The sequence below is a fragment of the Battus philenor genome, unplaced genomic scaffold (assembly GCF_028537555.1).
Source record: "Battus philenor isolate CCGP_79_NKW_IND1 unplaced genomic scaffold, ilBatPhil1.0.hap1 SCAF_22, whole genome shotgun sequence".
NCBI classification, from domain to species: Eukaryota; Metazoa; Arthropoda; class Insecta; order Lepidoptera; family Papilionidae; genus Battus; species Battus philenor.
The window spans coordinates 1,636,311-1,708,399 of NW_027181685.1; the positions used below are offsets into that span (position 1 = coordinate 1,636,311).

The 72,089-nt window shown below is 34.8% G+C and overlaps 2 protein-coding genes across 2 annotated transcripts; both read left to right on the top strand.

Moving 5' to 3' along the window:
* The first annotated feature begins 19,826 nt into the window (after positions 1-19,826).
* LOC137923784 (prostatic acid phosphatase-like) lies at positions 19,827-40,239 on the top strand. The gene is made up of 7 exons (XM_068767057.1): positions 19,827-20,050; positions 20,575-20,685; positions 27,974-28,210; positions 29,678-29,854; positions 34,699-34,819; positions 36,843-37,054; positions 39,853-40,239. Exons 1-7 carry the CDS (start codon positions 19,943-19,945, stop codon positions 40,036-40,038), a joined length of 1,152 nt encoding a protein of 383 aa, XP_068623158.1. The 5' UTR covers positions 19,827-19,942; the 3' UTR covers positions 40,039-40,239.
* A 22,659-nt stretch (positions 40,240-62,898) lies between these two features.
* On the top strand, positions 62,899-65,188 carry LOC137923581 (uncharacterized). Its single transcript, XM_068766798.1, has 3 exons — positions 62,899-63,163; positions 63,353-63,588; positions 65,153-65,188. The coding sequence occupies exons 1-3, from the start codon at positions 62,899-62,901 to the stop codon at positions 65,186-65,188; spliced, it is 537 nt and encodes a 178-aa protein (XP_068622899.1).
* Positions 65,189-72,089: the final 6,901 nt, after the last annotated feature.

A 72,089-nucleotide genomic window follows, 5' to 3' on the forward strand; every position in this document is an offset into this window, starting at 1 on the left:
TTTAACACGTATTTTCTTTGTAATTATCATCTTATATTATACTATTTATTACACTATTTTTGGTACTACTATATTCCTTTTATTTCTATATTTTAGTGTTCGTTTTATTTTTACCTATTGCATTTATTACCACCTTCCTGCAGTAGCTGAGGAAGCATTCTCTCTCCCCTTCGTCTTGCATGATGGCCGAGATATACCTTTCCTCTATCTTTTTGCCCATCCGGCATTCGGAATCTGCGCGCAGTCTTCCGAACGCCGGACAGTGGGCCACAAAGAGGACCACGGTCTGGCCCACGCCCGGTTCACAGAAGCACGAGGGGTCCCCCTTGAGCTTGAACCTGTGAAGGTACTCAGAGAACCCCCCGTGACCCGTGAAGAGCTGGGCCAAGACCGTATCCATCTCAGACCTGTGATTTACTAGCTACACCATTATACCGAAAGAATATTTAACTTGTTTATAGAATGTATCACTGAGAGCTTTTAGATATATTATTGGATACTTCAGCAAAGTGTTTGTATGTGAGTTAATATTGTATAATATATTGGTTAATGGTTAAACATATTTAGTATATTAGAGGTAATTTAACTAGAGTATATTAGTTAACCACTAAAGTCCGGTGCGCCTCTCTGAAAGCTAACTCAAGCGCATGTTTGTTTAGTGGAAAATGTGTTACGCTTTGTGCTTTCATATATAACCTATGTAAACAGTTATATTAGATGTTAAAGTTAAACTTAATATTGGTTATAATTTTATTTTGAATTTAGAAAAAGAGCTTCGAAATGTAAAGCATCTCTTGGTTTGATCTGTGGTTGGATTTTTTTTTATATTTATTTAATGTTTAACTACAGATGTACATATCTGCAAGAAATTTGTTCTTTTTAATCACTCGTTCGCTCTTGATCACCAACTCGCTTGATGAAAAGCTACGAGGTGGTAGAAGATAATCCTCTGACCCTAAAGAAACCTAGTTTATAATTCTTGAGAGATAGAGTAGGTCTGTGCGGATCTGAAAAGTTGAATCAAAACGCTACAATTCCAAGGAAATACCACAGTGTAAGATAGTGGGCCGATATTGACCTCATCATCATCATTTCACACGATGTCCACTACTGGGCATAAAAATCCTTTACAGATTTCCAATATGATCGAATCGAAACGCCATGTATCCAACGTTTGTCTGTCCTTATAATATCCGTAGGTTGGTGAGTAGTGAACTGATTTCCTTATCGTCTTATAGATGAACGTATCTGTGTATAGTATTGTATAAATTTATATATATATATATACCCTATATATGTGCACTCTCCTTCATGTCTCTCATCTCCATTCAAAGGTTGTCTGGTAGAGATTGCCTCGAGTGATAAGACCGCCTCTTATACCTCTAAACGAATTGTTTCTTTTTTATAGTTATTATCTATAGTGTACAATGAAGTAGACATCAATAAATGAATAAGCGGGTAATTGTTTTTATCTTTGGAATCTGTACAAATCTTACACCGAAAACAACGTTCAGAGTCTAAATTAGTTCGTTATATTTTATATTATTTTTAGTTTATTTATCATACAAATACATTATTTATTTTATTGGTTATGTTATGGAAGGCTGATAATGCGCTGAGTGGACACACGAGAAGCCTTACCCCCGCGTCCCCAACCTAAAGAATCTAAATATTTAATGGAATCAGGCGTTACCTCGCGGAAGTCCATCCTAAGTAAGAAAAGGACCAATATTTAGCCACTTCCGCACATGCAGTGGTAGTCGTGCAAAGAAATGCAGCGCCCGCCAGCCCGCTGATATGCGTATGCGGCAAACAATGCGAATCACACAACCGCCACTGCCATATTACTCAACACGTGTTTCACCACTCCACGGGGCATCTTCAGGAGTTATGTTACACCGATTAGTGCCAAACACAGAGTCAATAAAGAGCCTGCTTTACACCTATTTTCAATCATCCCTATATAGGGTGATGACAATAAAATATGTTATATTAAATTTTTTTTTGTTACTGGAATACAACAGATTAATAAATAAATAGATGTTTGCACGAGAAAGATATAAGTGTGAAGTGGAGCTGAAGGAACAGGTGGAAGGTAATAATATCCTCTCATAAATGTCTGATGAAGAAAGTCGACGCAAATTCCTAGGTTATTTCATGACAGTTGTCGAAGTGTTTGTAAACAAAAATAAAGATTAGAATAAAAAGTATAAAGTCGGGTATATTAAGAGAAAATATGGGAAGATGGAATTGTAGAATAATAGAAGGAGGAAAAAAGATATTGTGTACTATGGAAGACGAGAACTAAAATAAAAAAATCTAGTGAAAAAAAAAAACAGAAAAAATATTAATAAATACAAAACCCTGTTCCCAATAAAATAAGGGGTAGAACGAGAGGTCCCCAATAGCGGGGCCAAAAAAAAAGAGAAAATATGTATAATAAAAAATATAAATCATGAATAAGGAATTTGAAATTGTAAAATAAAGGATATCAAATAATGTGGTGAAGAAAGAGAGACGATGTGTGTTAGGATTGTCAATGAAAGGAAGAGAACAAAAGAAAATGTGTTGAATATAAGAGGATGTAGCAATAGTATATGTAAAGGATCAGAAAGGATTACCAGAGCCTATAATAATGGATCAAAAAACATCTCCAGGGATAGAGAGGATAAGAAATAATAATTAATTTTAATTTTGTAGTAATCTGACTTTTGAAATAGCTTATACTTTCAATATTATCATTACATTATTGTTTCTGAAAGAGTTTTTTTTTTGGTACAGGATGTACTAAACATTAATTTACATTTAGTTAATCCTGTATAAGTATTTCAAAGGGAAATATTAACTTAATAATAAAAACTTATTAAGTTTAATTTTACTTAGTAAGGCTTTAATGGCTTCTTTGTTTAGAATATAATATTATTAAGCCCTATTACCTGCTCCGGTGTTATTACAAGAAAGAAATTTTATAAGCGCCTTCGTGGAAAATAGCGTATACAATTACCAGCTTCACAATATTCTTGTTCGATAATCATGGAATATTTTATATTTTAACATGGAATATTTATTTTTTATATTATTAAATGATTGAATAAATATGCCTTAGATACAAGCAATCAATATAAAAGTTAAGAACTAAAAAGTAATTTTAAAAAATGTGTTCATTTTAAAACTTTTCTAAATATAGTAATATATAAAACTAGCTGATACCGCAAATGTTGTTTTGCCATGTGTGTTATTTCTAGGAAACATTAAAAACAAATAATAAATGAGGGTTGATAGAAGAGAGAGAAAAATTTAGGGATGTGTATATTTTTGTATGCTGTATCATAAAAAAATAAAAACAAAAAATTTTGTCTAAAAATATAAATCTTGGGGTGGACCAATGACAGAGATCTTTAATATTGGTAACATTTATTTTCATTTCTACCGTTTACAATTAGTTGTTATTAAAAGAATCTATATTCCACAGACATTAGCGTCCGTGCTTTTGTTTTTACATTTAAATATAGTCTCTTGATCTATTTTAAAGACGTTTTAACAAAGTCTAGTACGACCACTTTCTCATCCCTACTCCATATTGTTGTCCTCAGGTTGTGCGCCAGTATCTGTGCGGTTGCCGTATTCGCCACATCGATGAATCTTGCGATCGCATCTTGAGTCTCGTCCGTGTATACACGCACGTGTGTGACGTGATATCGCTACCACCACACGGACACTGTTATACATCCCGAGGGTATCTTTTGTTCGACGGAAGATGATGACCGTCTCGCTCTTTAGCCCCTTAGCCTTATCTAACTTAACTTGTTTATCAGAGTCAAAATTCGAATTAGTACATATTAAAATTAATTATTGTTTATTATCTGTCCTTGTAGACTTCGTATTGCTAAAAATTGTTAAACTGTCACATTCCAAGAGAATAAATAAGTTAACATAACATGTTTAAAAGTGATCACCGATTAGTGCCAAACACAGAATTTTGAATTTTATTTATACTGTAATGGTCTTCAATGTAAAAAGATTAAACACAGGGACTCTGTGTTTGGCACTAATCGGTGTAACATAACTCCTGAAGATGCCCTGTGATGGTGGAGGGGTGAAACACGTGTTGAGTGATTTGGCGGTGGCAGTTGTGTAATTCGCATTGTTTGCCGCATGCGTATTTATCAGCGGACTGGCGAGCGGTGCACTTTGTTGCACGACTACCACTGCATGTGCGGAAGTGGCTAAATATTGGTCCTTTTCTTACTTAGGATGGACTTTCGCAAGGTAACGCCTGATTCCATTAAATATAAAAGTGATCACTTTATACAGGATGATTGTAAATAAGTGTAAAAACTTTAAAGATTTTTGCTATATTCACTCTTTTAAAGCTAATTTTCGTTTATTTATAATTCCACCTATATACAATCACCCTGTATTATCGCAACTTAAGTCATAGTTAAAACACACTACTTGTTCTAAGCAATAACTGTTGTAGCTACTAATATATAATTGAGTATTCCATATTGTATTGTTAATATGTATAAATTTTAGCTGTATTTACCCATAAGAGAAAATTGTGTAAGAAAAATTGTAAAAAATTATAAAACGCTCTCGTGCCTCGCAGCTGGGAGAAGATCTGCGATTAGTTTAAGCGAAAAATTTATATTGTAAAAAAAAAAACACTAGCGATACAAATTAGAATTAATAAAAAAAAGCAATAACCAATCAACATGTATAGACTCAGAAAAACAATATATGATTTATTAATTTTTAGAAAATATTCCAGCAGAATACATGTTCCTCTCTGAAGCAAGATTAATTTTCAATTTCCTGCACCCGTATTAGCAAAATTTAATTGAGCCAGTCGGATGATAATACCATAACAAAACCAATTTAGATAAAACCATTCTATAAGCAACTTGATTTCGTAGATATGTATCAACTAAAACGTTTGTAAGCATACTTTATTTGTACTTAGTCTTAACTTATGTTTCGTTAAGTTTTGTCTCTCAATATTTACTTAAATAAGCTATGATAATTTTTAGTTGATTTTCCTTGAAATACACTTAATGGTGTTTCAAATGCGTAGTTCAGAATATGAAGCTGTTTTTAAAAGCGAGCTGGTGTATTATTTTGTGATAAGTAGAAGAGAGGATTGTCGTGGTCGTTTCAGCCCAAAGGTGCCCACAGCTGGGCATAAGTCTCCACTAAAGATATCTATAGGTGTATATACCATCATCGCCATATTCCGCAGGAATGTTGTCGAACGCAGTGTTGTATGGAATGCAGAGAACTGCTGCTCATCTGTAAACTTGTTAGCAATTGCGATCCTGTACAATTAATGCAAAAAGTTTGAATTACATGAGATTACATATCAGGAATTGAACCTAACATCGCAAGTATTAGTCCTAACAGCTGGATTACAACTGCTCGAAGATTGAACACGTAAAGGTTTCGTTTCGGCAATGTTCTATTGGCTGCAATTTTCCTTGTATTGCGGCGTCTGGACCGTTCTAGAACCTTGTAGATAAGTCGCATAGAATTCCGTTAAACTATTTATTTATTTATACTTTATTGTACAAAATATATACATTACGACATATAGTAAAATACTATAAATGAAAGACATATGATTGATACAACGATAGAACAAAAGGCGGTCATAAAACTTGAAGCAATATACACTAAACAACCTTTAAAAGGAGATGATCGAACTAGATAAAAAGTTAGTTTAGTAAGTACAAAATAAAAATATATACGTAAGAAAAGGACCAATATTTAGCTACTTCTGCACGTGTAGTGGTAGTCGTGCAACAAAGTGCACCGCCCGCCAGCCCACTGATAAATGCGTATGCGGCAAACAATGCGAATTACACAACTACCACCGTTAAATCACTCAACACGTGTTTCAGAGTTCAGAGGTCTCGCTGGTATATAACGGTGACGACTACCACTGCATGTGCGGAAGTGGCTAAATATTGGCTCTTTTCTTACTTAGGATGGACTTCCGCAAAATAACGCCTGATTTTATTAAATAAAAATATATACTTCGTTAACAGAACTTTAAGCACAATAATACTATTAAACCAAATAATTTATAGACAATATGTTTATAAATATACCTTCTTAAATGCAGAATCATCAGTATATGTTATTAGCGGGCAGAGATAAGTTTACCGCCCGTGTATTCAATGACAGCGGGTTGATGGCGTCTCAATCAAAATCGGCGTTCGAATTCGAATGTTCTAGAACAATTTGAAATATATAACAGCCAAATACACATGTAGATTCTATCACGCGGTGCCCATTTTATACATTTATACAGAACAACTAACGCCATCTGTCAACAGCGGTCGAAACTAGAGTTACTACTATAGACTACTATATATATGTATCATCTCAGTTTAATTTACAATTGAATTTGTAATATTTTGGAACACTTTGGGAAAAAAACACAAGTGGAATTAAACCGGTTTCGTAGTCAAATGCCAAATTTATCTAATAAGTCAAATGTCTATACGAAGGTCATATTAAAATGATGCAAATGTTTTTTTTAACAATTATTATTTTCGTTTTTTATTCTGTATCTAAACATTGATACAATATATTTTAATACTGTATGCATTAAATTAATTGTATTTAGATTGTATATTTCTTGCATACATGTTGCTAGTATAAAATGTGAAAATATCATTATAGTAATTTAAATAATAAAACTATTCATTTAAGATAAACTTGAATTGTTTTATATCGGCAGAACAGTCGTCGTTTTGAGGTGACCCTCTAAGAAATATATTACATTCTTTTGTCGATTCACTTCTTGGAGTTTTAGGAGTGAGTCTCGCAAAGATTTAGGAGTGAATTTGAGAAGGCTTACTCATGTTCCATTCGTTACAAACTTGAACTAGAAGACTCTTCACAGCGTCATTTTTCTGTAGCATAACTAAGCCAAAGTATAACAAACTTTGAAAGCGGATACAGTAATACCCCGTTTTACGCGAGGGATACATTCCAAAAAAATCGCGTTAACTGAAATTCGCGTATAACGAGGTTTATGATTAAACATAGTCAAAAATTATTACAAAAAAATACAAATAATTTTAATCAATCACTTTAATTCTAGGAACACTTTAAGCAACACATACTCCTATTTTTTACGGAAAAATACATCTATTGTCTGTTGGGTAACGTTTTGTTTACGTTCTTGTAAAATACGTTCATAACACCCAACACTGTTTTTAATTATTTGACAGATGGTCAAGACACCATAGAGAAGTTGATGACTACATTATATTTATATGCACTCTTTCGCGTAATTCGAGGCATTTGAGCGCGAAATTTGCAATTCGCGTTATAGTGAAACCGCGTATAACGGGGTCGCGTAAAACGGGGTATTACTGTACATTCTGAATTTAAAATAACATTTCTTGGATTATTCATGTCACAAATAAGGAGATTTAAAGAAGAATAATGTCATCGATGTAGCTCGATGAATTGCTCGTTTAAAATGGCAGTGTGCGGGGTATATTGATTGAATCGACAGCCAAAAGGTTCACGCGGCGTGGATGGTCGCCTCACCACACACGCTACAAACACTCACAACACTGCAAGAGCTGTTCCTTCTACAACAACTGCGGCGTCTGCGACATATCACACACCGCACCGTGTTTGATACAACAGAACCGAACACTACACAGCACATCGCACGATCAGTTTCCGGGGGCGGCCTCTTGCCCCCTAATCGAAACAGCATGGGCGATACGCGGGACTATCCATGTCCTATCCACCTACCCACGCCGCGTTAACCAGCTCGTGATGATAGAAATTGGAATACCTTCTTGATGATGTAAATAAGGTCACACCGACAACACAAGCCCTCATACTAAGACGAGACCGAATGCCGGATATGAAAAAAGATTGCGGTAGTGCGGTGCGGTGGTCTTGGTGCAGCTCTTCACGGGGCACGGGGGGTTCTCTGAGTATCATAGGTTTAAGCTCAGGGAGAACCCCTCGTGCTTCTGTGAACCGGGCCTGGACAAGACCGTGATCCACCTGATACCAGAATGTCCCGCATTTGGAGGGCTCCGGTACGAGACCGAATGCCGGATATGAAAAAAGATTGAGGAGACCACACTCGCCTTCATTATAATGGAAAAGGATGCTAGAGAGTCCGTACTCAAATTCTTTAGGAAAGTTGCACAATACGTAATTAATAGGAATAAAACATAGTTAAACATAAAATATTGTAAGTCTTATTAAATATTTAATCTTATTAAGATAGATTTATTGAAATTAAAACAAAAAATGTAAAAATCTGTGAAACAAATTGATGTAGATGAGAAAAATAAATAACCAAATAAAGCTGTGATACTGCAATAGATAATACAACTGAAGTGTTTGAGGATGGATGAACGGAATGGAATGATTGAGTAAGGAAGATGGAATTATGGAATTATAGAAGGCAGAAAAAAAGATATTGGGAACTATGGAAGATGAGGACGAAAATAAAAAAATCATGTGAAAAAATTGTTAAGAAATAAAAAAACCCTGTTCCCAACAAAGGGTTGGAAGGAGAGGTCTCAATAGCGGAGGCTATAAAAAAAAACCTTCATACTTACCTATATCCTCTATTGACAGTAATAAAGACATTTGTGAAAAACATCACAAAGAAAAAAAAACAAATAAGTTTGACTAGGAGAACTCGTTTGAAACTACCTGTGGTTTTAAGTTGAAATATGTCGTCAAAAATCAAAGTAATTATTATAACTACCAAATGTTCGGACATCGTGGCGATCTTTGTGGAAAAGCCTAGAAAAGCCATCGGCTGAAAAGAAAAAAAAAACCTTGTTAGGGCGTGTTAAGAAAAAACAGTTTAGTTTAATTTAGTTATAAACACTGTGATATACAGAAACGTAAGCAAAAAATTTTTTTTTTCGGAAATTTTAAACGTTATTGTAAAAACAATGGCACGGGCGCTAATGTCTGTAGATATTTCGATCCTAAATAAAAAATACTTAGTGTTATCTTCATGCACAAAGGCGTTCACTATAAATTACAAAAACTAGTTTCAAATAAATAAATTAATTTCAATTTTCAGTTAATATAATTGTACACAAAGCACTATTTTATCTATCCTAGATCTTGTTCCAAAAGATGAACTATTAAAATCAACTTGATTGTCGTAACTCTAAAGGGTATATTAAAACGTTTTAATTTCAAATATAGAACGTTGACAAGTCTAGACGAACACAAAGTTAACAGCGACGTTCCAATTTCAAAATATGTTTTAAGCTTTTGCTTGCTGAGAGATAAAAACTTTCAAAGGACTCTCTCGCTCTGTTTAACTTTATTTAGGTCTCAAAATAAAGCTAGGTATTAAATAACTAGGAATTTTAAACATTAATCGAACAAGTTCGAAAGTAGCTGATACAAGCTATCTTATTGGCTGGTTAAAGTGGCAATAGGCAGGCAATATTGCTAGCAGAACAGATAACCGCTGGAGCCTTAAGTAACTGGAGTGAAGACCATGGACTGGCAAGTGCAGCGTGAGAGTACCACCCATCAGGTAGACAAATGACCTGGTGAAAGTCATCGAAAGACGCTCGATACGGAATCGATACTCTTCCCTATGTATCAAGTACTAGGCGGAACATAGTCCAGCTAATTATGCAAGTTGAAGTGGCAGGTATCAGGCCACTTAGTATGCAGAACATAAAGCAAAGAAGTACCACCCACATGGTGAACAGATGACCACGTGAAGGTCATCGAAAGACGCTCGATGCCAAATCGATACTCTTCCCTATGTGTCAAGTTTTAGGCGGATCATAGTCCAGCTAATTTGCAGGTTGAAATGACAGGCGGCAAGCCACATAAGATGCAGAACATATAGCAAAGGAGTATCACCTACAAGGTTAACAGATGACCTCGTGAAGGTCTTCGAAAGACACTCGATGCGGAATCGATACTCTTCTGTATGTATCAGGTATTAGGAGGAACATAGTCCAGCTAATTTGCAGGTTAAAGTGGCAGATGGAAAGCTGCTTAGGATGCAGAACATAAAGCAAAGGAGTACCACCCACATGGTTGACAGATGACCTCGTGGAGATCATCGGAAGACGCTGGATGCGGAATCGATACTCTTCCCTATGTATCAAGTTTTAGGAGGAACATAGTCTGACTAATTAGCAAGTTGAAGTTGTAGGTGGGGCAGGTCACATAGGATGCAGAACATATAGCAAAGGAATACCAACCACAAGGTGGACAGATGACCTCATGAAGGTCATAGAAAGACGCTCGGTGCGGAATCGATACTCTTCCCTATGTATCAGGTATTAGGAGGAACATAGTCCAGCTAATTAGCAGGTTGTCGTGGCCGGCGCCAGGCCACATAGGATACAGAACATACAGCAAAGAAGTACCACTCACATGGTGAACAGATGACCTCGTGAAGGTCATCGAAAGACGCTCGATGCGGAATCGATACTCTTCCCTATGTATCAAGTATTAAAGGAACATAGTCCAGCTAATTAGCAGGTTGCAGTGGCAGGTGGCAGGCCACTTAGTATGCAGAACATAAAGCAAAGGAGTACCAACCACGAGATGGACAGATGACCTGGTGAAAGTCATCGAAAGACGCTCGATACGGAATCGATACTCTTCCCCATGTATCTAGTTTTAGAAGGAACATAGTTCAGCTAATTAGCAGGTTGAGATGGCAGGTGGCAGGTCGTATAGGATGCAGAACATATAGCAAAGGAGTATCACCTATAAGCTGAACAGATGACCTCGTGAAGATCGTCGAAAGGAGGAGGCCTATATCCAGTGTATAAAAACCTGAAAAAGAAACTAGTCGAATAAAACATATTATTCAATAAGCGAATATTTAAATGACAAGAATCCTTGGCAACGATGTCGCTTGATTGTTTTGATTTTATTTTTCCTATATCTGATAAAGTGTATATGTACAAATCTGTATTAGTCATTATTAAAAGATGTGTTTTTGTGGAGTTTTTTCCTGCTTCTTTTCCACAACTAACATCATGCAAATTAGAGTTGATCCAAAAATAGTTATAAAGAAGTTGACGATCAATAAGAGTCCTGTTAATAGTTCAAATGTTCAATCATTTTTTTTTATTTATCTTTATCAAAGCTCTTTCCATATTTTGATAAGGTACTTTGAAATTGAACTAACTGCGGCTGCTTGATACACTTATTTGACAGTAAAAAGTCAGTCGGAACAGCCAGTGTGCAAATAAAAGATATATTCAGGTATGTATATTCAGGTACATATATATTCAGAATATATATATATATATATATATATATATATATATATATATTCTGAATATGTATATATATTCAGGTATGTATATTTAAAGATATGACATTTGTGACTAGTCAAACCGGCTATTTATGTTATAAAAGGTACTCGGTTTTTTTCTACCGTGAACTTTGTTAGATCAGATAAGGAAATTACCGTCAAGCGGTTTTAAGAGTATATATTCACATGTCATACATACAGTCGGCGAAATATTAAAAATATTTTTTTTTCATTACATGAATGCACAAATTTTAGCTGTTACCTAGTCTAGATCACAGGATCTAACTTAGGTGCCGATCTCGCACCGGTGTGAAAAGCGCTGTGTATAGCGAGGAGCCGGTCTCGCGCCGGGGCGAGATGCTTAACGACCAATGTTTGTTAGCCAGTACGGCATCGGCATCGCGCGATATAACATGCTAACGTGTCTGCTTGAACGTTCTTACTTAGTTAGTTATCTTTTATAATTTTGATTTACTGGGTCTGCAATGTTAGTACGAGAAATGGTCCACCACGAGACAAAAACGCGAAACCCGGCATTGGTAGACAGAATTCCTTTCGCAGTGCCGGCCTCGCGCCGGTGCGTGACATTTTTGATTTCTTATTTTTTTATTTCTGTTAACGTTAATTGATATTTAGAGGGATTTTGCTAAAGATATAATTTAAAATCTGAGTAAAACCGAACTTACTTTAATATTTGCACATATTATTTAACAAATTTAAATTTATATATATATATATATAACATATGTCCAAAACATAAAGATGCATAAATCTCGTGTTTTAATGAGTCAACTAAAACTTTACCTGTTACAAACATTGAATTTAAAGCTAATAATATTGCAATATACGGTCTTCTAGATACACTACATACAACCTTCAGAAAGGGTATTTTGTTTTTGTTTTTTAACGATATGACGAATACGGCAATCATCGATACTGGCATACAGCCTGAGGATGGCAATATGTATAGAGCTAGGATAAGGATACGTTCACACGTAACATAATTTTAAAACCTGGACATTATTAGGGCGACGTTAACATAGATCAAGCCTTACTTTTTCACTAAACGCGAGCAAAAAAAAAAAAAACGGAAAATAAAACGTAAATTTAAAAACAAAGGCAAGGACGATATATGTCTAAAACATAGATCCTTATAATTAAATATATTATGTATTATATATAAATAAATAAATTATATGTAAATAAAATTATTATTAAAAAATATTAAATAAAATTATTATGATAATAAAGTATTATGTATTATTATGCGTATTAATTTTTAATAAAATATACGAGTATTGAACAAATAGAGAATAATATTCAAAGGAAACGCGTTCTCTCATCTTTAGGAGTGCCAACGAATGATGAAGTATGTGATGAAGTTAGCTGCAAGCCGAAAAAGGCTTTGTGTAGCATCATCTAAATTGAGTTCGCGGAAACAGAGGTCCGCGAACTAAAAAAAAAATCCGTGGGTAATTGTATTCTAGTTACAACCACGACGTTTACACGAAGAGGGCCTATACCCGTATGTTTATTGCGAAGCGAGGACTACTAGGTGCGTGGTAGCGACAACAGCCAAAGAAGCTGTGAAAGCCTTCAACCCTCAAAATGTGGCAAGGGAGATTACGCCGGAGGTAGGATATAAACTCTGATATCACTCCTAGTGAACGAGCTAAAAGGTAAGTGCGACGAAATGAATGTCGACGAAGCGCTGATGAACCACTCCGGTGCTGTGGTGATGGTAGCCAAACAGGGCGAAAGAGATCACCATAGTAGGTGACGTGAATCAGCTGCCCTTCATCAACCGCAACAATTTGTTTCCTCTGAGGCGGCTCAGATTATTTCTTTCAGCGAAAGAAGGAGATGTTGAACACCCACAGGAACCCAATGGATGTGGCGTATGCCTTAAAGGCATATATTTGTCCTAGGAGATGGTTTACTAAGTAGACGTCCGTACTCTGGGTAGAATGTCCTGAAACTAAGGTACCAAAGCTACAGTGACAGATTCAAGGACGCTCGGCATCTATGAGGGTCAGGAGTTGTGATAAAGCATGAATGATGAGGAGATTCGTAGTGACCAAAATAGCTAAAAAAAAAAACGAACAGCTAAAAAGTAACCTACATAGCTCAACAGATTGGCAAATTTTAGTGGCACTCGGGAAGCCACCTGCCACGCAGAACATATGGCCAAGCCTTAAGGTTCTAGGCAGACTACTGACTGGTAGGCGCAGTGTTGGACATATAGGCTTCAACTTGCCATAAGAATGTCAGATGAGCCAAGTTTGATAGAAACCAGTGACAAATATGTTGAAACATGTTCTCTTATAACAATCCTTCAATTTTAAACTTTAAGGCTTTCAAAAGTACCCTGATCTATGTACTCACTATATATCTTTAACGTGTTAATTAGAGTAATTCATTTTCAGCTTCACTGCCAGTGTCTTGAACATGAGAGTCAATAACAAGCTAACTATCTATTGTTTATAAAGTATTCAAATGATATTAACTAAGTACCATTTGCATATATAAGGTAATTAAAATAAAAAAAATAATAAATCGAAAATATCAGGTACACGCGCCAGACCGGCACTGTGAAAGGGATTCTTTTTACCAGTGCTGGGTCTCGCGTCTTTTGTCACATGGCAGACCCTTTCTCGTACTCTTATTGCAAGCGTAATAACAAGATTATAAAAGATAACTAAAATCCAATAGCTCGCCAACGAAGTTAGAAAGTTCATGCGCAGTGCAGACACGTTACAATGTTAGTTCGCGCGATGCCGGCACATTACAGCATCATAAACAGGAGTAAGTGGGCATCTCGCGCCGGCGCGAGACCGGCCTTTCACTGTATGCCCCGCGTCTCGCGCCGGCGCGAGATCGGCGACTAAGACTCCTAATTTTGTTATCACTTATTGAAAATTTAAAGCATGTCCAGCAGAGGACCTCGTACAGTTGAAATAATAATCATAATAATTATGATGATAATTAATAAACATTTTGAATGATTTAAAAATTACCGATATATACATACAAAACCTGTTAAGTTTTCAAGGACGTATACCATTTGTCTATTTATGCAAAACGCGATACGGCGATATTTCAATATTTATCATTCAAAATACCAGTTAATTGTGGTATCAAAAACCTGTTTTAAATATTAACCACCTTTGATGATTTGTACATTAATCAACATTCCAGTGTTGATAAATTGATCTAAATTACGTGACCTGATTCGCTTCCTACTTGAAAGCCTTGCGTGAGGGTGCGGGGCCACCACACCAGTTTTTTTTTATGACCCCCGCTATTGGGGGCCTCTCGTACCCCTATTTGTGGTGGGATAGGGACTTCATTAGCATTTAATTTTTTTCACATTATCTTTTATTTTCCCTCTCTTCTTTCATTCTTCACATTCTCTTTCGGTCCGTTTTCTATCTTTCATGCTACATTTCTACTTTCTTACCCTTTTGCTTCATTCATATCCCTTTGTAAAGAGATCGCCAAAAGGGCGATAGAAAGAAATAAAGCAAACAGAGTATAAAAAGATAAATAGATTAAAAATGTAAATAGAAACAAAACTGTGATAGAATATAATTATAGAATAAGTAACAATGTAAAATAAAAATACAAATCGAAAAATGTAAAAAGAAAAACAGAAGAATGATAGACGAACACCTGTTGTTGGCTTCGTCCAAGTATATTCAGTGCAGATACTTGGAGTCACTGATGGCCAGGAAGTGGACCTCAGGCCCCTGACCGTAGGTCGCGAGTTTGATTCCCAGAAGATAGTCTTATGTATAATTTACACTTAGTGCATTAAATATATAAAATTACCATTGCTTACAAATAAGTTTCCAGAGGATGGGCAGCATCGTCTTCTGCGTAAACGGATTTCTATTTTCAAATATCCTTTTTTTTTTTACTAGCCCGGCGCACGTTATGGTTGCCCGTTATTAAATTGAAACTATTTCTTTATTTTATAATTTCTATGTACTTGTATATGTTATGTAGTAATTTTTTGGCAACAATTAATATAAAAAAAAACATTACAACATTTCAAAAAATGCTAAAAGACCACTTCTTACGCCTTTAAAATTGGATATTGTGTAGCATCTCATAATTATTCGTATTTATATAGTACCTTTCCGACGTCAATATTTACACACACACACACACACACACACACACATATATATATATATAACTATGTAAATGTATATGTAAGTATTCTTGTATGTATGTATTTGTAAATACGTACACCCAAAACTGCCGTCTCCTTCATGTCTCTCATCTCCATCAAAGGTTTTCTGGTAGATATCTTTGAGCAGATAAGACAGCCTCTTGTACCATATGAATTGTTTCTAGTTTTTTCTCTGCGTACCAAAATATTACACTGCGATCGGCAACCCACCTAGCATGGCGATTATGGTATATCCCACCATAGATATCTTTGAGCCAGGCATCTATGTCTATGGGTAAAAAAACAAATAAAAAGTTGTTTATTATAGTTAGATACCACCAACTATATGTCTAAAAATGTATATCTAGAATAGATTAAAAATGTGATATAGAATAAAAAAATTGTAATAGTTAAGGTATGAGGAGAAGAAAGAATGAACATGGAAGAGAGAGAAAGAAGAATTGTAGAAAGATATAAAATAAAGGAATGAAAGATCATAGGAGGAACGATAGAAGAGCGCTAAAATAAAAATGTCATATAAAAATTATTAAATAAAAATAAAGTCCTTGTCCTACAATAGATAGAGGAAAGGGGTTCTCATAGAAGAGGGAAATAATAAAAAAATTGAGCCTAATATTAAAAGCCTGTGACATACAATCTTAGGATCCGGGGCCAATTTTCAGAAGGAAGAAAAAATGTCATGAAAAAATTATTAAATAAAAATAAAGTCCTTGTCCCACAATAGATAGGAGTAAGAGAGGTCCCCATAGCGGTGGCCATAAAGAAACTACTTTTTGGGGGAGTGTTATGTCCACTAGTGGACGTCTTATGGGTAAAATTATGACGATGTTGAAATACTAAAATACAAGATTTGGTCCATTCGTCCAACTAAAACGAAGTAAATTGTTTCAACATATATAAGTGAAGAGTTAAAATGTACGGCACTAAACCTTGGTAGAGCATGAGTGGAAAATGTTCCAATTCAGACAATTACAGAAAAGCGCTCCACCGAGCTCGATCCGAAACAATACCGACGGAGGTGGGTCATACTTTTAAAAGCTCTTTGTTTCTATGTAACAAAAGTAAAACGTTTGAAATATAACATCGAAGTCGATTTCATAGGTCTCGAAATATAAAAAATATTTTCAAACTTAGATAAGTTATAGAAATCAAGAGAACATAAATGGTTATTGATATATATTAGAGTGATCGGAAAGTAATGTCGCTTTATAAATTCACACGAATACATTTTTAACATGTTTTTATTTCTAATCAACAATATATTCAACTTCGTTATCGTGGACTGTGTTTGGCACTAATCGGTGTAACATTACTCCTGAAGATGCCCCGTGGAGGGGTGAAACACGTGTTGAGTGATTTGACGGTGGCAGTTGTGTAGTTTGCATTGTTTGCCGCATGCGCATTTGTCAGCGGGCTGGCGGGCGGTGCACTTTGTTGCACGACTACCACTGCATGTGCGGAAGTGGCTAAATATTGGTCCTTTCCTTACTTCGTTATCAACTTTTTGCCGTTTCGTATACAAAATCAATGCCGGAGCGGTAAAAATCAATCAATTCTTTTGTAAAATATATCCAAAGAAACGACATTACTTTCCGGTCCCCCTGATGTATTGCACATTCCACATTTTTCATATATTGAACACTTCAGATGTATCCAAGATACATTAAAGGAAAAATAGTTAAAGTAACTTAGGTAGATTCCTCACTAGGTTGATCATAGCCACAGTAAAGATTGCAGGAAGTTACTAGATGCGGACAGCTCACGACATCGTGTCGATTTTTGAGCTTAGCTTAGCTTCGGTTGAAGTTGATGCTGTTAGCCCGAAGGCTTTTACAGCTTCATCTGAACTGAGTTCACGGAGCGTAAGGATCCGTGAACTTAAAAATAAAACAAAAGCTAAACAGATTCATTTCAGTAGCACAGTCGTTCGCACGTAGTAAACTGCTCTACCCGAGTAGAACTGTGTAGTGTTGATGTTGTGTATGCGACTTGGGACAGCAGCGTGGACCACAGGCGAGCCAAGGAGCGGGCGGCCGCCCCCTTAAAAAGGATTATAAGGTGTGATGAGTAGTGTTATGTTTATATATTAATTACGCCATGTCCTGTGCAGAGTGTCGCAGGTGCTCTGGTTGCTGGGATCTTTTGGGAAGATCAGCGCCTTGCAATGAAAAAGAGGAATACTTCGTTTAATCTTCAGTTAACATTAGTCTATAAACTTCTTGCACGTATTCGGACAATTAATTAAACGATTACTTCATAGTAATTTATCGTAATTATTACAAATGACCAGCTTTAATGATAATAGCAAGAATGTCGTTCGTACGCGTTCGCTTCTAACATAACAATGTGTAGCGATAGAAATGAACTGTTTAAATTTTTAATTTTGTATCATTTAAATTTGTATAAGACTTTAGACATTAAATTGTAATTATTATGAATTTTATTTCAATTGTACACTTTGGTTTTTTGATTTATCTCTCAATGTTTTTAAGAGAACGAATCAGAAATCAGAGAAAAAAAATGAAGAAAGTAAGTACCGATATTGCAATGTGGACTAACTAGTTGCCGCAGTAAGATGTATGGGCGTGGTTTTGAAACACTAAGATTGCACCACGCCCTCTCCTTCCCCCTCTTCCCCAAAAAAAAAACTAAGGGGGCCCCCAAAAAAGGTCACACACAAAGTGACAAGATACGCCCAGGCAAGAGGGCCCACCGAAAAGAAACTACCAGGAGGTAGAAGAAAAAAAGAAGAAGAAAGAAGACGACATCAACAACGAAGAACAGCAACGGAGACAACAGCAACACACTGAGTCTCACACAGAGCACCGACGCGCCGGGAGGCGAATATAGTATAGCAGTAGAAAATTTTGAATATTTAATGGAATCAGGCGTTACCTTGCCGAAGTCCATCCTAAGTAAGAAAAGGAGCAATATTTAGCCACTTCCGCACATGTAGTGGTAGTCGTGCAACAAAATGCATCGCCCGCCATCCCGCTGATAAATGCGCATGCGGCAAACAATGCGAATTACACAACTGCCACCGTTAAATCACTTAACACGTATTTCACCCTTCCAGGTGGCATCTTCAGGAGCACTACGGTGCACTTTGTTGTACGACTACCACTGCATGTGCGGAAGTGGCTAAATATTGGTCCTTTTCTTACTTAAGTGGACCTCCTGCTATTGAAATGATGATTAACTATGTAACTAAGCAAATGTATATAGGATGTTTATTTATACGTATAATAAAGGGTATATATCACATTTGTCAATAAAAATCTTTAAGGCTTTTACATCAATTTTCTAATTTCCCCGTAAAAACTGATTAATTTTGAATAGGTTAAATTTATTTATTTTTACTAGATGAATTCGACAAGCCAATTACTTCTGGCAGTATAAAGTCTGCTGGGATAATAAAAATATTTTAATTTTAACACGTAGTTATTCGTATTTCAAAAAAAAATATTATACTATGTTATCATTTCGTTGTTGATTATTTTTGAAACCATTAAACTATATATTGACCCCTACAAGGTTTTTATTTATACCACCCCAATCAAGCAGTTTATATTACAATCAAAATATATCCACATTCAGTTATTTTAGTCATTTATTTCGTGTATATTAACTCTTGAAATAAAGTCATTATTTTTATAACGTCACCACCTCTGGTGCTTTAAAGAATAAAACGAAGTGTTTTTGATTATTGTACAGAACACATCTTTTAAAATAATAGGTAAGTAACAGTACAAAGTTGTTTAATGGAATCAGGCGTTACCTCGCGGAAGTCCATCCTAAGTAAGAAAAGGACCAATATTTAGCCACTTCCGCACATGCAGTGGTAGTTGTGCAATGAAATGCACCGCCCGCCAGCCCGCTGTTAAATGCGTATGCGGCAAACAATGCGAATCACACAACCGCCACCGCTAAATCACTCAACACGTGTTTCACCTCTCCATGGGGCATCTTCAGGAGTTATGTTACACCGATTAGTGCCAAACACAGAGTCATCAATTCAAGTACAAAGTTACTTTCGTTGTCAATATACTTAAGAATTGGATCGGTTGTCTTAATTTTAAAACAGTTTTTAAATTTTATCCAAAATCAAACTATTCTCAGCTTTTGAAAATATCGTATAAAAATCGTTTATAACTTCAGAGATGAACTTAAACTAACGGTTAGTTTTAAGGTTGTATAAAATAGTTAAAATAATAAATCCTGCGACACACTTAAGCCATTATAGGCGAAAATAAACCGGTTGATTACGTAACTTGAAAGTTAATTGGTGGTTATTTTTCCGAACAAATTCAACGGACTGCCGATACGCCCGGTCGCGTTCGCGACGTTCCGATATTTTTTAAATTTGGAACATCGAAATCCGTAAGCATAGTGTATAATTTCGAATTATAAATTACAGTGTATATAATACATTTTTCAAAATGATCGGTGTATTCCTTTTGATAGTGTATTTAATTTGTTCAACGGATTCATATAACTATCAAGAACCGGAAGGATTATCTGATACGGATTTGGTGTTATCATTTTTGGTAAGTGATATAAGATTTTTTTTTTAAATTATCATCATCTTTTCAGGAGTAGGGCGATGGATGTGGATACCCAATAGGCCTAGTTGAAAGATCGTCTGTCTACCTTGTAGGCGGTAGTCCTACGCTTGCCAGTCCATGGTATCTACTTCAGAAACTTAAGGCTCCAGCGGTAGTATGTTCTGCGCTATGTGAACTGCTTACTTCGATTTCAACTAGCCAATTCAATTTTCTTCGTCTTTGAAAATCAGTCACGTCTATTTCTTAGTCTAAAAGTTTCTTTATGTCTGATAAAATCTACCTGTATGTTATATACTACTGTGATAAAAAAGTTTTGAAAATTATTTTTCAAAATTACAAATGAAAAATATAATTACGATTATAACTCATTAAATAAAATCAATTTTAAACGACTTTACTAGTGTTTTATCTTTTCTGTTCTACATTCCAATTTAAATGTAAGCAGTTACGAATGGATATATAAATGTACACGTGTTTTAAATAATGGCAAAAGGTTTTATTCACAGGTACACCGTCATGGCGATAGAACACCGGTACCTCAATATATGTACTTGAGCGACAACCCTGAAGTTTTAGATGAACTGGTAAAGCCTCTCGGATATGGTCAGCTCACAGAGGTAAGACCCATTATATATATATATATATATATATATATAAATAAATAAATATATATATATATATATTTACACATATATATATATATATATATATATATATATATATATGTGTGTGTGTGTGTGTGTGTGTGTCATCTGAATTGGTTACTCATATCGCTTCGCTGAATATAAGACGTGCTAACTCACTACCTATTTTTAAGAAAATATTTGAGAACTATTTACTAGACTATTCATTATAACATATATATTTATATCCTTTCATTCATTTTTTTTATTTATGTGTTTCTTTATTGTTTCTGAGGTAAGTGCGATTCAAGTCAGTTTGATGTTTTTATTTATCATTTTATTTATAATTTTTTATTAGAAATATATACGCTATAAATATATGTATGTATGTATATATATATATGTGTTTTGTACAAGTTAACTACCCGTTATGTATCCCTATACTGTTTCCATGTTATGGTTGTATGGAAGAAATTGCCTAGTGTGATAAGACCGCCCATTGTACTTTTTTATTTATTATTATGCAACTATGTATATATTTTGTAGCGTGTACAATAAAGAATATTAAAGAAATGTTTTTCAATGATTAGGTTCATACTATTTTAAATGTCAGGTTATGCCAGGGTTTCCAACCTTTTTTATGCCTTTGTCTCTCTAAAATTCTTATGCCCTCCTATGTATTATACACATTGATTTAAAAATTAAAAATTTAATTGTCCATATACGAAACTCAATTGATAGGTTATACGAAGAAATCATTACGAAATTGTTAACAAAATACAGTAAGTAAATTTTTAAATCGATATTTAAAAAACGAATCTCAATATACAAATATATGTAATACAGATTTTTCTATTAATATATTATTTTAATTTAGTGCGATCTATCCGCTTGATGCTTGCTGCGCAGAGATTTTATATTAGGTTCCTTTTTATCATTGAACTATTTATTGCACTAAATCAATTTTACCTCAAAATGAAGATGGACACGGTAGCAATAGTTTTCTTGCTCATATGATTGAATTTAGATATTTGATTTGTTTTCTCTTGCAAAGCCATGCCTTCAATCGAAATTATTCGTTATAGGTGTTATGTTTACCTACAGATTCTAAGACACAGTAAAACTAGTAAATGCTTTTGTAAACAACATGTATATAAGGTGTCTAGTTATATGTATAAAAATCTTTATAGGAGAAAATCTACAGCTATTTGCTCTCAATTAATGTATGGAATATCCTGTCCACTATCAATGATTTCATTAACAATAAATAAGGGGTTATACTTGCACACTATACATTTCTAATCATCCTGTATATTCTTCTATTCACGTGTACCAGATCCGCTATCAAGACGTGATATATTCACCTCATTAGCACATCAAACGTTCATAATGCACCTGAATCGCGTCGTGAGAGTTGTACACTCATTTGTTATGTACATGAATACGAACACGCTTATGCAGCTTGCATCAACTACCTTTGACTCGATGATCGGTTTAACTGACCTCGTACTAAACTATGATAAATCAAATTGATTTTCAATCCAACTGTAAGAATATCAGTGTGTGTATTCATTTAGGATCATTTAGGGTCTATATCTATCTCTAGGGATCTATGACAACCTGCACGGAGACTACGGAAGCGAAAAAAAATTTGGGGGTCCATGAAATGAAAATGGGGGTCCACGATAGTGGATCTCAACACATACACTGATAGTACCTATTTACTTACATCATACTATCTAATAATATTAAAACATTTACATTATTTATAAAAGTACCTATGAAGTTAAAAAATTATTATATATGTTTATAAAATTGTGTAAGTTGTAGGATGTTGGTATTCGTTTTGTGGTCGCAATACATTTTGAACTTGTAATAACCTGAGAGTCGCAGTCTCAGAGCTTCGCTACCTTGCACTGACTTGTTCAATTCGTCACTCTATAAATATGAACTAAAAATATTGACTTATTGCTTATGTTATTTTATTTATAGTTTATTTTATGTTTATTTAATGTTACGTATATTTTACATAACAGATACAAAATTTTATTTTGAGTAGTTTTCATTTAAATTCGATTAATAAATGTATAAATTAACATATGTTTTTACTTTAAGTTTTTAACACTAAACTTCACTACAGTTAAGAATTTACAGGAAATCAATATCAGGTAAGTAGGGGGTCTACACAATACAGAAAAACATGGCAAGGGGTCTACGACACGAAAAAGTTTGGGGAACTCTGATTTAAAGCGACTTGTTTACCCAATTTCAGAAAAAATGCAATTTAAAAACAAACAATGTTTTACGCCTTTCGTATCTTGTCTTGTCTCAGCGAGTTGGTTTCTGCAAGAAAGCGACAACGCGCTCATTTTGAGTCCTTGTTGGTGTTAGTCAAGCATTAGTAAGAAAAGGACCAATATTTAGCCACTTCCTTGCACTAGCAGTGGTAGTCGTGCAACGAAATGCACCGCCCGCCAGCCCGCCGATAAATGCGTATGCGGCAAACAATGCGAATCACACAACCGCCACCACCAAATCACTGATCACTCAACACGTGTTTCACCCCTCCACGGGGCATCTTCAGGAGTTATGTTACACCGATTAGTGCCAAACACAGAGTGTTGACAGACTGCATGTGCGGAAGTGGCTAAATTTTGGTCCTTTTCTTACTTAGGATGGACTTCCGCGAAGTAACGCCTGATTCCATTAAATATTTAGTCAAGCATTGTAACTATTCGAGAAATCCCGACAGACCCTTGATGTGGTCGGCGATATTGGAGAGTGCCTTCGGCGATCCGAGATGGTTTGACCTGTAGGGTGCTACATTTGTACACCGAAGTAGTACGTGAGCAACAGTCTCGTCCTCTGTTCTTTTTTTTATGGCCCCCATTATTAGGGGCCTGTCGTACCCCTAACTTTTTGGGTTTAGGGACTTTATTGTTCAATAATTTTATTTAGTCTTTTCTTTATTTATCACTCTCTTTAACGCGTCACAATATGTTTCATTCTTTTCTTTTGTCCTCCACAATATTTTTCGTTTTGCTCTTATATACCTTCTTTCTTTCCTCGCCTTTCTTCCATCATCTTCTTACTCTAAGGTGGCTAGGTACATTTAATTTATCTTTATTTTCACATTTATTTTACTTTCTCAATTCTTGATTACTCATTTCTTTTTCTATTTCTTATTATTAGTTAACAATTTATTTTGTGCAAAGTTTATTAAGTACCTTATTCTATACAATTTTATTTCTTTCAACCGTATCACTCGCCATCCTACGAGCGAAAGATAGGAATGATCAGCTACTAATCTGGCCTTACCCGTTGGTAGTGGGATGAGGAGCTGCGGTACGTAAACGACCATGTTGAAGCCCCTGTTGACTACCACCATATTACCCCTATTTTAGATATTGATATCAAATATACCATAACTGTCAAACAGGATTATTTATCGATTATAGGCAAGGCATTTGATCTCTGTTATGCCTGTTGTTTGTTGGTCTCTCGTTCCTCCTGATTTGCATGAGGTAGTAAAGTTACAGTTTCGGGTTAAAATATTTTTTAAGCTTTCTCCTTACTTTCTTTACAATTTCTCTTTCTGTTTCTTTGCATACTTCACATTTCATTTCATTCATTTCTTTCTAATCTTCTTTCATATCGACCTGTTTTCCTTCATCTACATTCTTGGTAACTTTTTGTTTTCAACAGCTTTCTTTATTTTTGTTTCTTTAGTGATAATTTTTTTTAATGTACCATTTATGTTGTAGTCGAACTTTACCCTACAGTTTCTTTTTACTGTTTAGTTTTATTTCTACTGATGATCCGCTGTAATAACAGTTTACAAAATCTGGGAAATGTAGGGCGACATTTATTTTCGCTCATGAGGGAGAAAACACGTTCTTCATCTACTCCTATTTTTACCCATTTCCACATCGATGATCAAGGTGGACTCCTTCACTTGCCTGATGTTCAGCGTTGACGAGATATACTGATTGATAATGGTACATGCTTCTTTTGTTTGTATAGTAGATGTAAAGTGTGGTTTTCATCCTTTTTTCTATCCATATGAATCTTGGTAGGTTGTTAATGAAAATATTAGACTAAAATTAATTGAACATATCAAATTATTCTCGAGTTTAAATCTGTAACATATTCAGTGAATCATTCTTAGTTATAAACAAGGTATATTTCATAGTCCTGCGTCTTGATATAAGGATTTATATGAAGTAATAAGATGAATGGAGTAATTTAAAAGTAGAGCATCTTCAGCCAATGAATGACGGACTCGTAGACGCTGTAAGTTATGCAATTTGTGACTGCCCGCTTTCTCCCCTTCTAGGGTTGTGCAACGTTGCAATAAAATATATCGGTATAGAAAGACTGGGGACTCCAGGGTAGAGTCCAAGAACCAAGTCGACTTTATGGACAGGTTATGTGAGGTTTTTCTCTTAAAATTGCTTCCAAATTTAACACGTTCACTGCGGGCCAAATTTTGAAGAACTTTCAGCTGGTGCGGCTGAGGTCGAATCAGCCTCAAGCTGAACTTCCTAGTAGTGCGGTTGAGGCCTTTTCTGCCTCATGTTTCAATCATTTTTTTTACAATATTGAGTCAATGCTTCGCAGACATAAAGAAAGCTATATGTGTCTTTGTTATATCTCATACGGTTGAGTGTAAACAGCCGCCGCACTAGAGAGAAAACACGAGTTTTACGCGCCGCACCAGTGCAAAGTCTACCATGAGGCTGAATCGGCTTCAAGCCGCAGTGAACGTGTAAACCCGCGATCGCCTTCCTTATGAGGGACGCGAGATTCCGCCACACTTTTTTCGCAATGTGTAAAACTTATAATAAAGCAAGAATTTTACAAGGTTACCTGTGCAACTTGTGGGTGAACATCTTACGCTCCGTTTTGGTGGTCTCTATTCCAGAACCTTCAGGCTTTAGCGGTCGTCGCAATGTGTCTTGTTACTACTACTTTACTAAGCTGTCCTATCGCACACAATTTTATTTTGATAAAGCTCCTAAATTTGAAAATCAATATTCTTTTTATTATTCAAATTTGGAAAACTTTTGCAAAAGAAACCTTTTTAATATTCGAACATCCGTTCGTTTTAGTCGGATATTTGACAGTTTGCGGTGTTTGTTATGTAGTAGCAACCCTGGGTAAGCGGAGAACTTGGTCGCTCCATATTGAACGAGACGTGACAGTTTTGTAGAGCGAAGTTTCTGAATCGGGTTGAATTTTAATGTACGCGCGGAGTAAAAAAAACATCTCTCGATTTGTAACGTTTGCGGCTGATAGTAGGTTTGTTGTCGTTTCCAGTTTAAACGCATTTGAAATTCATCTACAGATTTGTTTTATTACTGTCTGTTCCGTTTTTTTATACACTCATTCCTTCTGCTTTGTTTGGGGTATGAACGTTTCCCACGTTACGTGCCGCGTATATGATTATTCATTTTTTCTATTTTTATTGCTCTTTCTCTTTTCTTTACTCCCCGATTCTTTATCTCTTTTCTACACATCCTTCACAAAATCTTTCACTCTTCACGTTATTATCTTCTTTCAGCCAGCTTTCTTTTCTCGTCTACATTCGTAATTAAATTCGTCATGATAATTCCTATGTCCCTAAGATGGCGCAGAGGGCGTCCACAGTACGTCGCCATCCCGAGCGGTCTTGAGTCTCGCGCTATACTTCGCTCCACATCATTCCAATTGCCTTCACTTCTGCAGTGATCGTCCGCCGCCAGGTTTGCTTTGGGCGGCCACGTCTTCGCTTTCCTTGAGGATTCCATTATACAGTTTGCCTCGGTATGTGATCAGGGTCCTTTCGGAGCGTGTGGCTTATCCAGTTCCACTTGCGGCGTATGATCTGCTGGTCGATCGGCATCTCACCGTAGCGTTTCCAGTTACGTTGGAGACTTTCTCAGGCCAGTATACAGCGAGAATACGTCGAAGACAGTTGTTAACGAAGACTTGGAGCCGACGCGAGATATGTTTGGTAACCTTCCACCTCTCGCATCCATATTCTTATTTCGTAGCATATACTTACTCGTATTTATCTTCTTTATTTACAACATTCGTTTACAATTTAGTTATAAACACAGCAGAGGACTTATTGGAATAATGTGCAAGCTAAGCATGTGATAATATTTATTTCTTAGACTTCTCTTTGACATGTAAGTTGTCTGCAAGACTTGAAAATATCCGATGTCCTATCTAAGTGAACAATGTGAAGGACATCGGATGGTAATAGAGGCAGTTCTAAGTAAGGCTCCGGGAGAATCGAGGCTCACCGGTGTACTAGCTTAGAAATACAGACTTCCCAAATCGACTCTTATTAAGTTAAACAATAGATAGAGATTAAAAAAAATTAGGTCAAAATTTCTTGTTTGACGACTAAAGTCGACACGGCTGTGCGCGTTCATATTACAGCTGTCGAGTATAGTCGGCGCTCGGCTATGTGTATGGTATTGTATTCGACGACAACGATATGGCCATACCGAAGTTGATAAGGATTTACGTATCAATTAAATCATCAATCAATGAACTTTTGTTGTAACAATTTTGGATGAAGGTGTGTTATTTTTAATGTCACCTTTTCTGGGGCCTCTCGTTCAGATCCTCATGAGTGGAGAGGGTCTTTTTAGCATAATAATTTTTTACATTCTTTCCTCTGATCGCCTTCACAATATCTTTCATTGCTTTCCATACCTTCCTTTCTCCATACATCGTCTCACTTCCTTTACCTTTCTTCCAGGTTTCTACAAAACATTTAATATTTTTATTTCTTCATTCTTTATTCAGTTTTTATAAATTTGGTTAACCATTTAATTATTTATCGCATTTAATTTATATTTTTATCAAAATTAATTAGCATTTTTAACACTCTTGTTTACTATTTTAATTTTTTTATTATCTATTTTTCTTCACTGTCTTTCTTATTACCTATTTTTGTATATATTTTTTATTTTGTATAAAATAAAAATATTTTTTAATAAGCTGCCTTTTTGCCGATTGAGTCATGAAGATGCTATGGCAGTGGATATAATAAAAATGAAATTCGAATAATAACTTAATTCATGTTATAATGTGAGAAAATAAATGTTCATTTATTTAATCATTCAAATTTAAGCTTAACTTCATTTACTGCGTTGACTATTTTTTTCTTTTCTGGTATTATTGTATTGTAATTAATTATTTAAATGCAATTAAAAAAAATTAATGACGCCAAAGAAGTATAACTTCTCACGTACATATGTAAATGCAGATATTTTTTTTTTCGTAGAACGGAATGCGTACAGCTTACGAATTGGGTAAATTTATACGTAGAAGATATGGCGAACACCTTTCCATGCGGTACAACCGGTCTGAGATCTATATACGGTCAACAGACTCCACTCGCGCTAAGATGACAGCTCTGGTGGCTATGTCAGCCACTTACCCACCCATTGGTCGCAGCTGGCGAGAAGGCATCAGATGGGTTCCAGTACCTTACACCACTTTACCTCTGAAAATTGATTTCGTAAGTATATATTTCTTCCATTCAGATGCGTCTGAAACAATACCAGGATTTTTAATTATCATCATTATCTTTGAAGCCGCAAGACGTCCATTGTTCGACATTAATCTTGCCTATAGTAGTGGAGGGAGGGGGGGCATGCAACCATCAGATATAGCTTTCCTATGGTACAATATGTACTATGTAACATTTAACTGTGATGACATACGGATCCAAGACATGGTCGCTTACGACAGGCTTCATATAAAGTCTCAAGGTCATCTAGAGGACAGTGAAGAGGGCTATGCTCGGAGTTCCGCGAGATTAAATCTAAAATCAGGAGATCCGCTGGACAACCAATTGCTTGTCTGAAATGGCAGATGACGGGGTGCACAGCTCGTGCAAGTGGTAGCCGTTGGAATCGAAAGGTTGTCGAGTGACGACCATGATCCAGTAGACGTGGTATGTTCAAACATAATCAAGGTCGCGGAAGACCGATCATCGCGGCGATCTTAGGAAGAGAAAAAGAAAGAGTAAGACAGAAGAAGAAGATGGCCATCTAACTTAACATTTTGTTAAAGCCTTCGTAAGACGGTGGATGTAGACAAATGATGTACATCTACACAAACGTGATGCTTTTGTACTGTGAACTCAAATACTCGGATGCTCTTGGACAAAAAACATGTCCTTGAAAAACAAAACCCTATGTATAATTTGGGTTGTGCAAGAATTTCTCTGACTCTTATATTAATAATATATATAAAAGTTATCACAAAAAAATTCGACTGATTTCGTTATGGCATCCTTTTACATGGAAAACTCGTAGGTTTAAGTTGAAAGGTTTTATAACAGGAAATGCTGCTGGAGTTCTGGAGCCTTACCCATAGATTTCCAATTAGGTGTCATAATTGAATTTTGTTTAGTGAAATTCTTTTGTCCACCTCTTGGTTTGATGTCCCGCGCTGCGTTTGGATCTCTATGGGTTCCACTACGAAACCTTTAAGCCTTTTCCTCTGTTCATCAATTTAGAAATCCAATAAATATATTTAATTTAATATAACTAATATGAAGTATGTAACAGAAAATAAAAAATTAAATTGTAACTCAAGGAAATTTCTCAAAGACATTTTATGGATAAGAAAAGGACCAATATTTAGCCACTTCCGCACATGCAGTCGTGTGACACAGAGTGTGTTTGGCACTAATCGGTGTTACATAACTCCTGAAGATGCCCCGTGGAGGGGTGAAACACGTGTTAAGTTATTTAACGGTGGTAGTTGTGTAATTCGCATTGTTTGCCGCATGCGCATTTATCAGCGGGCTGGCGGGCGGTGCACTTTGTTGCACGACTGCGACTGCATGTGCGAAAGTGTCTCAATATCGGTCCTTTTCTTACTTAGGATGAACTTCCGCAAAATAACGCCTGATTCCATTAAACATTTTATGGAAATAGAAGGAGCATGAGTCACTGATAAAATTTGTTATTTTTAGATTATGGGAATGAACTGCCCGACGTTCTCCAGCCATTTTGAAGAAGTTTCAAACTCATTAAATCCGGAAATGGACATATATAGCGGCGTTGTAGAGCGACTGTCCTCAATTCTTAAACGAGATCTGACAAGAACACCCGTAAAGATATACTTCGCTTATGATGTATTTGTTAGTCAGGTAAGTTTTTAACTGGTTTACAAATTGTCCCATAAATCAACGTTAAACTAAAATCAGGTGACAGACCCAAGGCAAACACCAAAAAAAATCTTATAATACTATATAAAAATATTAAATTTGACTTACGAACATAAGTCACAAGTTTGATTACCGGAATACAATATTACTTTGCTTAAAATGATTGGTAGTGTATGCCTATAGGCGTTAATAATATTAAGAACAATAATTTACACTGAACCGATACCTTGCTACTCTACCAAATATGAATGATAAGTTCAATAATGACACTTTTCAGGAGACACGAAAAACTTAAAATTGGTTGAAAATATTTATAAGAACACAAATATCTTTTCTTAGCATGCCGAATAGAAGTTAAGTTATTACATATATCGTACAGCCTTTTTATTCTTAATTGTACTTTACCTTGTTTATTTATAAAAAAAAAGGTTAGCTTTACCTATCTCCGCCATTTTAAGGTAGAAAATTATGGAAAAAATTTACAGGGTGTATTGAAACTCGTAGGTTGCAAATATTTAGAAAGCCGAAATGAATTTTGTATCATAACAGAATATAATGTATATGTTTTGCTTCTGATGCAGAATATGTTAATTCTACCGAAGAGTCCTATTGCTTTGAATTCTCCTAACATAGCAGTTAAGAGCGTAATTCAAGTCGCCGATTTCTTTTTATAACTTACTTATAAAACAAAACTATTTATCTCTCAGTATTAGATGTTATCTCTAATTTTAGGAACTACATACAGCGCCATCTATGAAGTACATTTGGTACTATTTGCTCATATTGAAATTAAGGAAATATTATTACTATGACGCTACCTACTTATTAGCATATTATCGAATCGTTTTATATTATTTTATAAATAGGAGAAAATTTTTAATAGTGTCACAAAACACGAGTTACAGAACCCATAAACAATAAACACGGATCCCTAGGATCAGGTAGTACCGTAAACACGCGTGACCTTGAAGTTATGTATAGATTTTTGTGTACGGTTCTCGGAAAATCTAACCGAGTACTATCTCGAAGTTACTAGAGCCTTCTCCGTAGTATAAATAGGTGTACTTCCCATGTCGACAGTTCAATGCTGTTTTTTGAGTTATAAGATTAAGATCTACCATCAGTGATACAAAGTGACTATTTGGTAAGTTATTTGAACAGGGATTTCTTGAGCGATATAGAAGCGTAGTTTGGACTAAGCGAAAGTATATTTTGTGCTATAGTACGGTGACCATATGATTTGTGAGTAAAGGACTCCTTGTGAACCAGTGGTGTTTCAGTCCGAGTCAGAACCCACAATACGTAACAATAGAATTAATTTATACTTGAACTCTTTTTGTATTTCTCTGTGAACAAAATGTAAGGTGAAATTGTCATGTCAGCTCCCGGGCATTAGGAAGGTAAGTAATTTTTTTTTCCTTGGTCAGTATGACTGTCTATAATATCATAGATATTCATAATTATCCTTAGAAATATCTGATTTATAATGGTCTTATTCTAAGTCCTCGTGTAGGTGTCCTTGTAACTTGACAAAGTATTAAGTACTTCGTGTAAAGTGGACTGGTTAGGTAAAAATATCATTTTTACTTTTCATCTCTGTCGTCTGGCTGTTTATAGGATTATCCCTCTTCACGTTTGTAGTACTGCTGAAAAGGTGAAATAATTATTCGATTGTTTATTTCTTTGACATTTACATATTACATGCAAAATTCAAACTTATTTTTCTATGTTAAGGCGACGTCAATTCATATACTTATTAATAAACTATATACTACTGTGATCAAAAAGTAAATTTAAATTGTCATCTAAATCAGGGGTGAGCAACCTTTTTTGGTCGGAGGGCCGCAGTTTCAAAATCAGTGGGCCATGAAAAAAAAAAGTATATATTCAAGGTTTAAACCATGATCTAAACATAATTTATGTTCGTAATCAACCGATTTACAACTAATTAGACACTTATATTATCTTTAAAGCCTTGATTCTAGATTTTTTTTTAAAAATACAAAAATAAATCCAATTTACTTGTCTCGAGGGCCACATGCGGCGTGCAGGCCGCGGGTTGATCATACCTCATGTAAATCTTTTTTTCCTAGGTTGGAAAGATTTTCTATAACATTTGCCAAGCGTCTGTTCATCAAAAGTTAATTTATCTCCAACTTACACGTGTTTTCATCAAAAATTTCTATTTTTTAAACTCTTTATATCTCAATTGGTGCCAAAAGTCCAATGAAGTGCCAAAAAAAAAGTTTCATAAACTCTACTCATATCGTTCCACAACCACTGTATTCACCTGATTTGGATCCGTAACATTTCTGGCAACTCAGCAAACTAATAAAAACCAATAAGGGTATGCCGTTTTAACACCATTGAGATAAAAACCGATTCCAAGAAGATCTTAAAGGCTATTCCGGAAAAAGATTATTCCGAATGTCTCCATAAACGTTCGCAAAAGTATGTTTTATCTGTCTGGAATTACTTTGTAAAAGATGAAATTGATTTGGAAGATAAACAAATTCATTTTAATATTTGATCATAGTATTGTATAAATGAATTTCTTGTAGAAGTATTTTTAAAAAATCTATTGCAGTTTGCATTTGCAAACGCAAGCCAGTTGTAGTGCTTATAAATAATCCTTAAGGTTTTCCACGAAAATGTGAAAAGCAGAAAAGAGATGAATAATGTAAAAATAGAGATAGGTTTACATATATACTTAATAATAGAAAATTCTAGACTAGAATATACTTAGACGATAATGTAAAGGAAATAGAGTAAAGCCAAGAATATATCAGATCAGTATTGTAAACAAAAATATCAAAAAAAATATTGATCCTATGTTATAAAAAATCTCTGCTATGTAACGGTAGAGGTGTGAACGCGAAAAAAAATTGTCAGTAAATAACTTAACACGTTCACTGCGGCTTGAGGTCGATTCAGCCTCATGGTAGACTTTGCACTGGTGCGGCGCGTAAAACTCGTGTTTTCTCTCTAGTGCGGCGGCTGTTTACACTCAACCGTATGAGATATGACAAAGACAAATATTTTTCTTTCTTTATGTCTGCGATTGTCAGACATTGACTCAATATTGTAAAAAAAATGATTGAAACATGAGGCAGAAAAGGTCTCAACCGCACTACTAGGAAGTTCAGCTTGAGGCTGATTCGACCTCAGCCGCACCTGCTGAAAGTTCTTCAAAATTGGGCCCGCAGTGAACGTGTTAAAAAAGCAATCATTAAGTGTTTATGGCGTCAATATTGAGAACTCGTGTATTTCATGCCAATTACACGTCGCATTTTCTCCTTGCAAACTATCAACATTATTTATTTACGCTTCAGATATAAAAAAAATTTATGAGGCCTCCGCTATTGGGACCTCTCCTTCCACCCCTATTATGTTGGGAACAGGGTTTTTTATTTCTCAACAATTTTTTCACATGAATTTTTTATTTTGGTCCTCGTCTTCCATAGTTCACAATATCTTTTTTTCTTCCTTCTATCATTCCATAATTTCATCTTCCTTTCTCAATCATTCCATTCCTTTCATCCACCCTCAAACACTTCAGTTGTATTTTCTATTGCATTATCACAGCTTTATTTAGTTTATTTGTTTTTCTCATGTACATCAATTTTACATTTTTTATTTTAATTTCAATAAATCTATCTTAATAAGATTAAATATATAATAAGACTTACAATATTTTATGTGTAACTATGTTTTATTCCAATTAATTACATATTGTGCAACTTTCCTGAAGAATTTGAGGACGGACTCTCTTGCATCCTTTTCCATTATAATGGAGGCGAGTGTGGCCTCCTCAATCTTTTTTCTTATCAGACATTCGGTCTCGTACCGGAGCCCTCCAAATGCGAGACATTCTGCTACCAGGTGGATCACGGTCTGGTCCACGCCCGGTTCACAGAAGCACGAGGGGTCCTCCCTGAGCTTTTTTTTTATGACCTCCGCTATTGGGAGCCTCTCGTACCCCTATCTTGTGGTGGGACAGGGTCTTCAGATATAATTATGTTGTTTATGAAAAATTATATTCAAATAAACTTTAAAAAAAAGACACTTTTTTATTAAGGTTCGTATTTATTATTCATAGTTGAGACCGTGTCGTTTTGTATCGGGTCAGCTTATAGACAATAAAATTTCAGACAGCCAATAGATGCTCACTACAAGTCATAAAACTTCCCCCCAAGATTGCAATTATGGCCGATCTAGCGCTACCAACATCTGGCGACTTTCCTAGGCATTGACCGACTCGTCGTCGCCATCCTAGAATCTTTCAGTTCCAACAATCGTCGATGTATTGTCCTACTGAAACTACACTAGAAATTCTTTAAGCTACGTCGGTGACTTTGATTTTTCTTCGGATCTCTCCACATTTATAAATTATAACAAATAAATACATTTAAAAAACTTTTAAGTTACACGGTTTTTTGATACCCATATTGTGGTGGTTGTGGAAAAATATGTACCTAGTCCGCCATATTGGAACGGCGTCCATCTTGAATTTTAAATTTTGACATAATCATAGTGTTTTACTAGTGTAGCCCTTTCATTTGATACTTATATTGAGGGGGTTAAGGAAAATATGTAATCCGCCATTTTGTATCGGCGGCCATCTTAGATTTATAATGTTATTGATTTTATTATATTGTATTGTCATCTAAATTAAATGTGTGTACCAAATTTCAGATCAATCTGAACACGGGAAGGTGCTTAAAATTCAATTTCTAATTTTGACCAAAATAAATAGACATATAAATTCCGTACGGGTCGAACTAAATAAAACCGTTAAATAAATAAAAGTTTACATTAATTTTCAGACCAGTATGGGTCTTCCGGTGCAGGAATCGATTCAAAAAATGATGCCCGAGATTAAGGAAGCAGCTGATAAAGCATTTAATTTATTATTTGGAAATGAAACTGTGATACCTATGCAAGCTGGTAAGTATGTCGATCAGCCTACCGTGTGTTCCGCAGTGTCAAGGTGGACGCGGTCTTGATCCAGTTCTTCAGGAGGCACGAGGGATTCTCTGAGTACTCTCACCGGTTTAAGCTCAAGGAGGATTCCTCGTGCTTCTGTGAACCGGGCGTGGTCCAGACCGAGGGCCATGGTAGCCCACTGTCCCGCATTCGGAGGACTCCGAGTCGAGTCCAAATGCCGGTTAGGTGCGAAGATCTGCGAGGATACTGTAGTCTCTACCAAATGACGAAGAGAAGAGACCAATATTCCTACAATTTTGCATGGAAATCGCGGCAAAAGTATATATAGAAGCAAACGTTAAGATGTAAAAATAAATGTAAATATTGAAATAGCAAATAAGCTAAATTAAAATTAATGTAAATAGAACAAAATGTGTAAAAAAAATTATAAAAGATAAACAAATGTAAAATTGAGGAACGAGGTAATGAATGAAAGGATCGAATAAAAGGGAAAGGTAGAGGAAATGCAGAAAGAAAGCAAAAGTACGAAAGAACATAAGATGAATGAAAGAAAAGCGCGAAAGTAAAAGTATAATATGACAAACTTATTAAAGGAAAATAACAGTCCTTACCCAAAAATAAGACAGGGGTACAAGAGGCCTGCAATAAGGGTCCATTAAATATCTATGTCGATAAAGATTTTTGTGTAGATATTCCGTGATATAAAAAAGAAGTCACACGTCGAATCAAAATCAGTTAAGAAGCGTAAACAAGTAACCATCTCCAATGTCTGATTTTTAATTATATGTCGACATATATCTCTACCCTAAAACGAAAGCGATTTTGTACTACCTTATTTACAGTTTTTATTTTCTTTCTTAATTTCCTACTTACTATATCAAATTACTTAACTCTATCTCTTATCATTGTTTTATGTGGATCCTAATTTTATTTGTCATGATTACACACACGCCATCTATTGGTCTAATATATAGCATTTAGATCTATGGTGTAGTTTGTGTTTTTTGTTCCACGTATCTGTATGTAATTAATTTAATTCTAATTGATTCAAGTCCTATTTTATATAAAGTTAACGTAAACTTTATACCGTTTTTAACTTTTCTATTAATACTATATTAACTTAATCAGCGGCATCTGATGATCTAGCTGTTCCGGTAAGAAAACTAGTGTTACCGTTCCTTGCCAGTATATCCTTTATTACCTGCTCTTCTAATATCTGTTTTAAATGGCCCCCGTTTAAAAGGAACCTGCTGTTCCCTCTGTTTTGTGTCGGGCAGGATGTTATAATTTCAAGTTTAATATTTTTTTCAGTACTTATGTTTTTAATTTTTACAATTTCTTACATTCACCACATTCTGATCTACTATCGCACATCATCTTATTTTCCTTATCTACATTCCATGCTAAATTTGATTTTTGTTACACCATCTTTTATTTTGTTTTCTTTATTAACAATTTACTTTAAATAAGATTAAAAAGGCCACACTCGCCTCCATTATAATGGAAAAGGATGCAAGAGTCCTCAAATTCGTTAGGAAAGTTGCACAATACGTAATTAATAGGAATAAAACATAAAATATTGTAAGTCTTTTTATATATTTAATCTTATTAAGATAGATTTATTGAAATTAAAATAAAAAATGTAAAAATCTGTGAAACAAATTCATGTACATGAGAAAAATAAATAAACTGAATAAAGCTGTGATGCTGCAATAAAAAATACAACTGAAGTATTTGAGGATGGATGAATGGAATGGAATGATTGAGAAAGGAAGATGGAATTATAGAAGGAAGAAAAAAGGATATTGTGAACTATGGAAGACGAGGACGAAAATAAAAAATTCATGTGAAAAAATTGTTAAGAAATAAAAAACCCTGCTCCCAACAATATAGGGGTGGAAGGAGAGGTTCCAGTAGGAGGCCTCATAAAAAATACTTTACAATTTCTATATGTTTTTTTTTAAGTTACTAATAAGCACAATTTTAAAATAAAATAAGATAAGTAAAATATTTTGAATTCCAGGTCTACTTTTGAAGGAGTTCTTCGATGTATCCTCATCAGCGATAGCGGGTAAACCGACCCAGAAAGTGAGAATCTACTCAGCCCACGATACAAATGTATACGCATTCGAAGCTATCTCCAGGGTGGTTCCCAGACAAGGAGCTCCTTCTTACGCAGCGGTGTTCGCATTAGAGCTTCGAAGAGTAAGAGAAACAGGAAGATATGTTGTCGTTGTAAGTATTTTTTTTTCGTCTAAATCAACTGAAGGTTATCAAGTAAAAAGGCCGAGAATTTTCTACGCATCTTTTTCATTTGAGATAAGATTTATGACGTTATACCATTCGGAACAAAGCACTCGGTCATAAAACACTTAAAAGTGTTCTGTTTTACTTTTTTAATATCGAATGTATTATTAGTCGTATGAAGTAGCTGTGGGCTGGTCACATCGCCCATGCAACCAACGGCTGATCGCTGATTCCCGTCAGTCCAAGATCGGTCATCTAGGTGAACTTTGAGAAAGGCCGATGCCTTGAAGTAGACGTTTGTATGTTGATACGATGATATTGGTTTAATTTAACTAAAGGTCATTGGAAGCAAACTGAGTAGAAGTGGAACAGTTTCATGGTATCTTTTTCTTTCGATGGAAATTTATGACAATTAGCCGTGTGGAACAACACAATGCATATGATAAAAAAAATTAACAATGTTCATTTTCATTTTTAGTATTTTATTAATCTTTATATTAATCTTTTTTATTACTTTTGTTTAACTAAAGATTACATGAAAGCAATCGAAGGAGAAGTTGAGAGAATTCTAGGTATTTTTCCAATACTTTGGTAACAGATTTATGACGTTGTTCCGCCCGGAACATTTTACTCAAAAATAAAATAGTAACAATATTAACTTTAATTATTACTCTTTTTAATACCCTGAACGTTATTACATTAGTTTAACTAAAGGTTATAACAGGTAACCCGGGTACAAGTCGAGAAGTTTCTAGGCATCTTACCAGTACCTTGCGATGAGATTTATAACGTTGTTCCAACAATATACTTGTCGCGTGCGCGTTAGAAATGTTATAAATGTGAACTTAATGCCTTCAAGCATTCTCTACTAGTCAACTTAGTGATGCAGACCATTAATAGGTGACCAAAAGTTATAAAAAGTTATTAGGATATACAAATATATAGTATTTATATAAATACTATACTTATCTTAATTACATAATTATATATTGAGATGTATTTACATACATATATATACATTATTAGGTAGTTATTGTGAATCTCCAATTTGTGGGCCTCTACATTTCTCGAAAATCTCAAAGTTTTTGTTCCATAAAGTCCAAGATAATCAGAGAAAATTTCTATTGAGCATACATCTCACGTACACAGAACATTTTAGAAGCGAGTACACGATGTGTACACGGATCTCCAGAGACCAAATGTATTGTTACTGTGTACACGAAACTATAATGATACGAAATTGCAATTTAAAACGGGCATTTGAATGCAGCTGGTTAACTTTATCAAATGTTATATATTGACTTTTTTATTTCGCAATTTTATAGAAAGAAAAACTGTAAGGGAATACGTTTTTATTTAAAAAAGATTTAAAAATATCAAGAAAAAAAATTTCAAAAATTCGAATATCGATCACCCTGTATGTAAATATGGTGACACTTTAATAATAAAAACGGCGGATTGTTTCAAATCAAAAATTTCATCTTATTTCTTTCTGTTAATAGTATTGATATACAGTATGATTTATAAATGAAATCGAATAAAGAGAGGAGATTCCTTTACAAAACATACGACCTTTAAATCATATATGATATATACTACATAATATGTACTGTATGTTATATATACTATATATATAACTTGAATGTCAAACACACCACAAACATACTCCACATATACTAAACAAACTTCTTCTTAATATTTTTCTTGTTTACTTTCATAATTTTTAATTTCAATTGATTATTAATATATAAATTATTATAAATGACGCCGCTTATTTATTAATATTTATATTTTATTATATATAAAGATCAGGCGTAAAAAAAACTTGAATTAAATAGATAAATATAAAGATAAATAAATCCTCAAAAAATTAGTAAAATAGTAATGTATTAATTTTTAATATTAACAATAATCATTACATATTTTAACGTAAATATAAATATTTCATATGATTTATAAATGAAATGACAGTGACTGACACTCACATACGCACGTCTCTTAATCTACGGAAAGGGCCATTCTCTATGAAAAGTTATCTTCGATTGGTCATTGTGAACACGGCTTTCTTATTCAACATAATCAAATTGATCGTAACTGGATAACAACAATGACTCATTTAAGGTAACAAAACAACAAAAGGTACGAGTAATCTGAGTCGTAGTTTCAGCACATACATGTCTACTGCAAGGCTTTGATACCTTTGGATGGATATATCAAAATCGCCACTCTTGGCAGGGGGATTGTCGATCGCTGTGTGGTGTTATGGTACTCTAGAAGTTGTGAGCAGTGGCAATCTCAAATAATTATTTTATTCACACAATTATATATAAGACTAAGTAAGAAAAGGACCAATATTTAGCCACTTCCGCACATGCAGTAGTAGTCGTGCAACAAAGTACACCGCCCGCCAGCCCGCTGATAAATGCGTATGCGGCAAACAATGCGAATCACCCAACTGCCACCGCTAAATCACTCAACACGTGTTTCACCCCTCCACGGGGAATCTTCAGGAGTTACGTTACACCGATTAGTGCCAAACACAGAGTGCTGAGAGAGCAGAGCGGAAGTGGCAAAATTTTGGTCCTTTTCTTACTTAGGATTGACTTCTGCAAGGTAACGCCTGATTCCATTAAATATGTAAGACTATTCCGGGAATCGAATTCACGATCTACGATCACAAGTCTCACTCATCTACGACTGGTCATTGTTCAGTTCACTATGTCTGTATTCCCCGGTTTTTTTATTATAAGAAATTTTTTTTAATAAAAAAATATTTTTCCTTCCAGCCAATATACGTTAAGTCTCCAGGTGAACCGGTGCAATATCTGCAGGTCAAAGGCTGTGGGGGGCAGTTGTGTGATCTACAAGAGTTCTATGACATCACATCACCGTACCTTCTGGACGTAGAGGAATGGAAGAGAAGATGCAACTATCAGGAGAATTTAAAATTCGATCCAAATGGTTTTGAATAATAGAAGATGTCATTGCCATGCTAAACCCCTTAAAAATACTGCAGAAGATTCCTACTAATTTGAATTTAATAGTTATTGTATTACACCCACGTGAGGAGATTATAGAAATAGTGAAGATTTACATATTGTCCCATAAATCAACGTCAAGGTGTTGTCGGGTGACGCGGAATTTTTTAGGTTATACTATAAATATAATTTAAAAAATGATATTAATATTAAAAATAATTAGTATTTAAAAATATATATGAATTTTATATGCATCCTGTGATGTTATTTCTATTATTATTAAATTTAGCCCATATTTATACCGATTTTTTTTTATTATTTCGTTATTTTTTATCTGTACCGAAGAAAAATTTCAACCAATCAAAACCTATACCTATGAACAACTCACTCCCACCAAATAAAATGGTAAGTCCAAATATGTAACTTGTCAGTAAAAACAAAAAACTAATATTGGTTGTATCTCTAAAATTGATACTCTTAAAATTATAATCTTTGTATAGTTTGAAAGTCTATTTTATCTTTCCCTCGCATGCGGAATAGGAGTAAAGTTTTTACTGGTAAAGTATAATCTTATTATGCTTGTTTATATTGTTCCAATGCACAAGTTACAGTACCCTCTAAACATTAAACACGGATCCCTAGGTTCAAGATGTGCCGTAAACATGCGTGACCTTGTAGTTATTTAAAAAAAATTGTGACGGTTCTCGGAAAATCTACCGAGTACTATCTCGAACATACTAGAATCTTCACCGTTGCATAAATCGTTGTACTCCCCTCGTCATAGTTCAGTGATGTTTTTTTAAGTTATAAGATTAAGATGTCTGATAAGACGACTGCGTGATAGTCACATTGACTATTTGGTAAGTTATTTGGACAGTGATTTCTTGAACGATTTGAAAGCGAAGTTTAGACTAAGCGAAAGTATACATTCAGTTAAAGTAGAGTGATCGTGTGATTTGCGACTAAAGGACCCGTTGTGACAGTGTGTGTGTGTTTGTGTGAAAAGGCTGTGTAACAATATTTTACCTTGTTTATTTCGAGAAAAAAAAACAAGATTAGATGTATTTGAACTCACATATTGTAAGTATTTAAACACCCAAAAAAAGCCAGCCAGCCGCCAGCCCGCTCATAAATGCGCATTCGGCAAACAATACGAATTACACAACTGCCACCGCAAAATCACAATCACATGAACACGTGTTTCACCCCTTCACGGGGCATCTTCAGGAGTTATGTTACACCGATTAGTGCCAAACACAGTCTCTGTGTTTGGCACTACTGTGTAGACTGGCGGGCTGACCGGCGGTGCACTTTGTTGCACGACTACCACTGCATGTGCGGAAGTGGCTAAATATTGGTCCTTTTCTTACTTATGATATAGGAACATTATGACATACATAAATAAATGTACAATTGGTTATTTTATTAATAATATATTATTATAAAAAAAATATTAGATACTTCCCTCTATCATTTCAGTGGACACTCTTCTATCAAATCTTCCAATCTAAGTAAACTTTGTATGTAAAAAATCGGAAAAAACGATAATACCACTCACTTATACATTAAAAATATTACATCAGATTACAAGAAGCACTATAAAATGTATTACTATTATCATGTTTATATAACAGAATAGGTAACTATGTAAATAATAATACATTTAAAGCACTGAACAGAACATTCTAGATAAACAAAGATTAGAAACACTTGTACCATTCGCATCACGTACTCTGCAACAAAGTTTCGTGATCGGGCAACTGATTTCCTTCTGTTAGTGAAAACCCCTAGAGGTCCAGTTGCATCGCACTGCTTGTTTATTTAAAGAATACTGTCTCTACATTACGTTTCTGTATTTTCTTAACGGTTTTTATTTCTGCAATGCGAACTGTGTGCTAACAAGGAGATATATTTTAACAATAGATATGCCCGCTATCACGCCTGTAAGGAATATGACCTAGTCACATATTTTATATTTTATAGTATTTCTCAACCATCTTATTATTGTCAGCTGATAGACGCCAACTACAGGGCATAGACCTTTTCCAAAAATCGCCACGACGACCGGTACTACGCTAAACTAAGTCGTGGGTTCACTTAGTGGGATATTCAACCCACATCTACCGGCTCGTGGTCACCACTCGAAACCTTTCGACCCCAACGATCATTAGTAAGAAAAGGACCAATATTTAGCCACTTTCGCATATGTAGTGGTAGTCGTGCAACAAAGTGTACCGCCCGCCAGCCAGCTAATAAATAAACATAACTCCTCAAGATGCCCCGTGAAGGGGTGAAACACGTGTTCAGTGATTTAATGGTGGCAGTTGTATAATTCGCATTGTTTGCCGCATACGCATTTATCAGCGGGCTGGCGGCACTTTGTTGCACGACTACCACTGAATGTGCAGAAGTGGCTAAATATTGGTACTTTTCTTACTTAGGATGGACTTCCGCAAGGTATCATCTGATTCCATTAAATATCCAACGATCATAGGGGTTACATAAGGGGCACCCCTAGGTAACATACATACATATTTAAAGTAAAATATTAAATTGTTCACTTAAATTTTAGGGTTTTAGGTATAAATCACTAAGAAATTGTTAACTGGGCGCAGTAAATAAATTTATAAGATGTGATATTTGCGCTTGTTGATTACTAGACGGAGATTTTATATTAGGTCTTATTTTGAGCGCAGATTTATTTTTTGTAAGTAAAAAACTTTACAGCAATAAATTTAAAATTATTTTAAAATGTAGATCGAGACGGTAACAATAGTTTTCTTGTCCGTTTGATTGACTTTTGTTTTTTTATATCTATCATAATTTGTATCGCTTTGTGTTTTTTTTTAAATGTTTTTTTAAGCTTTTACTAAACGATAGTTGGAAGAGTGTTGCCGCTGTTCGATACGGACCTTTCTTTTCCCAGTTGCGAGTCACAAAAACGTTTTATCGTTATTTACGATTTCTCTTATGAATAAATACATCTAAAATTTATACATATAAACAAAACATTTTGGAAGTTTTTCTCGATTATACATTAGTTGGTACATTATTTTATTTCAAGTCGCTGCCCAAGCGCTACAGACCGTTAAATGCCTTGAGATTTAGGACAATGTGCCGGGCTAACTCATCAAAAGATTCGGCCGTAGATTTTTTTCTGAGGTCCGATTAGTTGAACGGAGGTATATTAAGGTTTTCACATAAGGTCACGTTGTTACGTCTTTTGGATTCGAATCGGGAGCGGTGCTGAGTAAGTGGTGAAAAGTGTGTACTGTGGAGCCGTCACGTGGGCAAGTAGCGTTGTCGATTATTTTAAAACGGTGCAGGTATTGCTTGCAGTACCCGTGATCGCTTAGTATAATTTTGGTATTAGATTTCTGTTTCCTCACAAAGCAATACCGTCAAGCGAAATTAGATATAATAATTATTTATCGCAATTATTCAAGAACAAGACTTGTAAAAAAAATTAAAATTTTACAGACTTAACCCTTAATAGCCTAGAGTTTCAATTTTGATACCAATCTTTTAAACCAAATGTTCACATTACTATTAGTTTTTTTATTATAGGTTGGCTGTACCTATTTTACTGTTGTATAATATTCTTTCCAACGAAATTAAAAAAAAAAATCTATTTTTCCCTTCATCTAGACCCTCAAGCACACACAGTAATATTAAAAAAAAACTACTTTCGTAAATAAGGCTGTTAAGGGTTAACACGTTCACTGCGGGCCCAATTTTGAAGAACTTTCAGCTGGTGCGGCTGAGGTCGAATCAGCCTCAAGCTGAACTTCCTAGTAGTGCGGTTGAGGCCTTTTCTGCCTCATGTTTCGGTTGAGTGTAAACAGCCGCCGCACTAGAGAGAAAACACGAGTTTTACGCGCCGCACCAGTGCAAAGTCTACCATGAGGCTGAATCGGCCTCAAGCCGCAGTGAACGTGTTAAGACAATGCAAGAGTGAAATATAAATGCTGACTGCCATTATACGAGATGTGATATAGAATTGACGTTTACAGTGGAAACATTTCGCTTGACATTCAATCGACGTGCGCGGTCGACTACACCAAAACGGCCTATCCATATCGCGATGTTCATACATGAATCATTTATATAAACGCAATTTCGATTTATTATACACTACGAGTTTTTTTATCATAAAGCAAGGAGTTCGAAACGTTCATATACAAGATGATTGGTTATTGGTGTAAAAGTTTATTTTTAGTTTCAGAAATAATGAACAACGTAATGATAAAATAGTATGTTTTTAAAATTTCGATTACTAACAGATATTAAACTGCAGACACTGTACTGTTAGATATAATTGACGTGAGGCGAGAAATACAACAATGAAATTTCTCTATAACCTGCAAAACGATTGAGGACCAAGAAGAGTGAACGTCATCACCGTGCAAACGCTTTGGTTGGCAGTCAACCAGACTATCCCACTTTCTAATCTAATATCAGTCTTGATAGATGGTCATTTTTCTTTAAAGCAATTGTTCTCAAACAATTCATACACAAAATCAGTCCGACGTAGCCTCCGAAAAATGAATGACTTAAACTTAAAATAAATTGTTTCGATTTAGTATGTACTACCTTTTATTTATCATCAATTTTTGACGATATATTTACGTCTAATACAGTGATTCCCAAAGTGGTCTATATCGACCCCTAGGGGTCTATGACAACCTGCAAGGGGTCTACGTCAGCGAAAAAAAATTTGGGGGTCCATAAAATGTAAATGGGGGTCCACGATATTGGATCTCAACACATACACTGATAGTACCTATTTACTTACATCATACTATCTTATAATATCAAAATATTTACATTATTTATAAAAGTACCTATGAAGTGAAAAATTATGTTCATTTAATGGTACGTATATTTTATCTAATATATACAAAATTTTATTTTGAGTAGTTTTAATTTAAATTCAATTAATAAATGTATAAATTAACATGTGTTTTTACTTTAAGTTTTCAACACTAAACTTCACTACAGTGGTAAGTAGGGGGTCTACCCAACACGGAAAAACATGGCAAGGGGTCTACGACACAAAAAAGTTTGGGGAACTCTGGTCTAATAGATGCAGGCGTTACTTTGCGGAAGTCCGTCCTAAGTAAGAAATGGACTAATATATAGCTAATTCCGCTGTTTGGCACTAATCGGTGTAACATAACTCCTGAAGATGCCCCGTGGAGGGGTGAAACACGTGTTGAGTGAATTAACAGTGGCAGTTGTGTAATTCGCTTTGTTTGCCGCATACACATTTATCAGCGGGCTGGCGGGCGGTGCACTTTGTTTTACGACTACCACTGCATGTGCGGAAGTGGCTAAATATTGGCCCTTTTCTTACTTATGATATATAGGAACATATTATGACATACAAAAATAAATGTACAATTTTTTATTTTATTAATAATATATTATTATTGAAAAAAATAGTAGATACTTCCTTCTATCATTTCAGTGGACACTCTTCTGTTAAATCTTTCAATCCAAGTAAACTTTGTATGTAAAAAATCGGAAAAAACTATAAGACAACTCACTTATACATTAAAGATATTACATCAGATTACAAAAAGCACTGTTAAATGTATTATTATTAGCATGTTTATATCACAGAACAGGTAACTATGTAAATAATAATACATTTAAAGCACTGAACAGAACATTCTAGATAAACAAAGATTAGAAACACTTGTACCATTCGCATCACGTACTCTGCAACAAAGTTTCGTGATCGGGCAACTGATTTCCTTCTGTTAGTGAAAATCCCTAGAGGTCCAGTTGCATTGCACTGCTTGTTTATTTAAAGAATACTGTCTCTACTTTACGTTTCTGTATTTTCTTAATAGTTTTTATTTCTGCAATGCGAACTGTGTGCTAACAAGGGGATATATTTTAACAATAGATATGCTTGCTATCACGCCTATAAGGAATATGGCCTAGTCACATATTTTATATTTTATAGTATTTCTCAACCATCTTATTATATTCAGCCGATAGACGCCTACTACAGGGCATAGACCTTTTCCAAAAATCGCTACGACGACCGGTACTGCGCTAAACTAAGTCGTGGGTCCACTTAGTGGGATACCCAACCCACATCTACCGGCACGTGGTCACCACTCGAAACCTTTCGGCCCCAACGATCATTAGTAAGAAAAGGACCAATATTTAGCCACTTCCGCATATGCAGTGGTAGTCGTGCAACAAAGTGTACCGCCCGCCAGCCCCTTGATAAATGCGTATGCGGCAAACAATGTGCCAAAAACAGAGTCACTAATCGGTGTAACATAACTCCTGAAGATGCCCCGTAGAGGGGTAAAACACGTGTTGAGTGATTTAATGCTGGCAGTTGTGTAATTTGCATTGTTTGCCGCATACGCCTTTATCAGTGGGCTGGCGGGCGGTGCACTTTGTTGCACGACTACCACTGCATGTGCGGAAGTGGCTAAATATTGGTCCTTTTCTTAGGATGGACTTCCGCAAGGTAACGGCTGATTCCATTAAATATCCAACGAACATTGATTGCACAACCTTAAAATCGTATGGGTTACATAGGGGGGTACCCCTAGGTAACATACATATATATTTAAATTACAATGTTGAATTGTTTACTTAAACGATAGGGTTTTAGGTATAAATCACTAAGAAATTGTTAACTGAACGCAGTAAGCAAATTTATAAGATGTGATGTTTGCGCTTGATGCTTGCTACACGGAGATTTTATATTAGGTACCTATTTTGTGCGCAGATTTATTTTTTGTAAGTAAAAAACTTTACAGCAATAAATTTAAAATTATTTTAAAATGTAGATCGAGACGGTAACAATAGTTTTCTTGTCCGTTTGATTGACTTTTGTTTTTTATATCAATTCTAATTTGTATCGCTTTGTGTTTTTTTAAATATTTTTTTCCGCTTTTACTAAACGATAGTTGGGAGAGGCATTGCCGCTATTTGATATGGGCCTTTCTTTTCCCAGCTGCGAGTCACGATAGCGTTTTATCGTTATTTACAATTTCTCTTATGAATAAATACATCTAAAATTTATACATATAAACAAAACAATTTGGTAGTTTTACTCAATTATACATCAGTTGGTACATTATTTTATATCAAGTCGCTGCCCAAGCGCTACTGACCGTTAAATGCCTTGAGGTTTAGGACCATGTGCCGGGCTAACTCATCAAAAGATTCTGCCGTAGATTTTTTTCTTAGATAAGTTAAACGGAGGTATATTAAGGTTTTCACATAAGGTCACGTGGTTATGTCTTTTGGATTCGAATCGGGAGCGGTGTCTGAGTAAGTGGTGAAAAGTCTGTACTGTGGAGTCGTCACATGGGCAAATATCGTTGTCGATTATTTTAAAACGCTGCAGGTATTGCTTGCAGTACCCGTGCCCGCTTATAATAATTTTGGTATTAGATTTCTGTTACCTCACAAAGCTATACCGTCAAGCGAAATTAGATATAATAATTATTTATCGCAATTATTCAAGAACAAGACTTGTTAAAAAAAATTAAAATTTTACAGACTTAACTCTTAATAGCCTAGAGTTTCAATTTTGATACCAATCTTTTAAATCGAATGTTCACATTACTATTATTTTTTTATAGGTTGGCTGTACGTACTTTACTGTTGTATAATATTCTTTCCAACGAAATTAAAAAAAAAATTATTTTTCCCTTCATCTAGACCCTCGAGCAAACACAGTAATATTAAAAAAAAATCACTTTCGTAAATAAGGCTGTTAAGGGTTAACACGTTCACTGCGGGCCCAATTTTGAAGAACTTTCAGCTGGTGCGGCTGAGGTCGAATCAGCCTCAAGCTGAACTTCCTAGTAGTGCGGTTGAGGCCTTTTCTGCCTCATGTTTCGGTTGAGTGTAAACAGCCGCCGCACTAGAGAGAAAACACGAGTTTTACGCGCCGCACCAGTGCAAAGTCTACCATGAGGCTGAATCGGCCTCAAGCCGCAGTGAACGTGTTAAGACAATGCAAGAGTGAAATATAAATGCTGACTGCCATTATACGAGATGTGATATAGAATTGACGTTTACAGTGGAAACATTTCGCTTGACATTCAATCGACGTGCGCGGTCGACTACACTAAAATGGCCTATCTATATCGCGATGTTCATACATGAATCATTTATATAAACGCAATTTCGATTTATTATACACTACGAGTTTTTTTTATCATAAAGCATGGAGTTTGAAACTTTCATATACAGGATGATCGGTTATTGGTGTAAAAGGTGTAATCTATCCAAAAGGTTTTATAAATAATGAAAAACGTAATGATAAAATAGTATAAGTGTTTTTAAAATTTCGAGTACTAACAGATAGTAAATTTGCAGACACTGTACTGTTATATATAATTGGCGTGAGGCGAGAAATACAACAATGAAATTTCTCTATAATCTGCAAAACGATTTAGAACCATGAAGAGTGAACACCATCTCATTTCTGGACTTTTAAAGCTGTATTGGTAGGATTACTTAAAATTACGCTTGGTAGAGAATTGAATATGATTGATAAAGATGCAAACGCATTGGTTGGCCGTCAACCAGACTATCCCACTTTATAATCTAGCACAAGTCTTGATCGATGGTCGTTTTTCTTTAAAGCAATTGTTCTTAAACAAGTAATACACAAAATCAGTCCGACGTAGCCTCCGAAAAATGAATGACTTAAACTTAAAATAAATTGTTTCGGTTTAGTATGTACTACCTTTATAATTAATTTTTGACAATATATTTGTCTAGATTCAGGCGTTACTTTGCGGAAGTCCATTCTAAGTAAGAAAGGGCTATATAGCTACTTCCGCTACGCAGCAGTTGCCGACTCGGTGTTTGGCACTGGTCGGTGTAACATTACTCCTGAGGATGATCAGTTGAAGGGGGAAACACGTGTTGAGTGATTTAACGGTGGCAGTTGTGTAATTCGCATTGTTTGCCGCATTTATCAGCGGGCTGGCGGGCGGTGCACTTTGTTGCACGACCACCACTGCATGTACGGAAGTGGCTAAATATTGGTCCTTTTCTTACTTAGGATGGACTTCCGCAAGGTAACGCTTGATTCTATGAAAAAATGTTATCTATCTTATTATTATTATTATTTTAACCATACGATGTCCACTGTTGAACATAGGTATTCCACGTAGATTTACGATAAGACTGGTCATCTATTTACGTTGTTTGTGTCATGCTGCCTTTGTGGGCTCGTCATATCCACTCCAGAATCATAAGGTCCTAACAGCCACATGTTCTGTGCCCTATGTAACTTCTTCAACACAATATAAACTTTCCAATGCTCTAAACTAGTTATGTTAGTTTTGTTTATCTATGAGTCTCCTTATTTTTGATATTATGTCGCTATTATTTAATTAAAAAAATATATTTACTATATATATTAAACATGCCATAATGGGTCAAATGATCTTTTGTATTGAAAATGTAAAATGATACGACTAGCAATTATTTAAAAAAAATTATTTATTTGTTTGTAACAGAATTGGTTAATATAATACTTTGAGCTCACTCTGTGTTTGGCACTAATCGGTGTAACATAACTCCTGAAGATGCCTCGTGGAGAGGTGAAACACGTGTTGAGAGATTTGGCAGTGACAGTTGTGCGATTCGCATTGTTTGCCGCATGCGCATTTATCAGCGGGCTGGCGGGCGGTGCACTTTGTTGCACGACTACTACTGCATGTGCGGAAGTGGCTAAATATTAGTCCTTTTCTTACTTAGGACGGACAAGATAACGCCTGATTCCATTAAATATAATACTTTGTTTAGTTGTAATAAATATATTTTAACTATTTTCTTGAAAATTATATTTTGTACATTTAAACAGGAAACATAGTAGTCATGTATTTCAAGCCGCTTTGATAGAAATATATGTCTAGGTGTTGGTATGATTGTTAAAATGTAATATTGAAATGTTAAACATAGCAAGAATAACGTGGCGTACAAATTGTACGAAATAAAACGTATTTTCCATTTTCTCTACGACTCAGATCGACTCCGCGATCCCAATATCAATGTATAAGGAAAAAGAAGGGGCAATTTTCTGCCAATTTACTTACAGATTGTTTCGGGCTTTGTTTGTAAATATATATATATATATATATATATATATATATAAAATATTTACGAGACGAAAATAGTTTTTTTTTTTTATTTATTATCAGTTCAGAAATATAAAAACATATAACATCAGTTTAACATACATATATAAGAAAGTTAACTAAAAGGTTGACAACCACTCAAAAATATTTTTTATGTAATGGTCCCACAAGATCAATGAACTGTGGTAGCCCAGCGGTGGTGGAGTGGGACTTGCGGTCGCAGGTCGCGGGTTTGATTCCCGAGCTCTGCACCTAATAAGGAGGCCTATATCTAACAATGGACGTCCTGTTGAAATGATGATTATATTAATATATACCAGGGGTGGTCATACTGCGGCTTGCAAGCCACATGCGGCTTTTTTAACAATTATTTGTGATTCCGATTGATTATCGAATTATTTCAATATTTAAATTTATGTTACCTATGTCAGCTCCTGGGAAGCCGAAACGAATTACTAGTGTGAATAATTATTATTATTGTTCCACCACATGAGCGAAATCCAAATACCGATCATAATTAACTAACCAGCATCTTAAGGGGCACACCTAGTGTGAAATTTTCAAAAAATCGATTTTTTTTATATTCATATTTCGATAGGTTATACCTTTAAAAATAACATACTAAAATTCTGAATCGATATCTTAAATAGTTTTTGAGTTACAGCCATTTAAAAGAGTAGCCGCTCGGCAGTTAGGTAGTTGCATTTGCTACGGGACATACCTGAGCTACTGTTCGGAGTCTACCGTCTTTCCCAACCTTTGCAAATAGGATTCAGGTTTCTATTGTGAGCCTCCAGGTATCAGCAATTTAGTGATGTGCAAAACTTGTCACAAGGAAATTACTTTTAATCAAGCAAGTCCAAGAGGCTTGGGGTTTAAAATAGCTATCATTTGTGAATGTGGTAATTCGTACATTAATTCTGGACCAAAGGTCGATAATGCATTTGAAATAAATAGACGTCTTGTAGCTGTGATGCGTCTTTTGGACGTCGGAATAAATGGGATCAATCTTTTTTGCGGATTAATGGATCTAGCAAGCAAATTTTACCATCAAACTTTTGATGGATGTTTTAAAAATTTGTGGACAGCTTCTTCAGCTCAACAAGCCCTTTTTGAGGAAGAGGAAGGTGAAACATATGGGCCTGGAATAGCAGATTAGCTGTAAGTATGACTTTAATCCATTTATAACAGTGAAAACGATCATTTTATCTTAAAACGCGTTTTTCTCGAAACAGCATTTTTCGAATTTGCTGGAGTGATTACTCGGAGACAAATGATCCGATCGCTATCAAATTTTTTTCACATCTTCTCTATATAGTTCTCCATACGATGACCCTCCAGTTTTTTGATCTGATCAAAAATTGGATTTTGGTAGGCCAAAAACCACCAAAATTTTAGGTAAAATTTAACTTTTTTTTTCTACATGCCGCCGTTTTGTCAATTTTTGATTTTTTGATTCGTCTGAGGGTCATCGTACAGACAATATGTTTTTGTTTAATGAGAATTTTTTTTTTTAGGTTTTATCAACGGAGAAGGCTGCAATCACTCCAGCAGTGGAGGACCTTTTTTTTGGCGCCGCCGGAGATCGCGTGTTATTTCAAAAATATTTAATATATTATTCCAAAAATTATACTGTGTATTCTCAAAACATGTATAAATATACCATCAAAATTTTAAAACGATTGATCCACTAGTTTTTTTTTTATTAATTCCCAAAAATCGCCTTTTTTCTGGCTGTCACACTAGGTGTGCCCCTTAAGTATTATTAGGAGTGCTGTCATATACGTGTGCACATATCTCACTTCAATACACATATTTTGTAATTTTGTTTAAATAATTTAAATAAATATGATTTTTGTAATAAAATATTCTCTTGCGTGTTTTAAATGCATATTCAATTGCGGGTTGCAAAAAATTTTAAATTTAGAAAAATGGCTCACAATATCAAAGAGCTTGGCTACCCCTGATATATACCATAAGGGTAATATTTTATTGTATATTTAATATATACATATAGAGATATGTAACAGAATGATCGATGTAATACCCTGTATATATAAATATACATACAAGATGTCCCGTATAGCCATCGAAAGTTGAGAAAAAAAAATTTAAAAAAATTCCAATTCGTCAGCAAAATATGTATTTTAAAAAACACGTTTTTATTGACCTTTCTGTACTTTCACGTGCATGAGCTGTGGTAGCCCTGCGGTAAGAACTTTGATTTGCGATCGTAGGTCGCGGGATCGAATCCCGAGATACATTAAATATTTGAACAATAAATAATGTTGCAAAATAAAATAGTAAGGAAACCTAGAATTTAGTGGTTGAGGATGGATGTATGGCTAATGGAATGAAAGAGAAAGACTGGGAAAATTGTAGAACGAAAGAAACAGTACCACAGATAAGATGATATATGAAAGAGAAGAATGATAATAATAAAAAATATGAATAAATTACTAGAATTAAAAAGTCCCTGTCCCACACGAGATAGGGGAACTAGAGGTCCTCAACAGCGGGGACCACAATAAAAAAAAATCCCGAGATACAGTCTTATATACGATACACACTTTATGCAGTAATTACATAGGATTACTCATGTTCACAATAAAGTGTTCATAGTATAGATACTCTTTTTTAGCTCTTGATTACCTAAATATTATGCACTCCAGTATTATTCATTAATGACAGCCTGTATAGAAACTATATATTCGATTATCTTCAATAACGCATTACCCGTTCAATAACAGTAAAACGAATAAAAGTAAATATAACCTACACGTGTTTATTTTATAAAATGAAAACTGAACAATAAACCTGTCAAATCGAGTCCGCCATCTTGAAAGAGGTTATGACATATACTATCATTTAAAGTTTAAAGAATTCGCTGTGACATGAAAGCTTTTAGTCACCTTATATGATAAAGGGGTGTGGCGTATTGAAAGGTTCTGTCAAGCGATATGTCGTATGGCCTTCGATAGTTGAGCGATGAGGTATCGACCGTACTACGTCTGTAGGGTTGTACAAAATTAGTTTTTTTTTTAAAACTCCAATCAAACACATTGCATTAAAATAAAAATAAATCCGATTTTCTTAAATTTATATTTTTAAAATTTCTCTTGCTAGGAAAATAAAGATTGTCGAAGCTTTCAGTTGAGATAAGTTAGAAACTGTGTACGGTTTTAAAATATAATTCATGTTCAAGTGTGTTCAGCCAACACTAGAAGTAGACATTCCCCAAAGGTAGCTCCAATGACCTGGTTTGCGCATTCATCGAATTAACGCAACCTCGAATATTACATATACACAGGAGGCCCTTAAAATGCAATGTTAGATTGCCAAATAGAACGATAAAGCAAACTTTTAAAATAATGTCGGTAAATAATTATTAAGTATAATTTCGCTTTGGAGGTACTAGAGCGAGAGGTAGACCTAATGCCAGATGGGCAGACGAGATCGTGGCCACGACAGATCAAGGATAGTTCCAAGTGGCCAAAGAAAAAGTGAAATGGAAAGCTTCGGAGATGGCTTTTGCTCTGAGTGGATCCATATAAAATTAACACAAAATCATCAAACTATTATTTAAAATTACTTATTTGTAAGTGATTTGTATGGAATGTAATAAAGCTTTTATATTATCACTGGCTGATCCCGCAAACGTTGTTTTGCAAAAAAAATATTTTTAATTTTTAATTTAAAAATAAGGGTTGATCGTAGAGGGGTGAAAATTTAGGGTTGTATGTATTTTTGTATGTTGTATCATAAAAAAATAAAAACAAAAAATTTAGTCAAAAAAATAAAATAAAAATTTATGGGTGAACAACCCTTATCACTTAGGGGTATGGAAAATAGATAGTAGCCGATTCTCAGACATACTGAATACGCATGTAAAATTTGGTAAAAATCGGTCAAGCCGTTTCGGAGGAGTTCAAGTTCGAACACCGTGACACGAGAATTTTATATATTAGATCATTATAATTTCGCTTGACGAGACCAAAATATCAACTGGGTATATATTGACGTCAAATCAATTTGGGAGCCCCGGATGTTTTAAAATCTCTCTTAATAATATATGGCACATTGTAACTTCTTTAGTGTTTCACAGTATTTTGTTGGTTTTAATTTAAAATAAGTGTTTTAATGTTAAAAAATTGAACAATGGTAGCTCTTCGGTAATGACTGCGACTTTGATTGTGGGACGCCAGTTCAATTCTCGGTATACAGTTTTATGTATTTCACAAATGCATTAAATATATAGGATTAGTACTGCTCACAGTACAGTTTCCAGAGAATGTTTTTTTTTTTTGCCCCCTTTTATTGGAGGCCTCTCGTGTTCCCCTAACATGGGTAAGGTTAAGGTTTTTAATATTTACAAACCAGATATTAAAAACCTTAACCTTATCCATGTTAGGGGAACACGAGAGAATGGTTGGCAGCGTCCTTTACGTACCATTATGCAAAGCCAAGCCTGGCATATTGTGGTATATCCTTCCATAGATTTTTAGATCTTTGGGGGAGGCCTTTACTTTGCAGTGAGCGTCTATATGCTGAAAAGATATTAATGTAACGGGGGGAGGGGGGGGGAAATGAATTATAGAAAAGCTAAGTTGTAGCATGGCATAAAAATGTTGAGAAAAAAGAAAATATCTTCTACCTAGTTGGACGCCACCTCAGGTCGAATCTACCGTATCGTATATTCCACTAACAGTTTCATTCTAGTATTTATAAAATTACGCTTTTCCCGCATTCATATAATTATATACACAAGTGATCCGTGTAAATATTATGTTGATAATTATATAAAGAAATAAATAAATGAATGAAATTTTAAAGTCTGCTTTTTTTTTAACACTACATTTTTTTTGAGACAGCTAATAGCAACGTCTTGGAACATCACGGTACAACAATGATATGACAGAAGCGGCCAGCCAGCGTTGTGGCGGCATTTATCAAACGCAAGCGCCATATGGGCGGCTTCTTTTTCGAACAACTGTTTCAACTTAAACCTTATTTCACGTATTTAAAGTTTACAGGCATCCTGACAGCACGGAGTATCGAGTGTTATACAGCCATCATAGGAAGAAAGGCCGTAACTAACACTGTAAACTAGACCTACATATAAAATAGCTTGTTGGAATATGAAATAAACTTTCTTGTTACGATAGCAAAGTATATAGTTATAGGCGCAGGGGTGTCAGGCCTAGGGGACGCCAGGGTTTCATTGCACACGGGCGCTACACGAGCTAGAGGCGCCACTGTCGTAAACTGTCATTAATTTATCAATAAGATAAAAACGACATAGATACTTATCGAAAGGCTTCTATAGATATCTATGGGGGATATATTCAATACACTTGGCAGAAAGGTTTGCGATCGCTGTGTGGTATTATGGTACGCAGAGGATGCTGCTATACATCCTCTGGCAACTTATTTGTTAGCAGTGCAATATATAGAAGACTGTAACCCGGCAAATGAACCTGCGAATCGCAAGACACAGTTCTCTACCCCTGGACTACCAATGTTCTAGGACAGGGCTTCTTAAACTTTTGTCATTCACGACCCCATTTATGATTGCGAGTTTCTTGACAACCCCATACAAATATAAAAGAAAAATGAATTAATATTTTTTGATGATTTACTTATAAGGTAGCAATATACTATATGCACATGAAAATATATAGTTTTAGAATTCGTTTTGTAACATACAAAAATCTGAAATTAAAAATCCCACAGAATATTATAAAATTGAATTTATTATAGTTTCAAAAGTAAATGTGGATTCTAGCCGTCTTAATTCGCTCGAATATATTCAAGTATAGTAGTAAAATGGTATAAATAAATATTTGACATTAAAATCTCCTGACCCTAGAATTTTGCTTCGCGACTCATAGTTTAAGAAGCCCTGCTCTAGGACATGAATAGTAAATTCAAAAAGTATATGTAATAAGTATATAGTTTTATGTGATATTCAACTACACCGAACTGTTCTATACAGACATTTGATAAGACATATTGTAAAGTTAAGAAATAGAACGCTAGACTAAAAGTTTAGTTAACTCCAGACTGCTGATAACTGCGGACTGAACTCTCAAACTCTCTCTGAACTCGCTTCAAGCAAAGCACCACATTTTCTCTATTCGTCGTATAGTCTACACTCTTTTGTATATATATATATATATATATATAAATATATATATATATATATATTTACATATATATAAATGTGTATTAAAGCACAATTACACACAGACACACACACGCATGCACTTAAAAGTTAAATAATAATAAGCTTCAGTCTCTAATAGCTCTAACACTAACATTATTTCAAACACACAACACAGTAGTGTATGTGTGTGTATATATTTAATCTTGTATATGTTTATTTGTTGTATCTTGTATTTCATTTGCTGTCAATGAATAGATGGCAATTTTTTTTAAAAAAAAATATACAGGGTGATTAAATGTACGTGTACATTTACAGCAGTGAATTTAAAGATCATTTTCCGTCAATTACATATAAAACATCTCACCATAACACCCGTTCTTACCTCTCTAACCGCGAACAACGTGGTCAAACCGAGGTGGGATCCGGATCCATCCTTGGCTCGCCTGTTGTCCACGCTGTTGTCCCAAGCCGCATACACAACATCAACACTACACAGCTCTACTCGGGTAGAGCAGTTTACTACGTGCAAACGTCATCGTACAACTGGAATGTGTCTGTCCAGTTTTTGTTTTATTATTAAGTTCACATACCCTTCCGCTTTGTGAACTCAGTTCCAAGGCTGTAAAAGCTTCCAGGCTAACAGCATCAACTTCAATCGAAACCAAGTAGTATCGTACATCTGATCCAAAAATCAAGTGTTTTCAGAAATAATTATTAACGTAATGATAATAAATTAAGAAAAACGTTTTTTAAATTCAGATATCTATGTATTAAAATTATTTATTGTATACCATTTGTCACTGTACATTTTGTATTGTCAAATGTTACTGGCCTTTTTAATTTCAAAAGAAAAATATCAAAGTGATTATTTTACACAGAATGATTGGAAATAGGTGTAAAAATTTTAAATTTTTTTCTGAAAAACGAACTATACACTTACAACTTTAAAGTTTTTATATCTATAAGCAATCACCCTATATAATTGGTTAAGTTATTATGTGTTACCAATACTAGATAATAGAAAATTATTTGTATTATTGCTTCTATTCCTGATTAATGAAAGAATAAATTATTAAATCGGCTAGAAGTCCATATTTCCGGATTTCATTAAAACTAGATGTATTAAACTTGTTGAAATGTAAAAAAAATCGTAGTGTTTTTCCACCCCATGTGATATCACGTAATCATTGCAGTTTCTAATCAAAGCTATGCGATAGGAAAGTCATGTTGTATAAATCCTAAACACTATTATTTTTGTTCATATTGAAAAATCAGTATTTTCAAAAAATATTCTCTTTCTGGTTTAATGTGGAATTGATTTAGACTGTTCATATTTATTAATTGAATTGAATAAAATAATACATGACGCATGGGATATTGTAGTATCAAATCGTGACTTTATTAGGGTACCTGCTCTAGTATTGAATTAATAAAATTGAAAGCATAATAGAGTTGAGTCGTAATTAGCGTCATCTAGTGTTTATTATAATTATTACTTTGGTAAACCATTTTAATATCCTTGAAAAGTAATGTGTACTACAAGGCTTGCTGTATTCATAAATGTTCGATAGATGGCGTTAAAACTACACATCTGAATATAAATTTATTATTTTTTTTCCAATATGACAAAAAGTAATTAATTTTTTACATATATTAGTTTCATAAAAGTAGATACTTAATAATAATTGTGTGCCGAATGTAAAAATTAAAAGCAAAACTATTAATTATATTCTATGTATCAATATACCAGTACTGGCTTTTTTCATATTAAGACTATTTTATATCAATTCTTCTGTATTGCAAACAAATCTTAAGGGATGTTATTACTCGATATCGTTTTAATAAAAATATCCAGAATTAAGCCCTAAAATTTAGTTTACACATCAAGTTAGATTTTTTCACGTCACAGTTTACATTGCGCTTGTGGGGTCTTCTCGGTATAATGTAGATGGCGTTAGTAGTATGTCATTGTTATTATTATTTGGAATTTTATATCCAGTTTAGTATTTCCATAAAATTATATAATTTATTGTTAGTCTAACTAATTTCGTTCCTTATTATTGCTGTAACTACAATATTACAGCAATAATAAGATGTTTCAATTTTATTTTGGAAGACAATATTACTCCAAAAACTTGTCAATTCAATACAATGTAAATACGTTATAAAAGCTTTCAAAGCCTTCACGAGTAAATGTCATTTGCAGGTCAATTGAATGTGAAAAATAACCGCCTTATCGAAATAATTAAATGAAGGATAACGACCATTAATCGTCCTAACTGCTCGTCTTCGACTCATAAAACGCTTAGTGACGAGTGGCCAGTAAAATGGCGAGTTACATATTTTGAATATCGAACAATCATTTCAATTGCTCGTAATGTCTTATAATAATTGAGATGCACTGAAAAGTGGTAAATTTTATATGCCTTTGTATTTTAGGCAGCAACAAATGTTTAATGGGGGAAGGTGGAAAATAAAAATAGAGGAACGTCCAAATATGCAAAAGTATTAAATTTTTTTATATATAGGGCTCTGTTTGTAAGGTCTCCCATATCTCCCCTGTCACAGATGGACAGGAACAAAATTTTCTAAATCATTTTTTCACATAAAAATTTTTATTTTCACGCTCTTTTTTAACCATATGCTAATCATAAAAATTACAGCATAATAACACTGTATGGCTTATAAGTTAAAATATATGTATATATCGAGTCCAACTTCGAGAAAGAGATCACTCGCCGAACACGTGTTCGAAAAGCTTCGAAACCTCTTCTCCTTAAAAATTGCCGCAATGTTTGAAGAAGAACGTGTTTGACCTATGTGTGTTGCCGGTGAACGCTTAAAAAGCAAAGTAAAGGTTCAGAGTTTTGCAACGAGATTGATCCAAAAATGAGGAGATTCGCAATAGAGCCTAGAATCTAATTTTCGATTCTTTTTTCATCTTCGAAAAATCTCACGTCTCAAGTGGCAGTGTAGGTAACCACCTCCGTATGAAGACCGACGACTTAGTTAAAGTCGCGAGAAATCGCTGGATTCGGGCAGCGCAGGACTGGTTATTGAGGCCTATGCCTTCCAGTGGACGTCCATTGGCTGAAAAGATGATGAAAAGGATATCAAGTGGAAGTTAAATAATATTCATAATGTAATAAATTTAACAAAAGCAATTTTCGTGGCCCCACAAAATCCAATAGCTGACATAAAATCACCAGAATCTCACCGACCGTCGACGTGAATTTCGCGAAATCTCAAAATTGAACATTAATTTATTAGATCTGATTGAAAACTATTCCTACGATAGGATTGCCTTAACTTAGCTTATGGTAATTAGCATTGACATATATATGTTATAATGCTATAATTAATAGCAGACAAAATGTTATATACGTATAGTGTTTAGCATTTATTTGCCAGTCAAAAATAGTCCAAATGTAAAGACCATCGTTCTTTTGAATTTGAATTCGAACACGCAATAGTTATTTTAAAAAAAGAATTGTAGTAGTGGCCAGTAATATGAAGCATTTTTATTGAACAATACATACCTACACTTTGAAAATTAATTGCAATTTTTATACAAAATGGGTTACATTTGTAAGCTGATTACTTTTAGCAAGCCATGAAGTAAGCACAGCTTGGTGTTTCTCTACAAGGCCGAATCAAATATGAGGGGTTCTGTAGGCGTTCTTCTCAGCTAATTGGCAAGTTAAATTGACAGCAGGCAAACCTACAAGGGAGAACAATGCGTCGTGCGTCGTGGTTACGTTCCAAAAAAAAAAATACACGACGCAAAGTGAATTAGGATTTTTTATAGCAAACCATGTAAAGATCGAAGATAGGTTCCAGGGTCACAAAAATACTACTTTTTAAAAAGAATATTGAACATAGTAAACATTTTAAAAACAAAATTAATATACTATAACTCTGCCAATAAATAAATTGGAAAAATATTTGCCTTTTTTGTAACCAGAAACAGAACAGAAAAATTCAATTGAATTTATTATTCTCTTTTAAAAAAAGCAGAACACACTACGTAATTGAAACTGAACTCTTAAAATTAGCAAAACAAAGTTAAAATAAAACTGTATTCAAATTGCGTTTTTAGTTAAAAACGGAATCTCCGAGTTTTGATGTCATGGCGAAATTAGAAACAAAAGTGTTGCCGTATATTATAAAAAAAAGAAAATTAAAAAAAAAATAAAGAATCGAACCCTAAACAACGCAACTTCGAAAATCTAACGACACACAGTGAAAATTAGTACTGTGACGTGGAAAAACGTTTATTGAATAATTAACATAATTTTTGCGCGGAAAATGAATAATGCGCCTACGAGCGGTTGCGCATCGAATCCTGGTTCAAATTAGACTCCCCGAGAACTGCAATTGCCGCGGGCGCACGTGCTGCGCCTTGGCTACCTGCCAAGGCGCAAACAAGAGCGCGTATAGTGCACGCCGTGCGAGTAAGCGAGACGAGTAGGCGAGACGAGCAACGGTTGAGCGTTGTGACGACGTCCGCGGGAACTTTCACATATGGCGGCTTTTTATGCAGCAATATTATGACAGTACTAATTAAGCAGCGACGCAACTTCGAAAAAAAAGCAAAACGAAACGACGCAAAGCGTGGTATTGGTGTATCTCCATTCACAATGTGGTCGGACAAGCTGTCGTAAGACGCAATATCCAAGCCGCTTCAAGCAGGTATTTTTGTAAGTTTTAGAATTGGTTTATGTCCAACTGTAGACGTCGATTTGTGAGCAGTTAGATCAGAGTTGCCCAAACTTTATTGTGTCGTAGACCCCTTGCCATGTTTTTCCGTGTTGGGTAGACCCCCTACTTACCTGATATTGATTTCCTTTAAATTTCTAACTGTAGTGAAGTTTAGTGTTAAAAACTTAAAGTAAAAACACATGTTAATTTATACATTTATTAATTGAATTTAAATTAAAACTACTCAAAATAAAATTTTATATTTGTCATGTAAAATATACGTAACATTAAATAAACTATAAATAAAATACCATAAGCAATAAGTCAATATTTTTAGTGAGAAGGATGAACCTGATGCTTTAATAATAAATTGTCAATTTTGTAAGGGTTAATTTTAAATCTCCTCGGCTAATGATGTCCAGTCTTTTTTTACTTCATAGGTACTTTTATAAATAATGTAAATGTTTTGATATTATAAGATAGTATGATGTAAGTGAATAGGTACTATCAGTGTATGTGTACCACTATCGTGGATCCCCATTTTCATTTCATGGACCTCCAAATTGTTTTTCACTGACGAAGACCCCTTGCAGGTTGTCATAGACCCCTAGGAGTCGATATAGACCACTTTGGGAATCACTGAGTTAGATAGATTGAGGGCAATTAACAAGTCGTACGTGTGATGGTGAAGATTGCATGGCTTCATGTCCGTCTACCATATCCTACCACTCACATCACCAGCTCAAGTCTCACGGCTTTTATCTTTACGTGGACACCTATATCTGTATGCTATGAGCATATGTAAAATAAACCAATTAAAGAATGTTATTCATTGTTTCAGATGCATGACGTCCACTGCAAGGACATTGGTCTCCTTAGATATACGATAAGAACTGTAAAGATCGGCTGGTATCCAGCACCCCGTGATCTTGCAGATGAATGGAGCCTTCAAAACTTTAATGCCGTAAGAATATATTAAACAATAAATATACGATTTATGCAGGTTTCTTTGTACCGCAAAATACAGTCTTATTGCTCTGAGAACTCGACAAGATAACCTTTGAATGTATCGACTAAAATGATAGAAAAGTATATATATATGTGGCATTTGAATCGCAACAGTCATAAACAGATTTTAAAGTAACTGGAAGTGAAATAAATATGTTTTATTAGCATTTAAAACGAAGCGCTCGCATTTTTCTAATGCCATGTTTAATGGCATTTGACTGAAATATGCGCATTTGTTTTACGATATTTATTTTAAACATTAAAAAAAACGTGTATGGTTCTTTTGAGATTTTATTTTTTTAGTATATATCTCATATTACACGTAATAATAATTGGCGTAACAAACTACGGTATGACTTCGGTATTTAAATAAGTAAGAAAGGGACTAATATATAGCTACTTCCTCTATGCAGCAGTAGTCGTGCAATAAAGTGCACCGCCCGCCAGCCCGTTGATAAATGCGCATGCGGCAAATATTGCGAAACACAACTACCACCGTTATTTCACTCAATTTTATTTAAATATCCGCCTGTATTTTTAACACATTTCTTTAGTTTACGAGGCCGATTAGATCTCTTGTGACTTTAATATACCTCTTAACAGTATACAGTATATATATATACGACGACTGACTATATATTTTCCTATATAAAATATAACATCGAATTTCTATTTTAAAAACCGGTAGCATCGCACTATTGCAATCTACTTATAATACGTTTAGAAACAAGGAACCCTATTAATATGTTATCTTAAAAACATATTTCTAGACACGTGTTTCGATAAATATTTATATAACATATATAAATGGACTAGTTGGTTAATTTTGTACATATAAAAATGTTGTATAAATTTTTATTATTTTTCTATATTTCATATCATGCTGAGTGTACATACGTTATCTCAGTGTATGGAGATGTGCGTAATGATAAAGGTTTCTTTACGAAAACCTACCCGTGGCTAGTGGATAATATCGGGGGAGAGGTAGTAGTAGATTACTACCTGTTGGGTAGTGGCAGATACTCTGTGCCGCAGATGTGTGTTCTGAACGAGCTCAGACTGAACACCTTTCTTCAAGCGCAGTTCCTGAAATGCGAAGCTGAAGGTGAACGGTTTTATGATCTTTAAATCGATGGTTATAGTGTCTTATGCTAGAAGAGATTTCTATCTATATATATGAAGCCGATATTAGCCTATTGTTGTGTGAAAAGATGTGCAATATTTATCGCCGGGTACAGTAATTTATGTCAATGTTTAAAATACTAAAAAGTTGATAACCAAATAATATTTTCAGGAAATTCAAGCGATCAATGCATTTGTGATACGGGTATTGATGTACAGAAATTCAAACATTGCGTATTCACAAAAGGTTCGCTTGCAAGTTTCGCGGCGTCAAAGTACAGTCAGTTGGGAATAGAAGCGAGTCCAGTTGTGGAAATCGGACCGAGAAACACTATATTCGAAGTGGACGACAAGTGGTATTTGAAAAAGATATGTACTATTTTCGGGGACAACCTACCTAGAGGATGTGTGAAGCCTTTCTCTTGTAACTACACAGAAGTAGACTATTTCAGTACACGTACAAACTACATTGACTGTAGTAAATGTAAATATACTTATAGTAGTACTACATCGACTACACCCCATCCCGAACCTACTAGTAGATACCCTTAAATAGAATATAGGTAGTATATAAGTAAAGCCTTTTTTCTTATTCTTTTTATACGTTTGCTTTTGGTAAAGATATCGTGAACAATGGTGCTATTTCAGGCCTCTTTTGATAGCTTTCGATTTTGTAAGGAAATTCTTTATGTGTATGTCATTCGTTATACACTGGACAATATATTAATATATGCTAAGCATCTTCGGTTTACATTTGTATATATCGTCAACGCAATTATTATATGATCTAGTTCCAAAATAGATACAAATTTAGAACGATAGTGTGTTTAAAAATTTTATCATGGTACACACTTTTTTAGTTTTTTTTTTCATCAGGATTTTAGTCATAGAAGTTTTCTTACGTAGACCTCCCTTAAAATATAATTATAATAATATATAATTTAATTTGACATCGGTCGTCTGTACATCTTGTGACATGCCCTATCTAAGCCTTTCTAACTCTCTCGCCCACCCATGTAATAACATAATTTTGATATCAAAGCGAAAAGGTTAAACACAAGTCGAGTACACTTTTGAATTGCTCTCCCTTTGTAATCAAGTTGCCCCTTGTTGGGCGTGGGCAGTTGGTAAACACTTGTATATGTCCTACGCACGCTTGTTAAGACATCTTTGGATATCTGTTATTTGCGCTTTCTATTCTACCCACTGCTACTTCTATTATAAATCTATCAGACTAGATAAGATATTTTTAAAAAATTACTTCTTAAAAGACACATTTAATACATTTGATGTGATATATTTATTTATATAAAAATTAAAATTTACGTAAATCTAATTAAAAGTATTTTTTTTCTAAAAATATTAAATATCATTATTAAGAATCGTCAGTTATTTTAATATAAATAGTAAGTATTATATTAAATTTAACAATGTTTCATGTATTCCTTGTAATGTCAATCTCATTTACATGAGTCAACAAACCAAAATAAAGATTGTAATTTTAACTTTAATTATAAAATCGTGTAACTGGCCACTACGATTATAAATATTTGTTAAAAATAATTCTTGAGCGTTCGAATTCAAATTCTTGAAAAAATAATTTGAATTTGGAAGCCGCCAGAAATTCCACCGTCTTGGCATTTGGGTTAGTTTTTGAGAGCACTCGATAAACTTACAAAAGATAAATTTTAAAAGTGTGTAAACTTACTGAATATTCCTAATGCTTTTGCCTTTTAATGTGTTTAAAATAAAAAAAAACTAAACGTCAGCTGTCACTGTCAACGCAGAACATTGTGTCAAATTAATTACGCCCGTCAGAGCGGGGTGACGCCTGTAACAGCGTGCCATGATCAATGAGTTGCATAAATGCATTTTAATGATTTATAAAATATGTTGTATATACAAAATATACAGGATGATTTGTTGTGGTTGTAAGTTGTAAGAGGGTGTTAAATAAATGTAATTATAACAGATAAACTTAGATATTGAGAACTTGGCTAGCGACTAGAGCAGTGATTCCCAAAGTGGTCTATATCGACCCCTAGGGGTCTATGACAACCTGCAAGGTCAACGTCAGCGATAAAAAAATTTGGGGGTCCATGAAATGAGAATGGTGGTCCACGATAGTGGATCTCAACATATACACTGATAGTACCTATTTACTTACATTATACTATCTTATAATTTCAAAACATGTACATTATTTATAAAAGTACCTATGAAGTAAATAAAATATTATATATGTTTATAAAATTGTAGGATGTTGGTATTCGCTTTGTGGTCGCAATGCATTTTGAACATACACTAAACTTCACTACAGTTAGAAATTTACAGGAAATCAATATCAGGTAAGTAGGGGGTCTACCCAACACGGAAAAACATGGCAAGGGGTCTGCGACACAAAAAAGTTTGTTGAACTCTAGACTAGAGCTATACTTTTGTGATGACACATTTTATTTTGTATTAAAGGATATGACACACGTATGATCATTTACAGTGACTTAAATCATGAGGAAAATTCCAGAACAGTCTAGAACGAGGATCTTGTATTTTTTATGGAAAGATCCAAAGGGAAAAGTTTACAAAAAAAAAACCAAATGATTGTTTCAGAGTTTAAAATGAAATCCTTCGTGTAGTTTGTGTAATTCGACGATCAATTGTGAAACTCGTGGTACGAAATACAAAGGTCAAATCCAAGAGTGTACCAGATATAATATTATCCGCATAAATTTTATTATAAATTTTAACTATTACAAATGTTTAACTGTAATGTTTTTTTTTTTAATTTGAATTTAACATCAAAATTCTGCCACCGGACACTATTTATTGTTTTGCACATAGACCAGATTCTCAAATAAAAGTGCGCACTGTGTATAATAATTCATTGAAGAAAATGATAATAAAAAGTCAATCATATTTTGTTATATTCGTGAAGTATGTAAGAATTGAAGTTTTTTAAAATATATTTGTTAGCCACTGGGCCACTTAAAACCTTTTTATATTTTTATAAGTTTTTTTTTTTATATTTGTCAGTGGTGTCGCTAGGCTTTGTATATATTCGTTTGTTTTGTCAGTCTATTGGTAAGTATTATTTTACTGTTAGGTAAATTTGTTAAATTATATTTAAATTACCACCATCATTTGAATTTATTTAATCTATTCATACAGTCCACACGCTCCCAAGCAGTATTTATTTTGAACTCTTTTACGATATAAAACACCTCATAGGTCACTAATACATTCATTTCAAAATTATACAATAGCAATTTGCGATATCTATCTCTCCTATGATACTATACTATATATAAAGATATCTCGCGTCGGCTCCAAGTCGTTAACAACTGTCTTCGACGTATTCTCGGTATATACTAGCCTGAGAAAGTCTCCAACGTAGATCTCTGGAAACGCTGCGGTGAGGTGATCGACCAGCAGATCAAATGCCGCAAGTGGAACTGGATAGGCCACACGCTCCGAAGGGATTCTGATCACATACCGAGGCAAGCTTTAGAATGGAATCCTCAAGGAAAGCAAAGACGTGGTCTCTCAAAGCAAACCTGGCGGCGGACGATCACTGCAGAAGTGAAGGCAGTTGGAATGACGTGGAGCGAAGTAAAGCGCGAGGCTCAAGACCGCTCAGGATGGCGACGTACTGTGGACGCCCTCTACCCCATCTTGGGGACATGATATTAAAAAAAATCACATAACATATCGCAATCCTCACCGAATAAAATAATTAGTCTGAAAATGAAACTTTTCAGGATATACAAAAAACTAATTTTAGTTATATCTCAAAAATTGATACACTTAAAATTATGAACTTTGTATAGTTTGAAACTGAATTGTATCTATTCTTCGCAAGCCGAATAGGAGTGAAACTTTAACTTATATAGTATAATCTAGTAAAGCGCGAGGCTCAAGACCGCTCGGGAAGGCGACGTACTGTGCAGGCCCCCCTGCCCCATCTTGGCGACATAGGAATAAATTATGAAGTGATGATCTCTCTCATTCGTCGCTGTCGTGCTCGTCGTTATCTTCGTCTTCGTCGTCGTCTTCGTCGTCATCTTCGTCGTCGTCGTCGTCCCTGAAGGTATCTTTAGGAGGTATATCACAACCGTCATGTGGAAAGCACATTGGTGATCGCTATGCGGTATTATGGTACGCAGAGGACGATGCTACCCATCTTCTGGAAACATTTTTGTAAGCAGTAGCAATCCAATATAATTAATGCACTAAGTGTGAATTATTTGCACGCAGTACTGGCTACAATTGCTCATCTTCCCTAATCAGTAGACTATAAATATAAATTTAATTAAAACAGCCATGTACTTAATTATTCCCGAATAATGATGTTGTAATTAGCTTATGAAAAGGTAGCGTGAAATATTGTGATATATTTAGAAACTTTTGCGGTTAGCAAATATATGATGTAACAAATACATATAACAAAGATGTTTACAGAAAGTGTGGTGAAAGATGAAAGGCGAAGCGTAAATGTAATGTGGGTGAATGATATATGTTGAATGTTTGCTGAATGATAGAAAATACGAAGTATAAAAGAGGGAATAAACAGAGTAATTGTGAAGGATGAGAAAGGTAAGATGAAAGTAGGAGGGTGTACTTATATCCCTGTCCGGAAAACAAGGTGGCGAAATGCGTATTTTTAAAATAAAAAATATGTGATAATATTTATGAAGGGGTCTTTGGATCTCTGTGTTGAAATATTTGACAGCAAATTAGCTTTATATTCACCCTTTCAAATCTTTTACATCTACATTCAATCACCCTGTATATTATAAACAAGATTAACGATTTATTAAAAATTTAAAGAAAGTCATGAAAATTATTTCCTTTATAATAAAATTTTCTCTGTCTTATTTTAGTTATAAAAGTTCAATGGAATAAATACATTTAAAAAACTTTTAAGTTAAACGGTTTTTTGGTACCCATATTGTGGTGGTTGTGGAAAATATGTACCTAGTCCGCCATATTGGAATGGCGTCCATCTTGAATTTCAAATTTTGACATAATCATCGTGGTTTACTAGTGTAGCCCTTTCATTTGATACCCATATTGAGGGAGTTTAGGAAAAATATGTAATCCGCCATTTTGTATCGGCGGCCATCTTAGATTTATAATGTTTTTGATTTTATTATATTGTATTGTCATCTAAATTAAATATGTGTACCAAATTTCAGATCAATCTGACAACGGGAAGGTGCTTAAATTTCAATTTCTAATTTTGACCCAAATAAACAAATTCTGTACGGGTCGAACTAAATAAAACCGTTTAATAAATTACTGGTCCTTAAGACGTATCATTGACAGGGTTAATTGTTTTGACAAAGCGTCGGTCGCCGTCTGAGCTGGTCGGATAAGTTGCGACAATTTATAAAGATTGACCTATTTCAACAAATCTCAGCTCTCGTCACTTGTCATGTATTAGTATAAATTTAAAACCGGTAGAGTTGGTTTTACGATTGGTAACCTAGTTATATTAGCGAAGGCATCAGTTTTACATCTAGAGATTCATCATGGCAACCGATAAATTCCCACCGCGAGGTATTCGCCACCACCAAATATTGCTATGACAACTGTTCTCGTGATGCCCGTATTTAGAGACTTCCCGCGAACTTCACCATGTCGACCAGTTCCAACGACCGACAGATAGATGTCGCTGTCAGATGACACCTGGACTATAGTTACTGTTCTTACTGGGCTTATAGAATGCCAAGTTAAAGCTGGTGCCTTAAGGTTATGCTGCTCCCCTACCATAAACGGGGCCTTCGGAGTAGCGGGACTTTAGGGTGGGGGCCCTAAACTCCTACTAGCTTCGGCGACTCTGAGGCGGACGATGGTTCGACGTGGTCTCGTACCATCGTGATAGCACCACGAGGGTTTGAAAATAGATAAATGAAAAATAGCACGGCGCGGGAAGACCGCGTGGCGATCCCTGACCGGGAGATACCACGGTCCCCCGTATAGCACAGGCGACCAACGGGGGGGTTTTTAGTGGGTAGGAATCCCACATATCCCTGTCCTACCCCCAGCGGCAGGGCATCTTGAATACCGGAAGATTTCCCCACCGAAACCAAAAAAAATGGTGCCTTAAGGTTTTGGAGCGGTTGCAACAGACAGTCAAGCGCAGAGTGAGACGTCTACCGACAAGGTAGACAAATGACCTTGGAAGATATCATTGGAAGACGCTCGATACAAATTGCTTCCAACCAGTCCTATTGGACATATAAGATATTGACCCATAATGAAGGGATAGTCGCGCATGAATCGTAAATACTACTACTACTACTACTACTCCACTAGCTCAGTGACCCAAAGTGGGTCTTGGCCTCCGAAGCGAGAGACTTCCACTTTCCTCTATCTTGCGCCATCGTCTGCCATTGGTTGACATTCAATTCGCGCAAGTCTGCCTCAACGCGATCGATCCAGCGATACCTGGGTCTACGCACTGGTCTTCGACCCCTCGGTTTTTCCAGGTACGCTACCTTCACGCTCCGATCCGATCCCATTCGCTCCAAGTGACCAAGCCGGCGGATTCTTTGAGCTTTATATTCACCAATGATATTTGGCTGTGCTATATAATGTGCTGTGCTTTGATCTTGGAGGCACGAAACGTAACTAATGTAATTTAAATTGATATGTTAAAAGACTTGTGTTCGCGTCTGTCTCGTCTGACGTGGTATATACTGGTAACATGTAAGGTGAAATACACTTACTATAATGTAATAACATACAGTTTTATTTTAAGATTTTTTTTTTAAATTTCATTTCGTATCTTTTAGAATCTTTGGGAGTAGGCTTTAGTCAAAAGTGGATGCTCTACTGTTGAAATGGTGATAATGACAATGAATGTTACTACACAGTGTAATACATACACTCCTATGTTAATTTGTTTCTATTATTTTCATATTTCTATCATTTGTAGTGATTTCTTATTTATTTAATTTATTTTATTTAATATTCTTTATTGTACACGATAAGATACATAATATACAGATACAATAACATACAGAAAAGTACAATGGGCGGTCTTATCACACAAGGCAATCTCTTACAGACAACCATAGTAAGGAAAAGATAAATAGTACTTATAAAGGGTAGTTCACGTGTACAAAAAAAAAATACATATTCACAAACAAATGAACATAAATATACATAAACATACATAGACATACATACTTAAACATACATACATACGTATCTAACATATATACTTATAATAAAAAAGGTTTAATACATATTATAAATATAATACAATAATAAATAAAAACATCAAACTGATTTGGATCGCACTTGCCTCGGATAAAATAAAGAAACAGGGGAAGAAAAAGTATTGAATGAAGGTATAAATAATCATAGATCTAGTAAATAATTACTTATGTACACCAAAATATGAATACAAGTAGTGCATATTTTGTTATTGAAAATAATAAACTTGATATAAGAAATCTGAATAAACGATAAAGGCAATAAAAAATAAATAAGAATTAAGAATAAATAAATTGTTAAATAAATGATTAACGTCAAATTGTAGAAGTCTGGAGGGAAGATGAAAGGAGGGAGGAAATGATGGAAAGGAATGAAAGATATTGTGTAAGAAATTAGAGGAAAGAATGAAAGATATTGAGAAGAATGAAAGATAATTATGGAAATTAATTAAAATTATGTGAAAAATTTACAGGTAATTAAATACCCTGTCCACCTATGAAGGGGGTTGAACGAGATACTCTAAAAAGTGGGCAATAAATAAGCTTATTTTTACAGAAACTAGAAAGAAATAAGAATAGTAGGGGCCGACAATTTCACACGAGTACTGATTAAAATCACTGAAGAACCCACGACAAATTCAAACGGAGTTTATTTACTGCTCTTTTTCATATACCTCCTTTATCTCACTAATCTTTTTCTTCTTCTACCACAAGACATACAAACAAGAGATTATAATATAATAAAATCATTGAAGATACGAGAGCTCGGTTTAGGGTCGACATACCATAGGACTCCTTTCGAAACTCACCGACATAAACAAACTGCGAAAACTCATCAAGACATCTTTTCATCTGACACAACTACTAAGCGGGCACGGGTACTGCAAGCAGTACCTGCACCGTTTTAAAATAATCGATAATGAGACTCGCCCATGTGACGATTCTACAGTACAGACTTTTCATCACTTACTCAGACACCGATTCGAATCCAAAAGACGTAACATCGTGACCTTATGTAAAAACCTTAATATACCTCCGTTCAACTCACTGGACCTTCTCAATAAAAAATGTACTGCAGAATCTTTTGATGAGTTGGCCCGGCACATTGTCCTAAATCTCAAGGCATTTAACGGTCTGTAGCGCTTGGGCAGCGACTTGAAATAAAATAATGTAGCAACTAATATATAATTGAGTATTCCAAATTGTATTGTTAATATGTATAAATTTTAGCTATATTTACCTCGCAGCTGGGAGAAGAAAGATCCGTATCAAATAGCGGCAACCCTCTCCCAACTGTCTGCGCTTAGTAAAAGGGAAAAAAATATTGTAAAAAAAAAAAAACAAAAGCGATACAAATAAGAATTAATAAAAAAATCATTGAAACATTTTCAAAATATACTCAGACCAAATTGCGATCATTTTTAAACCATTTGCGTCATGTGTTGGAATCGGATGAAAGGTTTTATATATATAGGATATCATTGTCCCATTAATACGTTACGAGAGAGCCAGAGAGACTCCATAATATATATATTTAACCAGTGGTTCCAAACCTTTTGTATAGTGAAATCTTTTATTGCATTCCATATTAATTAAGAATTTTAGTATTTTACATCTGACCAAAAACAACCACTTCTCAAAGTTTTAAGATATCAAGTACTAACTATAATATATGGCGTATAATAA

Bases quoted from the DNA above. Each gene is read 5' to 3' on its own strand.
- LOC137923581 (XM_068766798.1), top strand. From the start codon at position 62,899: ATGTTGTATAAATTTTTATTATTTTTCTATATTTCATATCATGCTGAG. The intron at 63,164-63,352 runs GTGAACGGTTTT...TAATATTTTCAG, and splicing joins CCTGAAATGCGAAGCTGAAG to GAAATTCAAGCGATCAATGC. The intron at 63,589-65,152 runs GTGAAGCCTTTC...TAATTATAACAG, and splicing joins ACAACCTACCTAGAGGATGT to ATAAACTTAGATATTGAGAA.
- LOC137923784 (XM_068767057.1), top strand. From the start codon at position 19,943: ATGATCGGTGTATTCCTTTTGATAGTGTATTTAATTTGTTCAACGGAT. The intron at 29,855-34,698 runs GTAAGTTTTTAA...ATTAATTTTCAG, and splicing joins ATGATGTATTTGTTAGTCAG to ACCAGTATGGGTCTTCCGGT. The intron at 34,820-36,842 runs GTAAGTATGTCG...TTTGAATTCCAG, and splicing joins TGTGATACCTATGCAAGCTG to GTCTACTTTTGAAGGAGTTC.